At 45.2% G+C, this 70,977-nt stretch overlaps 2 protein-coding genes and 1 long non-coding RNA gene across 13 annotated transcripts in view; 2 read left to right on the top strand and 1 right to left on the bottom strand.

The window, feature by feature from the left end:
* Positions 1 to 11,580, bottom strand: part of TNFRSF9 (TNF receptor superfamily member 9) — a 25,880-nt gene extending 14,300 nt beyond the window's left edge. For both annotated transcript variants that reach the window (XR_010155067.1, XM_016953441.4), the window contains exons 1-7: positions 9,876 to 11,580; positions 8,987 to 9,170; positions 7,801 to 7,908; positions 7,273 to 7,410; positions 6,770 to 6,836; positions 4,105 to 4,235; positions 2,254 to 2,388 (exon numbers count right to left, since the gene is read on the bottom strand). Coding sequence is in view for 1 of the 2 variants with exons in the window: in XM_016953441.4 (XP_016808930.2) it covers positions 2,254 to 2,388; positions 4,105 to 4,235; positions 6,770 to 6,836; positions 7,273 to 7,410; positions 7,801 to 7,908; positions 8,987 to 9,086 (679 nt within the window). In the remaining variant the exon portion in view is untranslated. The remainder of the gene's footprint in view (positions 1 to 2,253; positions 2,389 to 4,104; positions 4,236 to 6,769; positions 6,837 to 7,272; positions 7,411 to 7,800; positions 7,909 to 8,986; positions 9,171 to 9,875) is intronic.
* Positions 11,581 to 28,702: 17,122 nt separating this feature from the next.
* On the top strand, positions 28,703 to 52,717 carry PARK7 (Parkinsonism associated deglycase). Of its 10 annotated transcripts, none has more exons than XM_063805247.1 (8): positions 28,707 to 29,196; positions 30,205 to 30,317; positions 32,767 to 32,868; positions 36,539 to 36,602; positions 36,799 to 36,858; positions 38,353 to 38,422; positions 45,105 to 45,191; positions 52,329 to 52,717. In XM_063805247.1, exons 3-8 carry the CDS (start codon positions 32,822 to 32,824, stop codon positions 52,487 to 52,489), a joined length of 489 nt encoding a protein of 162 aa, XP_063661317.1. In that variant the 5' UTR covers positions 28,707 to 29,196; positions 30,205 to 30,317; positions 32,767 to 32,821; the 3' UTR covers positions 52,490 to 52,717. The 10 variants fall into 10 exon arrangements, with proteins under 10 accessions (XP_001158489.1, XP_063661317.1, XP_009445903.1 ...); XM_063805245.1 differs by having other exon boundaries at positions 29,124 to 29,254; XM_001158489.8 differs by lacking the exon at positions 36,539 to 36,602 and having other exon boundaries at positions 28,703 to 29,196.
* Positions 52,718 to 53,355: 638 nt separating this feature from the next.
* On the top strand, positions 53,356 to 70,761 carry LOC134809420 (uncharacterized). Its single transcript, XR_010155066.1, has 3 exons — positions 53,356 to 53,462; positions 58,184 to 58,723; positions 70,652 to 70,761. It is a non-coding gene; the product is annotated as an uncharacterized LOC134809420 (long non-coding RNA).
* Positions 70,762 to 70,977: the final 216 nt, after the last annotated feature.

Here is a 70,977-nt window from a genome sequence, read left to right as displayed (position 1 = left end):
ACTAAAAACTTCCTATACGTTAGTAAGAAAAGGACAGACAATCCTATGAGAAAATACTCAAAAGACTTGATCAGGCCCTTCACTAAAGAGGAAATCCAAACAGCCAAAATAACATGAAAAGGCGTCTAACCTCACTAGCAACCAGGAAGTGTAAGTTAAAACCACAATGAGATACAACTATCCACCCACCATATCGATAAAAATAATCTGATGATACCAAGAGTTATCAGGGGATGTGGAGTAACAGGAAACTCATTACCGCCAGGGGAGTGTAAACGGGGTCCAATCATTTAGGAAAACAGTTTGGCATATTCATGACCAAGATACACATGTTCCTTGTAGCTCAGCAACGTTATTTCTAGGTTAAAAAACAAAACCAAGCCAGAAACACGTGTTTACGTGTGCTGAGATACACGGACAAAAATATTCAAACGTCATTACATGTAATAACCCCAAACTGGAAATGATCCCGCTGTCCATCAGTACTAGAATAGGTGAACAATGATGTCATCATTCAACAAGAGTGTGCAACAGTGGAAATCAACTAAAGATGAACTCAACATGGATGAATCTTCATGATACAATGTTGAAAGAAGAAGCAAGATACAGAAAACACAGTGTGATTCTATTTGTATGAAGTTCACAAGCAGCCCGATAAAACTGTGTTATTAGGTAGCAAAACTACAGCAAAAGGAAGTTAATACCATACAAGTCTAGATGTGGTTAGCAGTAGTGGGCAAGGAGGGCTGTGATCTAGAAAGGGCATGCCAAGGGCTTCGGGAATGAGTTATGTTCCACTTCTTTACCCTGGTAGAGTTATTTGAATGTTTGTTTACAACAATTTGTTAAACTTTACATTTATGCATTTTTCTGTATAGGTCACAATGTATAAAAGTTCTATATTGCTTTAAAAAGAGCCTTTAAATACATTAGCATAATTTATTAGATAAGACGTTACTGGCTGAGCGCAGCGGCTCACGCCTGTAATCCCAACACTTTGGGAGGCCGAGGCGGGCGGATCACCTGAGGTCGGGAGTTCAAGACCAGCCTGGCCAACATGGAGAAACCCCGTCTCTACTAAAAATGCAAAATTAGCTGGGCGTGGTGGCGCATGCCTGTAATGCCTTGGGAGCCTGAGGCAGGAGAATCGCTTGAACCCGGAAGGAGGAGGTTGCGGTAAGCCGGGATCACGCCATTGCACTCCAGCCTGGGCAACAAGAGTGAAACTCTGTCTCAAAAAAGAAAAAAAAAGACTTTACTAATGCTGTTCCTGCATATATATTTTTAACAATCTCCAAATAGGCACATTCTGGTCTTACATGGTGCTTTGGGTTAAAATTTTGCTCTCAAAAAGCTCCTTTTATTATATCCCTCTTATTAGGTCTTATTAAGCCTGTTATGTCTCATCCTAATGTCCATGAAGACAAAAAACAGATTGCCTTCCATCTATATACTTTTTCAAATAAATATCAATGGCTTTTGTCTAGTGGGTGCTGACTCTGTGCCAGGCACTTGCTGAGTACCTTACAGAAATAATTGTTGAACAAGTGAATGAATGAAATTCATTATTGAAATTTTTCATGTAATCCATACTGGTGCTGTAATAATTCATTTGTTAAACCCCCTTCAAGCTCCCTCTTTGTTCTCCTTGCCTTCCTCAAATATGGGTCTAAACTCATTTTAAGCCAGTTTATCAACCAGAGGGACATAGAGGGAACATGGTTTTCTGATTCTTCTTTGCCAGTGTCCTCCACACGCACACACACACATACACACACGCATGCACGCGCACACACACGCACGCACACACAGACATGCACGCGCGCGCGCGCACACACACACACACACATACATGCAATAATCCAAGGCTGCAGCATATTTAAATCTGTCATTTTTCTAGAACCGAGGTGTGCTCTTCTATATGCAAGCTTTCTCCACCTCAGCACTATTGACATTTGGGGCAGCATCATTCTTTGCTGGGAGGCTGTCCCGTGCACGGTAGGAGTTGAGCAGCATCGCTGACCTCTACTCACTAGATGCAATAGCCCCTAATCACCACCATCACCACCGAGCGGTGAACACTGCAACTGTCTCCAGACACTGCAAATATTCCCAGGGATGAAATTGCCCCTGCGTGATAGCCACGGGGCTATATGAACCTCATTTCTAGAATTTTTTTAAAAATCATATTTTCCTTTCTATTATAAAAAGCTTTGCCTTGCCAGAGCTGTAATATGATTATGCTAATCTTACGTTGTTTGAATATATACAGGAGTTTCTTTCTGCCCCGTTTAACAACAGAGAAACGGAGCATGAGGAAGAACAGCAGGAAGAGCAACGCAGTCGACGTCAGCGCAAGAAAGAAGGAGATGATCTGCGGAGAGTGTCCTGCAAAACAGCAAAAGGAGAAACGCATGCAGAAATGTGTTGACACTCATACACCCATGTATATATTTACATTGGTAAATTCCTAAGCATGAGAAGAATCACAGCCTTGGGCATCTCCAACCTGCTAATGGAGTAAACTTAGAAAACTTTTTAAAAGGCCAGACATGGTGGCTCACGCCTGTAATCCCAACACTTTGGAAGGCCGAGGCAGGAGGATCACTTAGAGTCAGGAGTTCAAGACCAGCCTGGCCAACATAGTGGTGGCAGGAACTTGTAATCCCAGCTACTTGGCAGGATGAGGCAGGAGAATGGCTTGAACCCGGGAGGCGGAGGTTGCAGTGAGCTAAGATGGTGCCACTGCACTCCAACCTGGGCAACAGAGTGAGACTCCATCTCAAAAAAAAAAAAAAGAAAGAAAAGAAAAAGAGAAACTTAATGGCCGGGAGCGGTGGCTCACACCTGTAATCCTAGCACATTGGGAGGCCAAGGTGGGCAGATCACCTGAGGTCAAGAGTTTGAAACCAGCCTGGCCAACATGGAGAAACTCCATCTCTACTAAAAATACAAAAATTAGCTGGGTGCCGTGGTGGGCGCCTGTAATCCCAGCTACTCGGGAGGCTGAGTCAGGAGAATTGCTTGAACCTGGGAGGTGGAGGTTGCAGTGAGCCGAGATCGCGCCATTGCACTCCAGCCTGGGTGACAGAGAGAGACTCTGTTCCCCCCCTCCAAAAAAATAAAAGAAACTTAATAATTGAGCAGTTTATCCTTTCTAGCACATAGAAAATATGGGACCTGGGGACCAGGCGTGGCGGCTTATGCCTGTAATCCCAACACTTTGGGAGGCCAAGGCAGGAGGATTGCTTGAGCCCAAGAGTTTGAGAGCAGCCTGAGCAACATAGCAAGACCCCAACTCTACCAAAAAAATAAAAAATTAGCCAGGTGTAGTGGTGCGTGCCTATAGTCCCAGCTACTGGAGAGGCTGAGGTGGGAGGATTGGTTGAGCACAGGAGGTGGAGGTTGCAGTGAGCCAATATCAAGCCACTTCACTCCAGCCTGGCACAGAGCAAGGCACTCTCGGGGGAAAAAAAAAGAGAGAGAGAGAGAAAGAAAAAAGAAAAGAAAATATGGGACCCTGGACGGGAGTGGTGGCTCACGCCTGTAATCCCAGCACTTTGGGAGGCCGAGGTGGGCGGATCATGCGGTCAGGAGTTCAAGACCAGACTGGCCAGCATGGTGAAACCCCATCTCTACTAAAAATACAAAAATTAGCCGGGCGTGGTGGTGCATGCCTATAATCCCAGCTACTTGGGAGGCTGAGGCAGGAGAATCACTTGAACCCAGGAGGTGGAGATTGCAGTGAGCTGAGACTGCACCACTGCACTCCAGCCTGGCACAGAGCAAGACACTCTCTTAAAAAAAAAAAAAAAAAAAAAAGAAAAGAAAAAATATGAGACCCTATAATCCCCTTTCCTTGGCATTGATAAAGATATAGACTCTGTTTGGGTGAAGTGTCCTCTGGCACCGCTTACAAATGTGTATCTCAGACTGAATAACAAATGCCTGGGAAGAAAACTGCTGGGTCCCTGAGGGCAGGATTCAGGAAGGAATGCACGTGGGAGGTGCCTGATATGAGATATCATGATATTGGGGCAATTTAGATACAATCTGGAATCACCATAAGATACGCACTTTGACGTAAAGGCATAGCCCAGTTACCTGGCTCTCTCGCAGGGGCAGGCGGGGTCGCAGAGGATGCTCCCGGAGAGAGGTCGGCTGGAGATGGTCCACAGACCACGTCCCTCTCCTTCGTCCCATTCACAAGCACAGACTTTCCATCCAAAGAACAGCTTAGACAGTTCAATGAAAAGAATTTAAATAATTAACTTAGGTCCAGAAGATTCTGGTTTAAAACTTTGTCATTTTTCACCCAATGAAGTAGCCTAGTGAAAAAGATATATGGGTCTGGGTTTGAAAGCGATGCAAAGATATTTTGAAAAACGTCCACTTGACCATCTGGCTCCCTGCAGCTTTCCATGGCTTCCTTCTGTTCAGTGACAGCTTAGTTCAGTCTGTCTTGCCTGCTTAGTCTCTCACCCCCAGTTTCTTAATCGGACTTGACCATCTCCGGCACAGATGAAGGCTAGCATAGGGTTAGGAGGTCCAGCACTAGCATCAGGCAAACCAGGGTTTGAGCCCTGGGTCTGCTGCTTTCCAGAATGACTTTGGGCAAGTCAAGAAATCTCTGTAACCCCAGCATGGTGGCTCACGCCTATAATCTCAACACTTTGGTAGGCTGAGGCCAGAGGATCACTTGAGACCAGGCGTTGGAGACCAGCCTGAGCAACATAGCAAGACCCCATCTCTACAAAAATTAAAAGACAAACAAAAATTAACTGATGGTGCATGCCTGTGGCCCCAGCTACTCGGGAGACTGAGGTGGGAGGATCACTTGAACCCAGGAGTTTGAGGCTGATCACTTGAACCCAGGAGTTTGACGCTGTCTCAGAAAGAAAAGAAAAAAGAAATCTCCTTAAGCCTCAGTTTTCTCATCTGCAAAATTAGGATTGTATGTGCTGCCAGAACTGTTTCAAAGAACAAACGAGTGAGGGTCAGTGACACACTCTTGCACATCTGACACGCTGAGTAAATGGTAGCTATCATCATCACCATCATCTCCATCATTGTTGCTGTTGTTGTGACACCTTTCCCTCGTCCCTTTACCTACCCCAAATCCGCCCGTCCTCCAGAGCCCAGTTCAAACCCATTTTTCCATGCAGACTCACTTAACAACTCTGAAAAATTTGTATTGAAAGACCTTTTTTAAAAAGCCACTTTCCAGCTGGGCACAGTGGCTCACACCTGTAATCCCAGCACTTTGGGAGGCCAAGGCAAGCAGATCACTTGAGGTCAGGAGTGCGAGAGCAGCCTGGCTAACATGGTGAAAGCCCATCTCTACTAAAAATACAAAAGCACTAGCCAGGCGTGGTTGTGTGCACCTGTAATCCCAGCTACTAGGAGGCCGAGGCAGGAGAATCTCTTGAACCCAGGAGGCAGAGTTTGCAGTGAGGCGAGACCGTGCCATTGCACTCCAGCCTGGGCAAGAAGAGCGAAACTCCATCTCAAAACAAACAAACAAACAAAACAAACAGACCTTTTTAAAAAAGCCACTTTCCAAAGACAGAATTCAGCTAAGTCCGAGAAAATAGTCAATACTTTTCTTGTGAATCATGATTCCATTCGTCAGCCACTCTGATGCTGATAAATTGTAAATGACAAAAGCAGAGGGATACCATGATTCCTGTTTCAAAACACTTTATTTTCTCTCAAAAAAGTCACTTTCCAGTCTGTTACAAACCAATACACTTTTGAAATACAATAAAAATGTAAAAGTAAAATAATAAAAATGATTTTCTAGTAAGAAAATGAAACGGAAAAAGAACAAATACATATAAAATACAACGCCCAAATTTCTATTCTTAGTCAACAGACCACATTACTCTGCCAATTTGCCTTAAAAGTTTCTAAATGTTTACCCTCTAACCCTACACCACTGTCGCTGGGGACACAAGACAAGCCATTTGTGGACCAGCACCCATCCACAGACCACAGTGTAAGTTCTGGTTCCACAAAACAACAGTCACATTCTCTCATATACTATTGGCTTTTTACCACCGGTGATGGCCTTGTGTGCCCAAGTCTGTGCCACATTTTGGAGGGTAACGAGCAATTGTTAGTTTCTTCTGTATCATTCTAGGGGCTGGCATTGAACACACGGAGACGGGCTGATCAATGAGAGAAGATAAGAGGCAGCAAAGGAACGAGAAGGAAACAGAAAAAAGGCAGACAGCGGCAAAGTTCCACTGGCAATTCTTTTCCTTTCTTTTGAGACAGGGTCTCTGCTCTGGAGTGCAATGGTGCGATCATAGCTCATTGCAGCCTCAACCTCCCAGACTCAGGTGATCCTCCTGCCTCATCAGCCTTCCCTATAGCTGGGACCACAGGCATGTGCCATTATGCCTGGCTAATTTTTTGATTTTTTGTAGAGACAGGGTCTCACCCAGGCTGGTTTTGAACTCCTGGGCTCAAGGAGTCCTCCTGTCTCTGCCTCCCAAAGTGCTGGGATTACAGGCGTGAACCACTGCACGTGCCCAGCCTCCACTGGCAATTCTGATCTAGATGTTCCAGGCACTATTTCTGGAGAAAATGCCCACTTTGCCTATTGAGTTGCTACGACCTCACAGTGTTCCCACGCTGCCTATTAGTATGTTACATTCTGTCTACACTTGATGGGTGCAAAAAAGCTTCAATGATAGCATTCCTTATCTTCCAAAAAATTTAACCCAGATTCTTTATTCCATAAACTAAAGGCAATTATACGTACTTTGTCCAGGGTCGACAGATGCCACGTTTCTGATTGTTAAATGTCCCAAAGCAACAGTCTTTACAACCTTGTATTAAAAATGAAAGCAATAATAAAAGGGAAGCATTTTCATCATTTTGTAACTTTTCCTGTGATGAACTTAATATAAGTCATTACCATAATGCAATCTGCACAAATTGTTCAATAATTCTTGAAACAACACCCTAAGATGGCTAGTTTTTATTCTAATTGTACATAAAGTATTGTATATGTCTGGAACATGTGAAGATTAATGGTTCTGGCAATTAACAAATGTTCTGATTTCAAATTATTTCCATTTATGAAGAAATAACGGAAATATTTTATTAATTGAAATATTTTATTAATTAAAATATGATATATCATATACTCCCTTGTTACTTTAAGGTTCTACAAATCTGTTTGTTTATTTTCAAAGGATCAAGATCAAAGCTAAGTTTGTCTACGTCACAAAACTACACTAGATCAAAGAAACGCAAACGTACCTTTTTTTGTCAGTTCTTGACCTTGTTTACAATCCTGTTCACACATGCTGCATCCTGCCCCCAGGCAGTGAAATCCTGGAGTGCAGTCACACTCTGCATTGCTGGTGGAGGAACACTCCTTCCTGGTCCTGAAAACACCTACAAAGTCCCCCCAGCCCCCAACATTTTATTACACTTGACCTCCAAATCCAGGAAGCGAATTTATGCTCTGCAGTAAAAATCATGCTCACTCTACTTATAGTGTTCCCAGTAATTTTAAAGTTTACTTTTAAATCTCCATAAAGACATTTTTACATTTAGGTAAGTAAAAACTTCTCTCTTGTCAAATGAATGTTTCCTCTAATATTTAGAAAGCTCAGTCCACAAATAATTGCTGTCACTGGATATTATTGTCCTAGACCTGCTGGTTGGCAGAAGAATCAGTCTTTGACACTTGAGATTTTCAAAAGAGAGCAGTTAGTAAATGGGAAAGAAAAGCTTATCTTCCCAACTATCTTCTAGAAGAAGAAAATATCTTTGAACTCATACCTTTACACTGCCTGCATATGTCACAGGTCCTTTGTCCACCTGCGCTGGAGAAACTATTTGGAGGACAGGGACTGCAAATCTGATTCCTGTTATTATCACAGAATGTACCTAAGAAAGGCAGACAATAGTGGTACACGTTTGACAATGGGCAATCGTCACCCAGGGCATTCTGAAGTTTACAAGAAAATAAGATTATAAAAGAATGATAAGTTTTCTAGATGCCACAGTGGTGGACATTAGTTTGATTGACTTCCTAAAATGATACATTTGCAAGATTATTCTTTGTGTAATCACAGAATTAGAAATAACAAAATACAGGCCAGGTGCAGTGGCTCACGCCTGTAATCACAGCACTTTGGGAGGCCGAAGCGGGCAGATCACCTGAGGTCAGCAGTTTAAGACCAGCCTGGCCAACATGGTGAAATCCTGTCTCTACTAAAAATACAAAAATTAGCCAGGCGCAGTGGCGCACGCCTGTAATCCCAGCTACTCGGGAGGCTGAGGCAGGAGAATTGCTTGAACCTGGGAGGCCAAGGTTGCAGTGAGCTGAGATCGTGCCACTGCACTCCAGCCTGGGCGACAGAGTGAGACTGTGTCTCAAAAAAAAAAAAAAAAAAAAAAAAAACACACACACACACACACAAACCAAAAAAAACCAGATATTGTAACAAATAAATCAGCAGAAAGAAAATACTTTATCTATTGAATAAAACAAAATGATTATCTTGATTGATGTAGGAGATGAATATGACTGGATCCAGGAGGACATCAATGTCCTACACTAAAATTTAAATGCGACTGACCGTCCCCACTCTGTTAAGCCCTTTACTACGCGCTTACTTGCTGCTATGCCCCCAGTCTGAGCACAAAGCCCTACACACAAAACTAACATTTATTGAAGTCTTGCCTTGTGCCATGCACTGTTCTAAGCCCTTCATTTGATCCTCCCAGCCATCCTATAAAACAGGTTCTCTTATTATCCCCAGATGAGAAAGTCAAGGCACAAGAGGTTGAATGACTTTGCTGTGTTCACACAGCTAGGTTGTAGCATCCAATAAACATTTGTAAATGAATGAATTTTCATTTTCTTTTCCTTAAAAGGGAGCTCATTAGCCCTGACTACTAGACTAACTGAACCATACTTCCAACAGAGCAGATCAAATGCACATGATAACTGGGTACTCACCAGCTGGGCAGTTACTACACGGATCCTGCAATGATCTTGTCCTCTCAAAGTTGAGGACCAGCAACAGAGTGGCTACTATGTTGTAATAGCTGTTTCCCATGATGAAATCTGGCACAGGTATGATACTAGCAAAGCTGATTCCAAGAGAATTTTAATCAAATTAGCCGGTCTCACAAATGTCACTCTGCAAAAGATAAACATTTCCAAGGAAAGGTGGTTTCTCCTTTCAAAATTATGTATATTGCAATCATTACTTATACAATTCTATAAGAGGATAACTCAGGGTTTTTCAGGAACAATTAATGATGCAATATTACGGAAAAGTAGCAGATTCATAGAAACCACTAGGACAAGGCAGGCGTGATTAAACACACAGCTTTGTGCCGGTTTGCCAAAGTTTGAGGGTGCATTTTCCATCATGTTCTGCCAAAATGCAGAAATAACAATAGCAAGAACTTTTGGGGACTTTCATAGGTACTTTGCAGTACCATCCAGCAATAATGCCAATTACTTATTGTCCCTGAAATAAACTCCTTACAAAGAGAATCTGTCAGGGGCATCAGACAATTCAGTTCAAGAAGAAGCTATCACATAATCACTCTTCCCCCTTTAGCTGAACACCTAACTGCTAACATGTGGAAAGACCTCCCTGTTCAACTCACTAACACATTTTCTTAAACAGAGACATGTTTTGAGATGTGAAGTTTGTATGGTAACAAAACTAAGGAGTGAAAAACTCTTCAGGCTAAGTTATTGATGTTTATTTAATGGGCTATTGAAGAGAAGTTATTACATATTAGGAGAAAAAGTCTAGAAATGGGCAAAGGGAGCAAAAGTTCCAACCTCACCCCTTCTCAGTGCCCCCACCCACTCCCCCAAATGGACAGACCTTGAGATCTCAGGGCTGCCGGAGAACTTTCCACTCCTTGGTCTTCAGGCTTCTGCAGCTCGAGAGGACTTCAGGTCAAACACAGGAGTGCGGTGACTCAGCCGGGGGCGGGGTCTCATGGGAAATTCCCACCACAGCTCTGTGACAGCTCTGTGAAATCATTCATTTCATATCTGCTGACCCCGAAATCCCCTAGAGCCCCCGTCCCTGCCTGATAATGGCACTTCAAATTGCTTCTTGGAAGCAGCTCTCTACTGTCAGGATGTGTCACAGATGACGCTGGGAAAACGATTTTGTCCCTTAAGATAGCTCTCCAGGACAAAGCATTTAGCATGTCCTTAAAACACTGGATTTGAGATTAGAGGAATGAAATCAACTTCAAAACAGTGATCAGCATTTTGCCATATGCGGTCCCCTAACTCCATAGTCACTGTAATGCAATAGCTGCCATTACTTGAGCACAGCCGATGTGCCAGGCATCAGAGATGCACTGCGGTGAATACACACTATCCTCGAAAGAACCCTAGAACTTGGTATGACTGCTGTTGTTATTGGGAGAACACTATGCAAATGAGGAAAGTGGGGCTGCAAGTGGAATTAGAGCGTCAACAGGACAGGGAGCCGGCAGGGTTGGAACCCAGGTCGGCCTGGTCCCTTATCGTGCTCCTCCGGGCATGGGTGACAGAGGGAGGAAGGAGGGAGAAATGGAGGGAAATGGAAACAGGGGAAGCACAGCAGTCACACGGCAAGTCAATGACCAGGACGTGGTTCGGTGAAGCTGAGAGCTAGGAGGGATTTTTAGAAAACCATGATTTCAGTTTTTCTTTAAAAAAAAAAAAGGAGAAAGAGACCAGGCGCGGTGACTCATGCCTGTAATCCCAACACTTGGGAGGCCGAGGTGGATGGATCATCTGAGGTCAGGAGTTTGAGACTAGACTGTCCAACATGGCAAAAACCTGTCTCTACTAAAATTACAAAAATTAGCAGGGAATGGTGGCGGTGGACCCCTTTAATCCCAGCTACTGAGGCTGAGGCAGGAGAATCGCTTGAACCTGGGAAGTAGAGGTTGCAGTGAGCCGAGATTGCGCCACTGCACTCCAGCCTGGGCCACAGAGCAAGACTCCACCAAAAAAAAAAAAAAGGAAGAAGAGGAAGAGGAGGGCAGAGAAAGCAGAAGGAAAAAGAAGTACAGTAAGAGGAGAGGAGGAGTATAAGGAGAAAGAAGAGGGAGAAGAGGAGGAGGAGGAGAAAAATAAAGAGAAAAGGAGGAGGAGGAGGAAGAAGAAAAGAACAGAAAGAGAAGGGGAAGAGGAAGAGGAGAAGGAAGAATGAGGAGGAGAAAGAATGAGAAGGAAGAATGAGGAGAAGGAAAAAGAGGTGTTTCTGGAGGAGGAGGAGGAGGAGGAGGAGGAGGCGGCGGCGGCGGCGGCGGCGGCTCCAGGCTGTAGATGAACCTGCCCATCACTGAGCAGCTGGAGAACCTCAGGAAAACCAGGGGAACTGTGGCTGGGGCAGGCGTGGGCTGGGGAAGGACATCGAGAGTAGCTTGGGCCGTCGCCCTGCCCCGCGGTTCCCAGCACGAGCTCTCCCGTCAGAAGAGGAAAACGCGGAGCGACTCGGTTGGGCGACAGCGCTGAGATGCGGACGTTCTGCCGCCGCCTGCAGGCAGAGGGACTCGGAGATCAGGCCGCAGAAGCAGAAGAAGGCAGACGGGAAGGAGGAGGAACGAAAGGAGCCTTGTGGCTTCGTGTCCGACCCTCCCGCCCTTGGCCCGCGTGCCTGGAGCCAGCCCCACCGCGCCCGCGTTTCCTCCCGCGGGACTTCCCTTGGCCCTGGGTCTGCAGCGGGTCCTGCCGAGCTTCCTCCCCTCAGGCAGCCTCTCTCTCCCTGGCCACTGTCGGGGGTGAGGGGGGTTACCGGTTCCCAGTGATTTTTATTCCCTTTGCTCTCTCACGCCTCATGTTCCCCATTCTCCTGCCTCAGTTGTGTAATCTTGAGCAAATTTCTCAACCTCCCTAACTCTGTTTTTGCAAGCACATCTTACAGGTGCAGTGACACCATAATCTTCCTCGTGAGTGAGGATTAAATGAGACAATGAGCATGAAATACTTAGCTCAATGCTTGGCACATAGTTCTCAAGAAAGTAGGAATTGCTATGATCAGACTTACTGGTTTGAAATGTTCCTTCCCTGCCTCCCACACTGACCATCAGTAGAGCCACCACAGGGCAAGTCATGACAGAAAAGGAGAAAAATGCATGAGCTGCCTACAAAATGTGTTCCCAAATACTGACGGTCATCTGAGAGTTATCTTACCTGTGACATCTGTGGGATCCCTCCTTGCCCCACTTTGGCAGAAATTGGCTGAATGTGAGAGTGTCACACCATAAAAATCGGACTGCTGATCCCCTCCTAACACTTTGAAAGTCACCATCTAACCAAGTAATCTCCTTGTTTACATGTGGTACTCTGTTTAACATTGCAGTGTGACATTCAACTGGGCCGTATTTCATTTAACTAAATGCTACTCACTAGTCTACGTTTTGGACATTCTGTAGGCAGAGACATTACTTCCTCTGAAAGTGACATATTTAGTTTCCCAGCACAGTAATTAGCTCACTATTTCAGGCTTTTATGCCAGTAACATAAGAGTCTTTACTGAGCTGAAAGAGTCTCAACATTAGTTTTGCCAGCCCACAGTTAAACAAAGTCAACCACTTCAGAATTCTGCTACTGAAGGCTATGCTCAACTTTACTCAGGCGTTTAAAAAATTCATGGCTGGGAACAGTGGCTCACACCTGTAATCTCAGCACTTAGGGAGGCTGAGGCGGGAGGATCGCTTTAGCCCGAGTTCAAGATGACCTGGACAAGATGCCCAGACCCTGTCTCTACAAAAAATACAAAAATTAGCTGGGTGCGGTGGCATGTGCCTGTGGTTCTAACTACTTGGGAGGCTGGGATGGGAGGATTGCTTGAGCCTGGGAGGTCGAGGTTGCAGTCAGCCATGTTTGCACCTGTGCACTCCAGCCTGGGCAACACAACTAGACTGTCTCAAAAAAAAAAAAAAAAAAAAAAAAGAATTCATGTTACTGCATGCATTTTTGTGTGGTATAAAATCATCGCAGTAAGCTAAGTCAAATTATATAGTTAACCAGATATACATACTATCTAAGCTAGCCAAAGGTGTAATACTCTTTTGGTATAATTTTCATTTGCTTTATAACATGTATCATATTGCTTTATCCATTGTAGCCCTGTAATCTTTCAAATGCGACAAAAAGTTTTTCTATTCCGTAAAAACATCTCAAACTAAATCAGAGATGACTCCGACAAGACAGCAACACTTTAGCAGTATTAATAATATTAATAATATGTTTCATCCATCCTAAGCAGTATTAATAATCTGTTTCATCACATCCTAAGCATCTCATTCTAAACCAAGAAATAGGCCGGGTGCGGTGGCTCACGCCTATAGTCCCAGCACTTTGGGAGGCTGAGGCGGGAGGATCACGAGGTCAGGAGATCGAGACCATCCTGGCTAACATAGTGAAACCCCGTCTCTACTAAAAATACAAAAAAAAATTAGCAAGGCGTTGTGGCGGGCAGGCCACAACGTTGAGGCAGGAGAATGGCGTGAACCCGGGACGCGGAGCTTGCAGTGAGCCGAGATCGCGCCACTGCACTCCAGCCTGGGCGACAGGGCGAGACTCCTTCTCAAAAAAAAAAAAAACAAATAAATAAAATAAATTTAAAAAATAAATAAATAAACCAAGAAATAGATTTTATTTCATTTTGATTGACTATAGGTCTAATCTTGAATATCTCAAGCAGCTAAATACTTTGAGGCTAAATAGCATGAAGGCCCAACAATTCTAAACAGGATAAAGGAGACATTTAGAAAGAGAAAGCCCTCAAAATAAGCCTCCTATAAAATATTCTTCTGCCCTTCCAGGGCGCATCTTAGAGGGAATCTCTTCTGTGGGATATTCACTGTTTACACTTGTTTTCTGCCTGAAAGATCTATTCTTTCAAGATTCAGTGTTGCCACCCCTACCCCAAACACCCAAAGTAGTAGTCACTATTAGACATACCTGGTGCTTGTGATGTCAGTAGGTGTTCTGAGGCCTGGGAAGGAGTAAATTGTTTTTAAACTTGGAACAAAGAAAATGAGCAGGAAATCAAAGAGGAAGGAGGCAGAGTAAGGAGAAGGAAGTACGAATCATAAGGAGAGGTGGGTGTCAGCAGTCATCGACTTTGCTCACCTTTCCTCCTTGTTCTGCCCTTTCTCCAGGTGGCATCCACTCATATGCTAAGGCTTATCAATAGTTGTCTCCAACTTCAGAACACCCCCAACACTGTGCAGTCCCCAGGACAAGAGTACAAACAGAGGCCTGCTTACCATGTGTCCAAATATTTAGAAATTGTTCATCAATCCAAATACGCTGTTAAGTATGTTCTGTCCAGAGCAGAGACACAAACACACAAACACAATGAACACAGAGCTGCGTCTGTGACTGGGTGTCTGGCGCACGGTGCTGGCATAGGGATGCATTAACTCGGCTCCATCTGCTCTCTGGACCCACACTGCCAGGCCTGGGTGAAGACTCCCCCACATCCCTGGATCCATGTCCTTGAAATTCCACTTGAGGGTGACACCGTGCTGTGAGAGTTGTGAGCTGTGCTATTGCCTCCAAGAACGGCAGGGAGGGTGTGAGCCATAGAAGTACCAGGCAGACAAAAGGCAAGTAGATTTGTCAAATCCATCTCAGATACCAAGGGTGTAACAGATTCTTGTATAATCTATTATTATGCAAGAATATCACAGACAGTGGTATTTCCCTACAGTCCCAAGTATCCTTTTTTTTTTTTTTTTTTTTTTGAGACAGGGTCTCACTCTGTCACCCAGGCTGTAGTGCAGTGGTGCAATCTTGGCTCACTGCAGCTTCTGCCTCCAGGGTTCAAGGGATTCTTCTGCCTCAGCCTCCTGAGTAACTGGGACTACAGGTGCGCCCACCTTGCCCAGCTAAGTTTTATATTTTTTTGTAGAAAGGGGTTTTGCCATGTTGCTCAGGCTGGTTATCCACTTGCTTGATCCAATTTATGGCCCACTTGGTGGTTTTGGAAGTTCTTGTATATTGCCATGGAATTCACAGCAGTTATGCACAAAGTCTGAGGAAGCCTTTGTAATATTAAACAATTCATATTATTCTTGAATATGCACATATGTAATATGTAGAATAAGAACTGCAGCATTAATTCTTTACTAGAATCACCTAGGACTGAGACCCAGAATGACAATTTCAATTTTTATAAAAATATTTAAAACAATTTAAATTTCAAAAGATTAAAAATCTCAGTTCTTTAATAAAAATAAGTTTTAAATATTTGATATTTATCCACTATAATTTGTTTTTAATTCTAATACTTTTGGAACTTTTAGAAAAATGAAAAAACGAATGTAAAAACAAATTTAAAATTTTACATACTCAAATTCACACATTATATTAAATACATACAAATGCTGTATATGTTAAGTACAATTATATTTTATTTCTTAATCCTTTAAGTCATTACTGTCCAAACACAAATTATGCGAAATTATCTATTGTAACAAATGAAATGAAAGCAAAAAAATAAATTTTATAGATAAAAATACAATAATTTATGAACTATGTGTATCTTTTTTTTTTTTGAGACGAAGTCTCGCTGTGTCACCCAGGCTGGAGTGCAGTGGTGTGATCTCAGCTCACTGCAACCTCTGCCTCCTGGGTTCAAGCGATTCTCCCCACTCAGCCTCCCAAGTAGCTGGGACTACAGGTGTGTGCCACCACACCCGGCTAATTTTTGTATTTTTAGTAGAGACGGGGTTTCACCGCATTGGCCAGGATGGTCTCAAACTCCTGAACTCAGGTGATCTGCCTGCCTCGGCCTCCCAAAGTGCTGGGCTTACAGGCATGAGTCACCATGCCCGGCCCTGTATGCCTTTATTTACCACTAATTTAAACATTTTCAGGTCATCAGAAAACATCTACACATTTGTAATGTTAGTTAAACTCAGTCATCTTTGCCAACTTTGTTACACAAAAATAATTTGTTATTTAGTTACTTTGAAGACTTCTCTGTGAAGTAGAATATTCTCCTTGCGCTTGATTTGCCACTTTTAAATATTCAGACATGGTGTGTGGGCCCCATTTCTATACTTGCTCCAGGCCCCAAAAGTGTTAGAGACAGCGCTGAGAGACACACAGTTGGTAGTCAATAAACCTTTATCAAATGAACAAATAAATACATGGATTTGTTCACTCCAGTCCTGCGGTCTGCCTGTCTCTTCATGACCTAATGTTTTAATTTCACTCTCTTCCTGGGGAAATCATTCTGGCATGCAGACCCCAACCTGAGCTGTCATTGTCCTTTCTCAGGTCTCATGTAAAATGCTTTTCTGATGACGGCTGACACTGGCCGAGGGCTTACTACACGCAAGGCACTGTTCTATGTATTTACAGAAGTTCCCACAATTATACCTTAGGACAGCCTTTGTCCCTTTGCACAGAGAAGCCAGATAGCCTGCCTGGTGTCACCTGGCTGGTAAGGAGCCGAGAAAGGATTAGAAACTCGGCTGTCTGGCTGCAGAGCCCGTGCTCTTAACCAGACTCTTAACCTGCCTGTGCCCGAGGCCCCGTTTGCTTGTGGGTCCTATGCTTGTGGAGCCCTCAGAATAGGATTCGTAATTCATAAAATATATTACAAAGGATTACAAAGGAAACCAACTGAATTGAAATGTCCCTGCCAAATATTTTAAAAGCCAATTTGTGATGCACTAATATATGGACTTAACATATATCTGGCATAATTTCAAATTAATCATGAATCAAAATGGTATTCTGGGATATCTGCAAGAACTGTAATGTGATATGAAGATGACTTTCAGTACTGTTGGTCCCAAGCCATGAGTATTGTTCCTTCAGCTATGCTTTGTGAATTACTATATTCAAAATGGGAAGAAATGTTAGGTTTAGATTTCCATTAGAGGTTAGTGAAACTAAAGATGTAATTTAAATCTAAGTTCACAGACTCCCTGATTTTTATCTGTGCACCTTTGAGCATCTGTGGACCTCAGGGTCACCACCCCTGTGTGAAGTCTCCTTGCTGTCGCTCATGCGCTTAAACAGTTTGAGCTCTGGGAACTTGCTCTTACTCCAAGAGCAAGCTTCACTTTGATTATTTCTCCAGATGCTGTCATTGTATCTTAAGGCAAAAACTCTATGTCATTTCTGTCCCTCACCATCCTCACCAAGATGGCACATGTTTATGGTGTATCACGTTCTGCGGTCCATTCCTCTGGTCCCTTCATCGCTGAATTTAAACAGATTGCGACTACCACTAAATAAATGTTTTCTAATAATAAGAGCTAATACTTATGGGTGGCTTCCTGCATTGCAGATGTTATGCTAAACACTTTAAATGTTTTATTTAGCCTCAGAAGACAGATTTTGTTTCCTTCTGAAGAGGCTAAATAAAATATTTAAAGTGTTGAGCATAGGCCGGGTGCGGTGGTTCATCCCTGTAATCCCAGCACTTTAGGAGGCTGAGGTGGGCGGATCACCTGAGGTCAGGCGTTTGAGACCAGCCTGGCCAACATAGTGAAATCCCGTCTCTACTAAAAATACCAAAATTAGCTGGGCATGGTGGCGTGCGCCTGTAGTCCCAGCTGCTTGGGAGGCTGAGGTGGGAGAATCACTTGAACCTGGGAAGTGGAGGTTACAGTGAGCCGAGATCACACCACTGCACCCTAGCCTGGGCAACAGAGTGAGACTCTGTCTCACAGATGCACACAAAAAAAGTGTTGAGCATAACATCTGCAATGCAGGAACTCCATGAGGTAAGAATTATTGTTACTATTCTAATGTGAAGAAACAGAAGCCAAGGGAGTTCAATTCCTGAGACAAGGATTAAGGGCAGCATTTGAGGGTTTACTCCAGGCCAGTGTTCTAGCTTTACCTATATTCATTCATTTAATTCTCATAGTGACCCTGTGAAGTACACAGGTTCTGTGATCCCCGTTTTATAGATGGGGAACATGAGGCATGAGGGATAACTCATTTGTTCAAGATCACTTAGCTAGCATGGGACAGAGCTGGGCTTAAATCCAGACAGGCTGGACTCAGAGAGCGAGAACAGGCTCTCCCACCACACCATACTGCCACATTTAAGGAACGGAGACACCAGGGATGGAATTGGACGTTGTCTCATTCCAAAGCTACCTTAACATCTGGCCAAGAGGTATGACTAACACAGGAGCTAGCTGTAATGGCGCATTCCTGTGAATTAGTAAAAAGATGTGTTGACTCAGCAACCAAGGGTAAGACTGTCAATTCCGTGGTTTAAGAGCTGAGTTGGAAACCACATCAGAGCTCGTCTACATGAATGACTACCAAGAAACTGACGATCAATTTAAACTTTGAGAAATGTGATGAAGAGCAGAATTGACAGCCTCATAGTAGTCACTTTTTGGAGGAAGTTAGACTAGCTTAAAATAAGAGCACGTAATCAAAAACCATTAAGTAAACACGGGCTCTTTATTTTTAAATTCGGATGGCGAGAGATAGTTGCTACATGCCGTTAAAGGGAAAACTATTCTTTGGGGTGCAGGTGACAACTGTGATCAAAGCAGTATCACCCCAAAAGGCAACATTATCCTGAAGTAACATAACTTTGTACTGAAGGCCAGCTTCTGGCTGTGGGGTACTAGCTCCCCGTCCCTAGCATTCACCTTAACCCTTGGGAAGGAAAGTACTATTAAAATTAAGTAATATACAAATTCATCTCAACTACTGTCAATTAACATTCTAGTGTTCTTATTCAACAAATCAAAAGCAAGGCAACACCAGGAGATGGATTTTGTTTCCTTCTGAGCTTTTTAATGGTGATCAGCATTTTCTACCAAATAATTCCACTCACAAGTCGTTCTCCACAAAATCCGTCTCCTGTTCTTCTGTGTTTCCATTATAATGGAAGATTGTTGGATAAACCATTGGTTTTCATAAGATTTTTTTCTTCAGTTAAGTATCACCATACTAAATAAGTATCACCACACAAAATAACAGTTCCACTGTCCCTGTGTGTAAGTTATAACTACTCCACATATATGCCTATAGGGCCTGTTGCACTCAACCTCAAGCAATTTCCAAGTTTCATTATTATTATCATTAGATTACTCTCTGTCCCTTATCAATTCAGTAAATTTAACTCAACAAGCATTTATCGAATGTCTAATGCAAATCTGCACATTTTCTAACCCGTTTACTTCTCCTGTTTTGCATCCTACCACTCCCCTCTAGCCTGACTTGTTTTTAATTTTTAAATTTTTATTTATTTTTGAGATGGAGTCTTGCTCTGTCACCCAGGCTGGAGTGCAGTGGCACCATCTCGGCTCATTGCAACCTCCGCCTCCTGGGTTCAAGCGATTCTCCCACCTCAGCCTCCCGAGTAGCTGGGATCACAGGCACCTGCCATCATGCCCGGCTAATTTTTGTATTTTTAGTAGAGATGGGGTTTCACCTTGTTGGCCAGGCTGGTCTGGAACTCCTGACCTCAGGTGATCCGCACACCTCGGCCTCTCAAAGTGCTGGGATTACAGGTGGGAGCCACTGCACCCGGCCACTCCCTCATCTTATTTGGGTTTTCTCCTCAGAAAACAGCATTCTTTGACCAGTGTCTAAACGAGCACCCTCCCCCCACCATTATTCTCCATCTTCTCTCCCTCCTTTGTTTTCCTTCATAGTACATACCACCACCTGGCATGCTATTTATTTGTGCTTTTGTTTACTGTCTGTCGTTTCCCCATGGAACATAAGCTCCATGAGAGGGGACACTGTTCACTGCTGCATCCCTGGCACCCCAGAGCACTCCTGAGAACACACAACAAGCACTCCATAAATAATTGTGGAGTGAGTTTTATTGTCTTGTATGGCATATATAGATAAAGTGCCATCCCAACAGTTTTCCCAGCCTTGAGTGGAAGGAAGAGGTTACACAAATAACTAAGGCCACACAGCCGTACAGATTCTATAATAGGAGGGCAAAGTGCTACGGGAATAGAGAAAGTTTCCTGGAGGGATTGGCAGTGTAACTGGGTTTTCCAGGATAGGTAACACATTGAAAGGCTGATAAAGGCCGGGTGCGGTGGCTCACGCCTGTAATCCCAGCACTTTGGGAGGCTGAGGCAGGTGGATCATGAGGTCAGGAGTTCAAGACCAGCCTGGCCAACATGGTGAAACCCTGTCTCTACTAAAAATACAAAAATTAGCCAGGCGTGGTGGTGGGCGCCTGTAATCCCAGCTACTCAGGAGGCTGGAGCAAAGAATTGCTTGAACCCGGGAGGCAGTGGTTGCAGTGAGCCGAGATCGAGCCACTGCATTCCAGCATGGGCGACAAAGCAAGACTTCGTCTCAAGAAAAAAAAAAAAAAAAAAAAAAAAGGAAAAAAAGGCTGATATGGAAGTAGAGGTATTCCCGGCAGAAGGAAATGCTTTTGCCAAAGCACGAAGGAAGTGAAGTTCCAAGAAGTTCCCAGAACAGATAAACTGAGTGAGGGAGTGTTAAGAGGTACAAATGTGGAAGATAAGAAACAAGGGATTTTTGAAGCACATTGTGGCAGGATTCAAACTTTTAATCCCCTACACAGCAGTCACTGCCAAATTCAGCAGATTCACAGAACTACAGACATACGAAAGGTCACCAGAATATAGTTCTCATCCTGGATGTAGCCACTGCTTACCAACCTCCAGAGTAGGTGGGCCTCAAGATAAGGAAGGGATCTCCCGGATACAGTAAAGGATAGGGGGCAGGGAGTCAGCCAGGAAAGTTTTGCTAGATTCAAGTGTCTACCGCTGGGTGGAATATGGATTTTGCCTTGCCCATTGACAGAAATACTGGTGTAACTCCTTGATCACTGTATGTCTCCAAAGCATTGGAATTTGAAAGCATTATGGAAACAGAATTAGAGAATTATAACAGGAAATAGTAAGGGACTCAACATTTCAACTCCTTTGAGCTTGTTTTATGTAAGATCTCACTAGGTCCTCACTAACCTCTGGGCAGGCATTGCTATTCACATTTGCAAGTAAGTTATCTTAAAGGCTTTTTGATAACCCCTGACTGAAACCCTAAGTAATGGGATCTTACTCTCACTTCAAGAAATAAGACGCTGGCTGGGGGCGGTGGCTCATGCCTGTGATCCGAAAACTTTGGGAGGCCAAGGCGGGAGGATCGCTTGAGCCCAGGGGTTCAATATAAGCCTCGGCAACATAGCAAGACCCCGTCTCTACTTCTCAGAAAGAAAACAAAAGAAATAAGATGCCATGGAAAGGATGGTAATAAGCGTTTTCCATAAACAACCCGAGAGAGAGAAACAGAAAACGCTGTCCAAGCTAAGCCTTGCTTCCACACTGGGCTTTGCAGATTTTCCAATGAGCCACCAACGAGGTGGTTAAAACATCAGAGACTGCATCCGATTCCCCAAGACACCAAGGCTCTCGGGATGGGAACAGGCAAATCGTCGTCGTTCTTTGCTGAGCCTGCGGGCTGAGGTCACCAGAACGAATCTGGGCCCAGCAGGTGCCAAGGGCTCGACCTCCCGCCTTGCATCCGGCAGGCCGCACACACCCCTCGGAAGTCGGCGAGATCGCTGAGGCAAAGCGACTCCAGGGCGCAGAGACCCACACGCGACGCTCTAAAGGAAGTGACCTTTAGGGGCTGTTACTCTCAGACCAGGCCCAGCAGCACCCGGCGCATTTACGTCGGATCTGACCCCTGCAAGCACCGGCGCGACCGCGCTAGCGGCTGGGTACACGCGACGGTCCCGCCCACTGCGACCTGACTCGGCCAATCCCGGGTGCCGCATGCTGCGGCCGCCGGAAGTGGACCTACGTCATGCAGGTCAGTCGGTAGGTTTCCGGCGCCCAGCGGCCCGTGGGAGTTGTGTCTGGTGGCCCACGCTGGGGGGGCTTTTCACACTGGTGGGCGCAGAGGCGAAGCCGTTCCCAGGGCCCCTCACAGACCTCGGTGTCAGAATTTCCCCCCTTGCACCAGCGCCGCCTCAAATGTCAGGGCTCGCCCACTCTTCTCCGGTCTCGCCGACATAACCTTTTGGGGGCTCCAGAGGGGAAATTTGCCGTTTCTGCCGGACCGCTCTAGAGCGTGCCTGAACCCGGCCTTTATGGGATGTTGACAGCTACGTTTATTCAGTGCCCCAGAGGCCTTCTTTATGCCCAGTAACTACAATTTAAATTCCTCCTCTGCTTCATTTTGTAGTCGTCTCGTGAATTTGACGTGAGAAATAAGATTAAAATAGGAATAAGAAATTAGTTGAAATCACATTGTAGAGTTCTGCAAATGTAAAATATTAATTTATAGCAATAAAGCAGGCTGTCAAATAACAGAGGATGAAAGCAGGATAATACTTGGTCAGAACCTGCTGTGTGCCAGGGGCTGTGACAGATGCTGGGGATTCAGCAACCACCAAGACAAGAAGGTTCTCCCGGCGTTCACAGGACTAGGGGAAGACACAATAAATAACTAAAGGCAAAATGCTAGAATGATGGGCTCTCTCTCAAGATGAAATATAGAACATGATTTTTTTTTTATTTTTATTTTATTTTAAGACGGAGTTTCGCTCTTGTTGCCCAGGCTGGAGTGCAATGGTGCGATCTAGGCTCACTGCTACCTCCGCTTCCCGGGTTCAAGCGATTCTCCTGCTTCAGCCTCCCGAAAGTAGCTGGGATTACAGGTGCCTGCCACCACGCCCGGCTAATTTTTTTGTATTTTTAGTAGAGACAGGGTTTCCCCATGTTGGCCAGGCTGGTCTGGAACTCCTAACCTCAGGTGATCCACCCGCCTCGGCTTCCCAAAGTGCTGGGATTACAGGTGTGAGCCACTGCACCCAGCCGAGAATGATTTATTTTAGAGTGTTTACTTAATGAGATTCCTAATGTAAGAGTGACCCATGGAAAAATAATAACTTGGCAGCAGTTTTTTTTTGCCGCTAAGATCAGGACAATTCTGAGGGGAGTTTTTTTTTTGGAACGATGACCAGATGGCCATGGGTGGCTATTACTAACACTGTCAACGCCATTTCTCTGTTATTGCCTTGTGACCTCCACAGGCAGAGCAACATTTCATCATTAAAAGTTGCAACTGCTACGAGAAGCTACGTTCCTTGAAAACAGAGTTTTTGGCCAGGAATAGTTGCTTATGCCTGTAGTTCCAGCTACTTGGGAGGCTGAGGCAGGAGGATCCCTTAAGCCCAGGAGGTGGAGGCCAACCTGGGCAACATAGCCAGACCCGGTCTCTAAAAATGAAATAAAACCGGCAGTTTCTTCCTTCGTACCTCCCGCAGTGCATAAAGAGTTGTCAAATGTTGAGTTAAAAAGGTAGTGGATAGGATGGGGCGGTTCTGCCTGGAAATTGGAGACTGAACTAGGAAGTGTCTTCATTGTCAGTACTACAGCAGTATTTTTTGGTAAATGGTTTAATTTTTTGGTTTTATCTTATGAATGTGTGATGAGAAATATGCATGAACTATAGAGTGTCTTGAGTGTAACTGACTTTTAATATTGACAGTATATGGTGGGTAGAGTGTGAAATTTAGCATCAGAAATCTGAATTTGACCAAGACTGCAGGACCTTATACAGTCATTTCACCCTTCTGGACCTCAACCTTCACATCTGTGGAAGGAAAATTGTAACACCTGCCAGGAAGTCAATATATAATGTCTAAAGATGATAAATGAGAAATAAAATATTAGCATACTGTTTCAAAATACTGATACACTACCAGAAGAAACAGTTGAAAGAATTGAAAATACTTGCTTCTGGGGAGCAGGGCTGAGGGGAAGGACTGAGTTAGAGGGCTGCTGCTGCATGGATTCACTACTGCTCTGTAGCAAAACCTGGCTGCTACAGTTCACCGTTGGGTTGTAGTAACTCTGTTTCAGGTTGTTAGTTGTGCAGGTTGGCTAGGGCCGCTCTGTTCCACATGTTCATTCTGAAACCCAGGTTGAGGGAACAGCAGCAACTTGCCTGGGGGAAAAGCTCTTCTTACAGCAATTCAAAAGTAGAAGAGCACAACCTAATAATCAGGGCAGACTTTTCAAGGCTTTGTTACAGGTGTCTGTTAACATTCCACCAAAACAAGACCAAACCCAAAATCAAGGGACAGGAAGTAGACTCCACCCATGCAGGTGGAAGGGGAGTGACTATTTCTGAAAAATAATCCAATCTGCCGCAAGTAATACTTGACTTTTTAAAACTGTGCAGTGTATTCACTTGGTAAGAATTAATGCTGACTGTGGTCCATTTCAGGTCTTGATGGTGATGCGTGTGTCTCAGGAATGTTAACTCCAGTTCATTCTCTCTGGCTCTCACTGCTGAAACATCTGTCATCTTTAGGCTATCGTGGCTGTCTCATGCTGTAGCAGACCAGGAGCAGGAGCATTGGTGACTCCTTTTAGGAGTTTACCACGGGGCCCGGGCTCGGTGGCTCATGCATGTAATCCCAGCACTTTGGGAGGCCGAGGCTGGTGGATCACTTGAGGTCAGGAGTTTGAGACCAGCCTGGCCAACATGGTAAAACCCTGTCTCTACTAAAAACACAAAAAATTTAGCTGGGCGTGGTGGCGCTTGCCTGTAACCCCAGCTACTCAGGAGTCTGAGGCAGGAGAATCACTTGAACCCCAGAGGCAGAGGTTGCAGTGAGCTGAGATCATGCCCCCACACTCCAGCCTGGGTGACAGAGAGACTCAAAAAAAAAAAAGAGTTTACCACGCAGACTGGATCAAAAAAGCCTGTCTTCTTTTGGTTTTCCTTCCATCTAACTGTATCCCTCCTTGGTTCTAGAAGCACACATCTGACCACTTGTCTTTCCTCTCTCTCTGTCATTCCTGTTTTCCACACTCCTTCACAGCTGCTTCCTTTGCAAATAGCCAAAAGTGAAGTCATTCCAGAACTCCTAGAAGTTTCTTCTTAAATGTCATATGATTAAAGACATTTCAAACTTTTGCACAAGTTCAGTGTTCATCAATTATTCACTTTTTTTTTTTTTTTAGAGACACAGTCTCGCTCAGTCATCCAGCCTGGAGTGCAGTGGCATGACATCACGACCCACTGCAGCCTTGACCTCCTGGGCTCAAGTGATTCCCCCGCTGCGCTGTCAGCCTCTCAAGTAGCTGGGACCATAGGCATGTAATTTTTTAAATTTTTTGTAGAGACAGGGTCTTGCCATGTTGTCCAGGCTGGTCCCCAACTCCTGGGCTCAAACAGTCCTCCCGCCTCGGCCTCCCAGAGTGTTGGGATGAGACACCGCGCTCAGCTCCAATTTTTAAAATTAAATAAAATAACACACTCACCATCATTGTAAGAATCACATGAAATATACCAAAGTGCTTTGTAAACTAACAAAAAATTTATTTCTTGAAATAAATGTGGCCAGGTGCAGTGGCTCACAACTGTAATCCCAGCACTTTGGGAGGCTGAGGTGGGCAGATCACTTGAGGTCAGGAGTTTAAGACCAGTTTGGCCAACATGGTGAAACCCCGTCTCTAATAAAAACACAAAAATTAGTTGGGCATGATGGTGCACGCCTGTAGTCCCAGCTACTCGGGAGGCTGAGGTACGAGAATTGCTTGAACCTGGGAGACAGAGGTTGCAGTGAGCCGAGATGGTGCCACTACACTCCAGCCTGGATGACAGAGCAAGACTCTGTCTCAAAACAAAAACAAAACAAAGAAAATAAACGTGATTTTTTTTTTTTTTGAGACAGAGTCTCGCTCTGTCACCCAGGCTGGAGTGTAGTGGTGTGATCTCAGCTCACTTCAGCCTCTGCCTCCCAGGTTCAAGCAATTCCCCTGCTTCAGCCTCCTGAGTAACTGGGACTACAGGTGCGAGCCACCACGCCCAGCTAATTTTTGTATTTTTAGTAGAGACCGGGTTTCACCATGTTGGCCAGGATGGTCTCGATCTCTTGACCTCGTGATCTGCCCACCTCGGCCTCCCAAAGTGCTGGGATTACAGGCATGCACCACCGCACCTGGCCAGAAACGCGATTTTAATATCTAAATTGAAACCTTAAAAACACTGATGTATTTAGGCCAGGAGCTGTGGCTCACACGTGTAATCCCAGCACTGTGGGAGGCCGAGGTGGGCAGATCACTTGAGGTCAGGAGTTTGAGACTAGCCTGACCAACATGGTGAAAGCTCATCTCTACTAAAAATACAAAAATTAGCCAGGCATGATGGCAGGTGCCTGCAATCCCAGCTACTCTAGAGGCTGAGGTGGGAGAATTGCTTGAACCTGGGAGGCGGAGGTTGCAATGAGCTGAGATTGCACCATTGCACTCCAGCCTGGGCAACAGAGCGAGACTCTGTCTCAAAAAGAAAAAAAAAAAGAAAAGAAAAGAAATTACTAGAAGAAAACACTGGGGGGGGCCAGGCGCGGTGGCTCACACCTGTAATCCCAGCACTTTGGGAGGCTGAGGCAAGTGGATCACCTGAGGTTAGGAGTTCGAGACCAGCCTGGCCTACATGGTGAATCCCTGTCTGGACTAAAATACAAAAATTAGACAGGCATGATGGAGGGTGCCTGTAATCCCAGATACTCGGGAGGCTGAGACAGAGAATCGCTTGAACCCAGGAGACAGTGGTTGCAGTGAGCCAAGATTGTGCCACTGCACTCCAGCCTAGGCGGCTGAGCGAGACTCCATCTCAAAAAAAAAAAAAAAAAGAAAAGAAAAGAAAGAAAACACTGGGGAAATGTTCCAGGGTATTGATGTGGGCAAAGACCTCAAAGCACAGACAACGAAAGCAAAAACAGACAAATGGAATTACATCAAACTAAAAAGTATATGCACAGCAAAGGAAACAACAAAGCAAAGAGACAACACACAGAATGGGAGAAAATATTTGCAAACTATCCATTTGATGAGGGACTAATGACTAGAATATATTAGGAGCTCAATAGCAAGAAAACAATCAGATTTAAAAGTGGGCAAAAGATCTGAATAGACATTTCTGAAGAGATACAAATGGCCAAGAGATATGAAAAAGGGCTCAATGTCACTAATCAGAGAAATGCAAATAAAGACAGTAAGATATCATCTCATCCCAGTTAAAATGGCCTTTATCAAAAAGGGAATAACATGCTGAGATGGATGTGAAGAAGGAACCTCATACACTGTTGGCGAGCATCTCAATTAGTGCAGCCACTATGGAAAACAATATGGAATCCTCAGACGATTAACTTCTGAGAAATCATAAGTTCTGGAATCATAACTACCATATGATCCAGCAATCCCACTACCGCTATATACCAAAAAGAAAGGAAGGGCCAGGCACGGTAGCTCACGCCTATAATCCCAGCACTTTGGGAGGCCGAGGCAGGCAGATCACTTGAGGTCAGGAGTTCAAGACCAGCCTGGCCAACATGGTAAAACCCTGTCTCTACTAAAAATACAAAAATTAGCCAGGCATGGTGGCACACACCTGCAGTCTCAGCTACTCGAAAGACTGAGGCACGAGAATTGTTTCAACACAGAGGCAGAGGTTGCAGTGAGCCAAGATGGTGCCACTGCACTTCAGGCTAGGCGACAGAGCAAGATGGAGTCTCAAAAAAAAAAAGAAAGAAAATCAATATATCAAAGAGATATTTGCACTCCTATGCTTATTGTAGCACTGTTCACAACAGTCAAAATATGGAATCAACCAAAATGTTCATCAATGGATGACTGGATATATAAAATGTAAATATACACAATGAATACTATTCAGCCATAAAAAATAATAAAATCCTATTTGCAACAACATTGATGGAACTGGAGGTCATTATGTTAAGTGAAAGCCAGGCAAAGAAAGACAAGTATCACATGATTTCACTCATAAATGGGAAGTTGAAAAGTGGATATCATGAAGATAAGTTGGTGGTTACCAGAGGCCAGGAAGGGTAGCCAGGAGAAGGGGATGAACAGGGTGATTAATAGGTACAAAAATTGGTAGAAGTGCTGGGCAAGGTGTCAAGAGCCCCAGCATCAGAAAGTGGTCGACTTGCTGGTTGGTAAGAAGAATTTATCGACAACAATATAGGTTTGAAAAAGGAAAGTTTTATTAGAAAGAACGCTGCAGAAGAGTGCAGCCTCAGCAAGAGAGAACTGAGCATGCCGCGGTGGATTTTTCATGTCCCTTTTCGAATGTCTCATTTTTTGCAAATTCAATCCAAGTTGCGTTCATTTAGCCAGGATCCTTCTAAGCTCATTCAAGAATTTTGGGCTTTAACTATTTCCTTTGATTTAACCTGGTACCAGGTGCCAACTTTAGATAATAGGGATATCTAATTACTTCTAAATTCCTCAGATAAGGGGCCTGCTTGATGGTCACCAGGTGATCTGTGCTCTCCTCAAGAGGGAATAAGACCTAGCGTTGGAGGTGACTATAGTTAACAGTAATCTGTTGTATATTTTAAAATGTTATTATAGAAGAGAGTAACTGGAATGTTCCCAGTATAAAGACAAATGTTTAAGGTGATAGATATCTCACTTACCCTGATTTAATCATTACACATTATATGAAAGTATCAAAATACCACATGTACCCAGAAAACACATACATCTCTTACATATCAATAAATACAACTTGAGATTATGATGTAAATACATCTGACCAACTTGGTACTTATTAGACTTATGTGCGCAGCACTGCTCTAGTCCTGTGGGTGCAGCAGCGTCAGGATCGTTAAAAAAAACAAACAATGCTGAGAAAAAAACTCACACCCCTGAGACATCCGGGTGTGAATAAATGCGGAAGAGTCGCCCGAGATCGGGAGACCAGGCGTGGGGGAGAGGTCCCGGGAGGCCTGGACCAGAGTCCTAACAGACCAGAGGCGAAACGGGAAGGCGCGCCAGAAAAGGAACAACGCAAAGGGAGCAGGCGTGCACGGAGCGCGAACTAAGGAACCCCTCTGACAACCCCAGTCCCTCTGCAGCTCCAGAGACCGGCTCCTCACGGAGGGTGGCGGTAGAGACCGTTAAGCCTCGCGGGCGCCGGGGCAGGCCGGACTGTGCCATTCGTGGGGGGTTCCATGTGGGAGCGAGCCGCCTCACCCAGGGCTGTCCAGCTAGAAACTCCCCGGTGCCACCCCCGCCTCAGTCCGAGGTAGACTCGGCCGGACGTGACGCAGCGTGAGGCCAAGGCGGCGTGAGTCTGCGCAGTGTGGGGCTGAGGGAGGCCGGACGGCGCGCGTGCGTGCTGGCGTGCGTTCACTTTCAGCCTGGTGTGGGGTGAGTGGTACCCTACGGGCCGGGGCGCCGCGTCCGCAGGAAGAGGCGCGGGGTGCAGGTCAGCGCCAGCGGGGGCGCGGCGCATGTGTGGGCCGTGGCGCTGGGCGGCGTGGGGGTGCTGGACGGTGTCCCGCTGGCTCAGAACCGGCGCGGGGCCTGGGTCGGGGCCGCCCTCGCTTCCGGCCTCCCAGTCGGGCGCTGTCGCTGGCGTTGGATTTGACTGACCGCCAGCGTGGTGGCAACGCTGAAGCGTCCAGAATCTTCTGCCTAACCTCTCGCCGGCATGGAACTGGCTAGCCGTTTTATTAAACTCTGTTTTGCGTGGACGGTAAACCCTCCAGATAATCTCTAAATAGGCTAAAAAAAATTCGGAACCTCTTTGAGCTGCTGTCGTTGGCAGTGAGAACTCCGCGCAGAGACAGAATGTAGTTGGGTTGGCTTCAGTGAGGGGATTTCCATCTTTCTCAGTCATTAAAAAAAGTGTTCAGACATTTAACACTGTTGACCCCCACACACAATTTTTTAGTACAGTTATAACTAAGAAAACAAAAATCCCCTCCAAAAAATTACCAGTTAATTGCGAAAGACCACATTTAGATTTTTGCCCATGAAATTCAGTTTAGTCGTTTCTCTGAAACAGTGCTTCAAAAAAGACTGTTTCCCCGCATTGTGTGAAATGCAGGAGACCCACGTACTTGTATTTTAAAAAAACCCATTTGCAACATACTATTAAAGCTGGATTTAAGAGAACATGGTAGAAGAAAATCTAAGCAATACTACACCTTTTAGCACCCTCATTATGTTTTCATCTCAGAGCAATTAAAACTGCTATACAAATCAACGCTAAGATAACTAAACTGCTGCTTTGTTCGTATTCAGTTGTCTATGAAAACCGTTTCCCTAGGAAGTACTTACTGTGCTTGAAAATGCTCCTAAACTTTAAATTTTGGGGTATCTTAGGGTTGCAGTGAAAGTTTTTTGAAATCTTTTTTTTTTTTTTTTTTTAAGGCTTGTAAACATATAACATAAAAATGGCTTCCAAAAGAGCTCTGGTCATCCTGGCTAAAGGAGCAGAGGAAATGGAGACGGTCATCCCTGTAGATGTCATGAGGCGAGCTGGGGTAAGTCCCACATCGATTTTTAGCCATTCCTGTTTTAAATGTTTTTGGATTTTTAAATCATTTTGAATAAAATATTCAAAGTGCTCTATGAAATATTTCAAATATACACAAAATTTCAGAGATGACATAAGAATAAATACCTGTTGATCCACTGCTCACATTTAACGCTTGCTAATGTCTTGCCATATTTCCTTCAGACCCATTTCTCTTTTGTTTTGAGCTCTGTCGTCCAGGCTGGAGTGCGATGGCAGGATCTTGGCTCATTTCGGTCTCTGCCTCCTGGGCCCAAACCATCTTCCCACCTCAGCCTCCCAAATAGCTGGGACTACAGATGCATGCCACCACACCTGGCTAATTTTTGTATGTTTTGTAGAGACAGGGTTTTGCCATGTTGCCCAGGCTGCTCTCCAACTCCTGAGCTCAAGTTGTCCACCCGCCTCAGGCCTCCCAACGTGTTAGGACTACGGGCGTGAGCCACTGCGCTGTCCTTAGACCCATTTCTTTTTTCTTTTTTTTTTTTTTTTTTTGAGATGGTGTCTCTCTGTGTCGCTCAGCCTGGAGCGCAGTGGTGTGCTCTGCTCGCTGCAACCTCTGCCTCCCGGGTTCCAGAGATTCTCCTGCCTCACCCTCAGCTGGGATTACAGGTGTCCGCCACCACGCCTGGCTAATTGTATTTTTAGTACAGATGGGGTTTCACCATGTTGGCCAGGTTGGTCTCGAACTCCTGGCTTCAAGTGACCCGCCCGCCTTAGCCTTTTACAGTGCTGGGATTACAGGCGGGAGCCACCATGCCCGGCCCCTCAGACTCGTTTCTTAAAGAGCAGATGCTTCAAAGAAATACATTTGAAGCCCCCTTTGTAAATTTCTCCAATCCTATGCCCCTTCTTCCTTCCTTAAAGATAACTGCTATCCTCGCACTCTTGTGTATCCATGCACGTGTGTCTTTTTGTTTTTTTAAGACAGAGTCTTGCTCTGTCACCCAGGCTGGAGTGCAGTGGTGTGACCTCAGCTCACTGCAACTTCTGCCTCCTGGGTTCAAGCAGTTCTCTGCCTCAGCCTCCCAAGTAGCTGGGATTACAGGTGCGCACCACCATGCCTGGCTAATTTTTTGTATTTTTAGTAGATGGGGTTTCACCATCTTGGCCAGGCTGGTCTTGAACTCTTGACCTCGTGATCCACCCACCTCGGCCTCCCAAAGTGCTGTGATTACAGATGTGAGCTACTGCACCCGCCCCCACGCATGTCTTTAAGGTAGCGTTTGACCGTGGTTCTCATTTTGCGTGTTTATATATTATCTCTCTCTATCTAAAAATAGTGAACAGTAAAGTGAAGTAGAACTAACTCTGTGCCAGGCAGCATTCTAAGTGCCGATAAACCTTACAACAATGTGGTGAGTTAGATATCACCATCCTCATTTTACAGTTGAAGAAACTGAGGCACAGAGACATAAATAATGTACCCACATCACGTAGTAAGTACAAAAGCCAGAACTCAGACCCAGGCAGCCTGGCCCCAGAGTCTGTTAACCCTATACTCCTCTGGTTCTCAGAAATGAAGATACATGTCGATTAAGTTTATCCACTTAAAATTGCTGCTTGGTGTTGCACTGAATCCACAATCTACCCATTCCTCTAATTACGGCATTACAATTCTGTAATACGTATTCTTGTGTAGGTTTCTTTGTGCAAATGTGTGGAAATTTTTCCAGGTTATATATCTAAAAGTAGAATGACTAGGCCGAAGGATAGCCCGTAGTCAGCATGACTAGGTTTTGCCAAGTTGCTCTCCAGTGTCCCAGTTTGTAGTCCCACCAGCAGTGTAGGAAAATTCCCACTTTCCCAGTGCCAGCTCTTGGTATTGTTGACTTTAAAAATTTTTGAAAGATAAAGCAGTATTTCGTTGTTTGGACTTGCATTTCTATTTTACAAAAATACCATGAGGTTTAAATGGCAACAGTAAACTTGCAAGATGAGTTATTAATAGGATGATCATATAACTGGTCACCCAAACCAGAACATTTGTGGGAGAAAGGTTGTTCCAGTCCCACAGAGTACAGGGCAGCAGCTATAAGTAGGGTCTGTCCCGGGCAAACCAGGGTAGACCTAGTTATTAAATATATTTAGCCAATGTATTAGCTTAAATTTGGTATAGTTGTGGTGCAGTATTTCCTGTCATGTTACTTTCAAACACAGGGCAGCTGTGTAAACATTACTCTAGCTGGGTGTGGTGGCTCATGTCTGTAATCCCAGCTACTTGGGAGGCTGAAGCAGGAGGATCATTTGAGCCCAGGAGCTGGAGGCTGCAGTAAGCTATGATTGTGTCACTGCCCTCTAGCCCAGGTGACAGGGTGAGACCCCATCTCTCTCTTTTTTTTTTTTTTTTTTTTAAGACAGTGTTACTCTGAATTTATGTTTCAGTGTTCTTAAATATGATAACATCTTTCTCGTAGATTAAGGTCACCATTGCAGGCCTGGCTGGAAAAGACCCAGTACAGTGTAGCCGTGATGTGGTCATTTGTCCTGATGCCAGTCTTGAAGATGCAAAAAAAGAGGTTTGTAATCCATACATGGAGTTATTCCTTCATATGGCTTCTTTGTTTCTTGAAATGTCTTAAGAGTGTTGTTAGCACAGACTCATTTTAGAAAATTATTTTGCTTGAATGTCTTCCCCTGACAGATTAAGAGGGTGAGGACTTTGTCTTTCTGTTCTGTATCTGTAGAATGTGGCAATTGCTTGATACAGAATGTGCTTAGTAAGTGGGTGGCTGGGTGGGTAGGTGGCCGGTTGGATGTGTGGCCAGATGGGTGGGTTGGTGCTCAGATGGATGGCTGCATTGTTTTCCCATCAGTATTTTTCTGGCTTACACAGGCATCCTTGCCTCCTATTACACATTTTTACCTGACATAAGTCAACTGCCACATTTTCCATTTATTATTATTATTATTATTATTTTTGTTTAGAGGAATGGTCCCACTCTCTCCCCTAGGCTGGAGTCCAGTGGTGCAGTCACAGCTCACTGCAGCCTCAACCTCCCAGGTTCAAGCAATCCTCCCACCTCAACCCCCCACGTAGCTGGGACTACAGGCATGTGCCATGCCCGGCCATTATTTTTTCTAAAGATACTTTCAGAGTTCCACTGTAGTTGTGTTGTTTTTTCAGTATCGTTGGAATTATGGCTCTTACCTTTAAGGACGATGGACGCTTTTGGAAGCTAGCATCCCTTTCCTCAGAAGCATGCTCCCCCACAGGCGCTTTTGCACACTCCGTCGTGCGGTCAGGGTGACAGGAGTGTGGACTGTACCCTCTGACAGCAGGGTCATGGCAGGAAAGGAGGCAGAGTCGGCTCACAGATGGCTGGTTGCACACTGCTGAGGAACCTGGAGTGCGGTTCCCTGGGCCGAGCTGTCCTCAGATACATAGGAAAAAGTTTAATCCTTTCTAATAAGTTTACATTTTTCATTACTGGATTGTAGAAAATTAGACTGTTGGTATTTACATATGATTTGTTGAAACAAATTAAAAATGACAAGCAGAAGTAAGTATTCCAGGCCAAGTGCAGTGGCTCACCTGTAATCCCAGCACTTTAGGAGGCCAAAGTGGGAGGATCACTTGGGACCAGGAGTTTGAGACCAGCCTGAGCAACATAGCGAGACCGTTTCTCTTTAAATTAAAAATTTGTAAAAGCCAGGTGTGGTGGTGCATGCCTGTAGTTCTAGCTACTTAAGAGGCTGAGGCAAGAGGATCACTTGAGCCTAGACGGTTGCTTGAGCCCAGGAATTTGAGACAGCAGTGAACTGTGATTGTGCCATTGCCCTTCAGCCTGGGTGACAGTGCGAGACCCGTCTCAAAAATAATAATAATACTTTTTTTCATCTCTGTTTGTGTTTTTGTCATATGATGTCTGGGCATTTTAAAACAGTGGTTACCTTTATTTTCAATTGACAGATAATAAGTGTACATATTCATGGGATTTGTGATGTTTCCATGCATAATATATAGTGATCGGATCAGAGTAATTAGCATATCCATCATCTCAAACATTTCTTTGTGTTGGGAACGTTCAATATCCTCCTTGCTATTTGAAACTATATATGATTGTTAACTATAGTCATTCTACGGGGGTATAGAACACCAGAACCTATTCCTCCTGTCTAGCTATAATTTTGTATCTTTTAACAAATCTCTCCCTATCCCCACTTTCTCCTATCCTCCCCAGCCTCTAATATCCTCTGTCCTACATTATGCTTCTATGTGATCAATTTTTTTTTAGCTTTCACATATGAGTGAGAACATGGAGTGTTTAATTTGCTATTCCTGGCTTCTTTCACTTAATATAATGTTCTCTAGTTCCATTCTTGTAGCCACAAATGACAAGATTTCATTCTTTTTTATGGCTGGATAGTATCCCATTGTGTATAAATGCCACATTTTCTTTATGCATTCATCTGTTGTTGGACCTAGGTTGATTTCGTATGTTGGCTAGTGTGACTGTTGGTGTAGTAAACAAGGGAGTGCAGGTGTCTTTTCAGTATACTGATTTCCTTTCCGTTGGATACATGCCAAGTAGTGGGATTGCTGGACCATATGGTAGTTCCATTTACTGTAGTTTTTTAAGGAAGTGGTTACCTTTTGTGTGTTTTTATTTTTTAGTGCAGATTCTAAAAGGAGTAAAATAAATTCTATACTTTACACATTTTCTTTTGAGTTTTGAGCTTTGCTTGGTTTTGAATCAATGGTAGGATGTTTATGGTCTTAAAAGTGATTCTAAGCCAGCCACAGTGGTTCACACCTGAAATCCTAGCACTTTGTGAGGCTGAGGCAGGAGGATTACTTGAGCCCAGGAGTTTTGAGACTAGCCTGGGCAATGAAGCGAGACCCTGTCTCTACAAAAATAAAAAAAATTAGCTGGCTGTGGTGGTGCATGCCTGTAGTCCTAGCTCCTGCGGAGGCTGAAGTGGGAGAGTTGCTTGAGTCCAGGAGTTCAAGGCTGTAGTGAGCCATGATTGCATCACGGCACTCTAGCCTGGGTGACAGAGTGAGGGCTTCTCTCTAAAAAAATTTTATAGGTTGCACTAAATACATAATACATTTTTATTTTGTAATTTGTTTAATGACTAGATTTTTTTAAACCACTTTTTAAAGTCCTAAAGTATTGTTGGCCGGCCACAGTGGTTCACGCCTGTAATCCCAGCACTTTGGGAGGCCGAGATGGGTGTATCACGAGGTCAGGAGTTTGAGACCAGCCTGGTCAAGAGGGTGAAACCCCATCTTTACTAAAAATACACAAATTAGCCGGGCACGGTGGCGGGTACCTGTAATCCCAGTTGCTTGGGAGGCTGAGGCAGGAGAATCGCTTGAATCCGGGAGACGGAAGTTGCAGTGAGCCGAGATCACTGCACTCTAACCTGGGTGACAGAGCAAGACTCTGTCTCAAAAAAAAAAAAAAAAAAGAAAAGAAAAATAAATAAATAAATAAAAAGTCCTAAAGTATTGTTAAAACAATTTCCATTTTATAATTTCAGGAAGTTTGAAATTAATTTGATTTCTAGGATTTTTTGGGGGGGGATACTAAAATTCTCCCCCCGTTACATTTTTCATAAAGTTAAGAAAAATTTTTTGTGCCTTTTACTTAAAATTTGTTTCTCTATTAATTTTATTTATTTATTTTTTTAGACAGAGTCTTGCTCTGTCGCCCAGGCTAGAGTGCAGTGGTGCAGCCTCAGCTCACTGCAGCCTCTGCCTCCTAGGTTCAAGCGATTCTCCTGCCTCAACCCCCCAAGTAGATGGGACGACAGGTGTGCACCACCACACCCAGCTAATTTTCATATTTTTAGTAGAAATGGGGGTTTTGCCATGTTGGCCAGGCTGGTCTCGAACTCCTGAGCTCAGGTAATCTTCCTGCCTTGGCCTCCCAAAGTGCTGGGATTACAGACATGAGCCACTGTGCCCAGCCTGTTTTTCTATTAATTTTTTAAGTTGTTCATGTACATTCTTGTTGAACAATAATTCAAACAATATAGACACATATAAAGTCAAAATGTTAAATGTCCTGTTCTCATTCTCCCTCTGCCCCATCCCACACTACTCCCATTAGCAACTAGAGTGTCTTCCTTTGTCTGTGACTACCTGTATACAGAATATGTGGGGTGGGGTGCTTGTGGTGATTGTACGCATACACGCATACATCTACACACAAATACATATATCCTTGTCTTTTACAGGAAGGAGATTATACTACCCCTGCTACTCTGCAGCGTGGACATCCTTGCATGTCACTACATACAGGTTTTCTGCATTTTTTGCTAGTTAAAACACCATTCCATCATGTGGATACACCTTAATTTATTTAACTGTTCTATTGGCAGATAGGCTATCTCCTGTACTTCCCACATTTAAAATAGGAAAGTATTATTGGACTGTCACTTTAATGCACAGTTGAAATGAAATGTTTTTGTTTTCTTTATGTTTTAAACTGTCACAGGGACCATATGATGTGGTGGTTCTACCAGGAGGTAATCTGGGTGCACAGAATTTATCTGAGGTAAAAAATTCTACTCAATTATACCTCAATAAAGCTGGGGGGGAAAAAAACTAAAGAATTTCAGCATCTGCTTATGTTCTGTTAATTTTGTTATTATTCAAATATTTCGGGAGGAGGCTGTGAAAAAAAATAGAAACAACTAAAATTAACAAAATGGTGTTGTAGCATTAACTCAAACTTTTTTTTTTTTTTTTTGCGACGGAGTCTTGCTCTGTGGCCCAGGCTGGAGTGCAGTGGCACAATCTCGGCTCACTGCAATCTCCGCCTCCTAGGTTCAAGCAGTTCTCCTGCCTCAGCCTCTGAGTAGCTGGGATTGCAGGCATGCACCCCCATGCCCTGCTAATTTTTGTATTTTTATTAGAGACGGGGTTTCACCATGTTGGCCAGTCTGGTCTCAAACTCCTGACCTCGTGATCCGCCCACCTCGGCCTCCCAAAGTGCTGGAATTATAGGCGTGAGCCACCACTCCCGACCTCAAGAAAACATTTTTAATATTTTCTATGGAGGTCAGGTGCAGTGGCTCAACGTCTATAATCCCAGTGGTTTGGGAGGCTGAGACAGGAGGATTGCTTGAGGCCAAGAGTTTGAGACCAGCCTAAGTAACACATCGCGACGCCATCTCTACAAAAAATTTTCTTTTAATTAGCTGGGCACGGTGGTGCACACTTGTAGTCCCAGCTACTTGGGAGGCTATGGTGGGAGGATGACTTGAGGCCAGGGATTTGAGGCTGCAGTGAGCTGTGAATGCACCACTGCGTTCTAGCCTGGGCAACAAAGCAAGAACCTGTCTTATCAGAAAAAAAAAATGTTGCCATGGAAGTAAGCTGAATTGGTGGAACCGTTATGAACAGATGTCGATGAATACAGTCCAAAGTAAGATGATTTGGTTTTTTTCCACCAGCAGAAGAATCATCAGATTTTGTGTTTTGAGAAGGGCAAATTGTCTACTCAAAGTCTTAACTGGGGGAAGCTGTGGGGCTAGGGCTGCCAGCAGGAATGGCAAATGCCATCAGCAGAGACCATTGTTCCTCATTTTAAGTCGTATGCGAGGAGTCAGAGGCCAGGGTGAGGGGCACACCTGCAGGCAGAGTTGGGGCTGCCAGAAGTACTCAAGAAGTGGGTTGTGTCAGACACGAGGGATCTTTTCCTGCTAGATTCTGTTCCTCTCTCTGCCATCTGAAAACACCCAAAACACCACATTCCCTCCCATTTCTTTCTCCCTGGAGTACAAAATGGCAAGGGTCAAATTGCTTCTTCTGATCTTTAAATGTGGAAGAGTGCGTTTCTCTTATGAGAAATGCCTTGCTTGGGTTTAAGAATATAATATAGACACATTTTGATCATTTTTATACCAATGATTTAGAAATATTGTTGGAAAATAGGTCAGAGAGCTTGTGGTTTAAACTAAAATTAAATTCTTCCAAAGTTTCCTAGTGAGTGATTGGTTAGTGGCTTAATGATAACTTTATGTATTTTTGGTTTTCTTTTCACTAGTCTGCTGCTGTGAAGGAGATACTGAAGGAGCAGGAAAACCGGAAGGGCCTGATAGCCGCCATCTGTGCAGGTGACTTGCAGGGGCAGCCTGTGTTGCAGCGTCATTGGTGGGTGGGGTAGCCTTTCATTCGATGGTTTGATTCCAAATAGCTCTTCCCCTTCATAAAACATGCAGGGCATCTGTGTTGGTGTATTTAGTTTGGGTGGCATGAAGTTGGTGTCATTTCAGAAATGAGGACAATTGTTCTGTTTTCTGCCTCTCCATGCCTTTGGTCTACATGCTGTGAAACTTAGTGTTTTCCGTGTTTGGTTGACCTCGGAGGAAAATAAGGCCCTCTGGAATTCAGTAAACAGCTTGTTACAGCAAGTCTCTGTGCCAGAAAGTCTTTGTGCCAGCACACAATCAGCAAAATCCATCAAACATCAACACAGCAGCTCTGTCCTGTGCTTGCCCTGCAAATTCAGAAGCCCCATGGTGCTTTCCGCTGACTTCTCGGGCGTTTCTGATTGTCTCAGTACCGAGTGATCTTGGGCACCGCGTTATCTGCCACATAATTTAGAACAAGGACATTTGGTGCTTCGCAGATGTCCTCTTGTCTTTGTACCTTAGTAATATTTTATTTTCTCATAACCATTTTAAGATCCGTTCTTGTTGCTTTCCTATCAGATGATGTTCTGCCATTTTGGTTTTTTCCCATGCTGTAATTTTTGCCAGCACCTTCCTTGTTGTGTAGGTCTTCATTAAATATTTGTCAGGGCCGGGCGCAGTGGCTCACGCCTGTAATCCCAGCACTTTGGGAGGCTGAGGCGGGCAGATCACCTGAGGTCAGGAGTTCGAGACCAGCCTGGCCACCATGGTGAAACCCCATCTCTACTAAAAATACAGAAATTAGCCAGGCGTGGTGGCGGGCGCCTGTAATCCCAGCTACTCAGGAGGCTGAGGCAGGAGAATCGCTTGAACCCGGGAGGCGGAGGTTGCAGTGAGCCGAGATTGTGCCATTGCACTCCAGCCTGGGGGACACGAGCGAGACTTCGTCTTAAAAAATAAAATAAAATAAAATAAAATAAATATTTGTCAGAAGAGTGAATGAATAAACGAATGAATGAGTGGATGGTTTGGTAAACATCAACATCAAAACATGTTGCTGTTGCTATTTTGTTCAGTACAGTAGGCTTTTCGAAAGAAGTTATGGGCCAGAGGTCCTGGGGACTTGATACATTCGAGTATCAGTGGTTCTCAATGTTCTTTTGGTGCACTTGCAAGGTCAAAGCAGATGCTACTGAGGGGCCAGGTGTGGTGGCTCATGCCTGTAATCCCAGCATTTTGGGAGGCCAAGGCAGAAGGATCTCTTGAAAGCCAGGAGTTTGAGACTAACCTTGGCAACATAGCCAGACCCCCATCTCAACAAACAAACAAAAAAGTAGCCAAGCACAGTACTGCATGCATGTAGTCCCAGCTACTCAGGAGGCTGAGCTGGGAGGATCGCTTGAAGGCAAGAGTTAGAGGCTGCAGTGAGCTATGATTGCACTCCAGCCTGGGCAGCAGAGTGACACCATGTCTTTCAAACAAAATGTTATTCGCCTTTTTTCTTCTCAGTCTTTCAGGAGTGACATCAGAGTAGGATGATACCATCATCTGAGAATTTATTATTGTGTTTTAAAAATTTCCCAGTTTTATTAGGTTGGTGTAAAAGTAATTGTGGTTTTTGCCATTAAAAGTAATTGGCCTGGCACGGTGGCGCATGCCTGTAATCTCAGCACTTTGGGAAGCTGAGGTGGGCAGATCATTTGAGGTCAGGAGTTCAAAACCAGCCTGGCAAACGTGGTGAAATCCCGTTTCTACTAAAAATACAAAAGTTAGCTGGGCATGGTGGTGCACACCTGTAATCCCAGCTACTCGGGAGGCTGAGGTGGGAGGATCACTTGAGGTCAGGAGTTCGAAACCAGCCTGGCTAACATGGTGAAACCCCGTCTCTACTAAAAATACAAAAGTTAGCTGGGCAGTTAGCTGGGTATGGTAATGCATTCCTGTAATCCCAGCTATCAGGAGGCTGAGGCAGGAGAATCTATTGAACCCGGGCGGCGGAGGTTGCAGTGAGCCGAGATTACGCCACTGCACTCCAGCCTGGGTGACACAGCAAGACTGTCTCAAAAAAAAGTAATAATTTTTAATATGGCAGATGTTCATAGATATAACCCACATAAAAGCTAAAGGGATTCTAAGACCTAAATGTTTGAGAACCGTGGCATTAGGGGCTGGGAAAAACCACAGAGGTTGACCACCCTGGCAGGTCTTGTACGTGGGCTTACTACAAGAGTCACCACTAGCCTTTTGACCTGCCCTGAGGCTCAGGCAATTATCTCTGCCAAAGGGCACTGCAGTCACTGCAGCCCAAGCAGCTGCTCCCCTCTTTGGAGAGAAAGTCACAGATCCCTGAGTTTGGTTTTCTTTGGCTCTGCTGCTGTGAAGCAAGCCTCAGTCCTAGATTCTTTGACCAAAGGAAGAAAGAGTTTGGGCTGAGTTTGTTTCCTTATGATTCTGCTGAAAGTAAAAACCACATGTCAGTTTGTCCTGTGCCACAAAAGTAGCAAAATCACTTAAGGTCAGGAGTTCGAAACCAGCCTGGCCACCATGGTGAAACCCCATCTCTACTAAAAATACAGAAATTAGCCAGGCGTGGTGGCGCGTGCCTGTAATCCCAGCTGCTTGGGAGGCTGAGGCAGGAGAATCGCTTGAACCTGGGAAGTGGAGGTTGCAGTGAGCCAAGATTGTGCCATTGCACTCCAGCCTGGGCAACAAGAGTGAAACTCCGTCTCAAAAAATAAATAAAATAAAATAATAAAAATAAAAATAACAAAAATTACCAGGGCATGGTGGCGCATGCCTGTCGTCCTAGCTACTTGGGTGGCTGAGGCAGGAGAATCGCTTGAACCCGGGAGGTGGAGATTGCAGTGAGCCGAGATCGTGCCACTGCACTCCAGCCTGAGCGACAGAGCGAGACTTCGTTTCAAAAAAAAAAAAAAAAAAAAAAAAATCAACCACATTTGGCTTACTGTTTTGTGCTGAGGCTAGATGGAATGCCATGCTAAGAAGCATGGGCCTTATAGTACTTTAAATCAACATTAAAAAATAAACAGGCTGGCTGTGGTGGCTCATAGCTGTAATCCTAGCACTTTGGGAGACTGAGGTGGGAGGATCACTTGAACCCAGGAGTTCAAGACCAGCCTGGACAACATAGTGAGACCCCCCCCCCAACCTCTACAAAAAAATATTTTAAAAAATCAGCCTGGTGTGGTGGTGCACACTTGTAGCCCCAGCTACTCAGGAGGCTGAGGTGGGAGGATCACTTTGAGCCCAGGAATTTGAGGTTACGTTGAGATGTGGTGATCACACCACTGCACTTGAGCCTAAAGGACAGAGCAAGACTTGGTCTCTTAAAAAAAAAAGTAAAAATAGGCCAAGGGCGGTGGCTCATACCTGTAATCCCAGCACTTTGGGAGGCCGAGGCGTGCGGATCACAAGGTCAGGGGATCGAGACCATCCTGGCTAACACGGTGAAACCCTGTCTCTCCTAAAAATACAAAAAATTAGCCAGGCGTGGTGGCGGGTGCCTGTAGTCCCAGCTACTCTGGAGGCTGAGGCAGGAGAATGGTGTGAACCTGGGGGGCAGAGCTTGCAGTGAGCCGAGATTGTGCCACTGCACTCCAGCCTGGGCAACAGAGTGAGACTCCGTCTCAAAAAAAAAAAATTATATAAAAAACAGTAAAAATAGAAAACACACTAGCAGTGTGTTTATACCATTGAATATCCTGCACCACTGTTGTGGGCACTACACCAGAAATAGGAAAAAATGTGATGAGCTGAGCTAATTGAGATGAGGGTTATGGGAATGGAACAGAGGAGTGATGGAAGAGATTTGGATCTTTTAAATTGGCAAACAGAAAAATAAGATTCTTTTTTTTTTTTTTTTTTGAAATGGGAGCTTTGCTCTTGTTGCCCAAGCTGGAGTGCAGTGGTGCAATTTCGGCTCACTGCAACCTCCACCTCCCAGGTTCAAGCGATTCTCCTGCCTCAGCTCCCGAGTAGCTAGAATTACAGGCACCTGCCACCATGCCCAGCTAATTTTTGTATTTTTGGTAGAGACGGGGTTTCACCATGTTAGCCAGGCTGGTCTCGAACTCCTGATCTCGTGATCCGCCCACCTTGGCCTCCCAAAGTGCTAGGATTACAGGCGTGAGCCACCGCACCCAGCCAAGATTATTCTGAAGTGTTGCAGTTAGGAATTGGAAACATTTTGAACACAAAGAATATTAGCCTAGTCCTTAACATTGAGTGAATGAGGAACGCAAATTGGAAGGGAGTCTATGTTGAGAAGAAAATTAAATGATATTTACTTTGAGTAGGGGAGGGGGAGGAAGTGTGGAGTTGGAGGAGTGGACAGTTGTCAGCTGAGATGCCCAGGTCTAGGAATGAGGCCTCTGGAAGCAAGGTCTTGGCCACCTGGAGGAGCTGGGGAGTTGGCAGAGGTGGTCATTTTGCACGTTACCACAGGGTGGTGCTGTTGGCTGCAGAAGGGGACATGGTCAGCTGCGCCCTCTGCACTGTAGTGCAGAGTACAGAGCGTTTTCATCCATCAGAATCCCAGGTCCTGGGAGAGTGAAACGTCTCTTCTCCAGTATTCCAAATAGGGTTCTGACGCCCCAGAAAGCAGTGATTATGAGCTTACCTGATAAGTATGAAAGACATTAGTAAATTCCTGAATCCAACTGTAACATAAATTTATTCACATCGTAGCAGTGATTTTATTACCACCTTGAAGGGAGCAGCCTAAAAATTCTCATTCACCGATCACTTTCCTCACTGTGCTATCATCTATTAAAGTTTACTTTAAAATGCAAGATGATGTAGGAATTTCTTCTTAAATTCTTACCAAATAAAAATTAAAAACAATTTATAAATCCATTCAAATAAAAATTGATAATTATTCAATTCTTACAGACTTTTAAAATTTGCTACCATACATAGCTGTCTTGTGTGTAAAAATAACGTGGAGAAGAGACATTTGAGGCTTTTGATTTAAGAGCTATAAATCAGGACTTGGTCTGAAACTGACACCTGATATTAGGCAGAAAGCTTATGTAATTAGGTAGTATTTGTGTGATCTTCCTGTTTGTAACAGCTACAGTCTGAGTAGCTTGTGGGTATATTATATAATTCCTTCCTTGGAGTCTTGTTGAAAAATGAAAGGACAGTAAGACCAAGACCTCTCAGGTTTGCTGACACTAAAAGTGTACAAACTGTGCCACAGGATCTTAGCTATCCAGGGCACCCTAAGTGTTTCCAAGATCAAGGTGCTGTTCTGAAACACATCCTTCTAAGTGTCATGTGAGGCCTTAGAAAGAATGTTTATATGTGTGGCTTAGAGAAAAAAGGTAGAATGAATACTTTGTAAAAAGCTTTAAGATGAAATAACAATTAAAGGTATATAAAATCTTTGTTTTTAATCCTTATTTAGGACCATTACATACGCAATATGCTTGTGACCCTCCCTGAAGTTGGCCGTTTTCAGTGAATACATTTAAATAAAAATCTCAAGTTAGGACCTGCCAATTTGGAAAGACTTCATCAACTGACACTTCCATGTGGTTCTTTGCTTAAGTAGCTTTCATCACGTGATGCTAGTGCCTTTATATCTCACACTTCCAGGCACTTCACAGGCTATCTCCTTCAAGGACAGTGTGCTGTCCATTTTAATCCTACCACCTGGCATACCTGGGTGGATAGGTGGGTGAACGAGTGTTAATTTCCCATTTTATTTATTTATTTTTTATTTATTTTGAGACAGAGTTTCGCTCTGTCGCCCAGGCTGGAGTGCAGTGGCACGATCTTGGCTCACTGAAAGCTCTGCCTCCCGGGTTCACTCCATTCTCCTGCCTCAGCCTCCCGAGTAGCTGGGACTACAGGCGCCCGCCACCACGCACAGCTAATTTTTTGTATTTTTAGTAGAGACAGGGTTCCAGCGTGTTAGCCAGGATGGTCTTGATCTCCTGACCTCATGATCCCGCCGCCTTGGCCTCCCAAAGTGCTGGGAATACAGGCATGAGCCACCGTGCCCGGCCTAATTTCCCATTTTCAAGTAGAAAATAAGATTACAAAAGAGCAATAAAATCCAGAAGTTCAGAGAGTACCAGTTGCCTTTAGCATGTAACTAAATCTTTCCTTTTACTAAGAGTGAGGTAAGAAGTTGAGCCCGCCCCAGTGATCCTCCCCCTCCTTTGGACTCCTGGTATATGTGGTCCCTGTTCTGGGGATGGGGAAGGTGAGAGAGGTGAGCACATTTTGTTTATCTGTGTATGCTCTGCTGGTATCAAGGTAAATCTTCTTGAGTAAATGGTTATTGAAGTATTTTGAGTTTCTGTGCTTTTGCCAGATGTGCTCAGCAAATCGTTTGTTATAAACATACTTTATCTCTCATACTAGGAAGTGTTTCATTTCAGAATCGTAGCTGTATGTTTGGTAAGAGCCTCTTGATTTTAAAGAATACTTTGCTGTTGCAGTTTTTGTTGTTGTTAGAGAAGGGGTCTGTGTTGCCCAGGCTGATGTTGAATTCCTGGGCTCAAGCAATTTTTCTACCTAGGCCTCCCCAATTGCTGGGATTACAGGCATGAGCCACTGTGCCAGGCACTATTGCGATTTTTTAAACATGGGCTTTTCTATATCCGCACTTAGATCTTTTTATTTTTATTTTTAGGTCCTACTGCTCTGTTGGCTCATGAAATAGGTTTTGGAAGTAAAGTTACAACACACCCTCTTGCTAAAGACAAAATGATGAATGGAGGTAAGTATATGCTTGTTTTTGTTTGTTTGTTTGTTTTTTGAGATGGAGTCTCGCTCCATCGCCCAGGCTGGAGTGCAGTGGCGTGATCTTGGCTCACTGCAATCTCTGCCTCCCAGGTTCAAGCGATTGTTCTCTCTCAGCCTCCTGAGTAGCTGGGATTACAGGCGCATGCCATCACACCCAGCTAATTTTTGTATTTTTAGTAGAGATGGAGTTTCACCATGTTGGTCAGGCTGGTCTCAAACTCTTTTTTTTTTTTTTTTTTTTGAGACAGAGTCTCGCTCTGTTGCCCAGGCTGGAGTGCCATGGTGCGTTCTCTGCTCACTGCAACTTCCGCCTCCCGGGTTCAAGTGATTCTTCTGCCTCAGCGTCCTGAGTAGCTGGGATCACAGGTGTGCTCCACCACACCTGGCTAATTTTTGTATTTTTTAGTAGAGATGGGGTTTCTCCATGTTGGTCATGCTGGTCTTGAACTTCTGACCTTGTGATCCACCCGCCTCAGCCTCTGAAAGTGCTGGGATTACAGGCGTGAGCCACCGCGCCCAGTCTCGAACTCTTGACCTTGTGATCTGCCTGCCTCAGCCTCCCAGAGTGCTGGGATTACAGGTGTTAGCCACCGCGCCTGGCCCATATGCCTGTGTGTGGTTTTTTTTTTTTTTTGAGATGGAGTCTCTCGCTCTGTTGCCCAGGCTGGAATGCAGTGGTGTGATCTCACCTCACTGCAACCTCCGCCTCCCGGGTTCAAGGGACTCTCCTGTCTCAGCCTCCCGAGTAGCTGGGATTACAGGCATGTGCCACCACAAGTTTCTTGTAGACTGGGCACAGTGGCTTCCGCCTGTAATCCCAGTACTTTGGGAGGCTGAGGCGGGTGGATCGCTTGAGCCCAGGAGTTCGAGACCAGCCTCGGCAACATGGTTAAACTCCATCTCTACTAAAAATACAAAAAACATTAGCCAGGCATGGTGATGCACACTGGTAGTTGCAGCTGCTCAGGAGGCTGAGGTGGGATGATCGCTTTAAGCCTGGGAGGTCAAAGCTATGGTGAGCTGTGATCTCGCCACTGCACTCCAGCCTGGAGGACAAAGCAAGACCCTATCAAAAAAAAAAAAAAAAAAGTTTCTTGTGTACCTGTAGAATTTTATCTATCACATACTCATTATCCTTTTTATTTTAACTAAAATGAGATCTACTAAATGTATTGTTCTGCAGCTTGCTTTTTTTAACTTAATGTTAATATCTTATGTTATCTTTTAACAGCACATGTAGATTTAGATTTGCTTCATCCTTGTTAAGTACAGCTGCTAGTCCAGTGTTGGAATGTGCCATGCTGTATGTAACCTTCTCCTGGGGGTGGGCATGAAGGTGGTTTTCTGCTTTTGCCCTTGTAAACCATGCCGTAATGATCATCCTTGAATGCCATTGTGAGCATATCTGAGCTCCATTTTAAAAGTGATGCACTTTTCATTATACTGCATGTTTTTGAATTACTAAACTTTAGTTTTTTAGAGCAGTTTTAGGTTCACAGCCAAATTCCCGTCTACCTTGACCCACTCGCCACTCCCCAGGCCCCCGCCCCTGGCCATGCATAGCCTCCCCTACTATCAACATCCTGCACCAGAATCTGTACCCACATTGACACATCATCATCCAGAGTCCACAGTTTACATGAGGGTTCTCTCTTGCTGTTGTACATTCTGCATACAGTTACATTTGATCCAGAGCAGTGTTTTCCTGAAAATCCATGGTTTGTTTATTTATTTAATGTATTTGAGACAGAGGCTTGCTCTGTCACCCAGGCAGGAGTGCAGTGGTGCGATCTCAGTTCATTGTAACCTCCACCTCTTGGGATCAGGCAATCCTCTCACCTCAGCCTCCCGAGTAGCTGGAACTATGGGTATGAGCCACCACACTTGGCTAATTTTTAAATTTTTTTGTAGAGATAGGGTCTAACTATATTGCACAGTCTGGTCTTGAACTCCTGGCCTCAAGCGATCCTTCTGGCTTGGCCTCCCAAAGTACTAGGATTACAGATGTGAGCCACTGTGCCCCGCTCATGGTTTTATTTTAGTTGCTAGAAAGATACTATGTTATCATTAAAACGATCTGTTTGAAAATTGGTACTTTTTGCTGGATGTAGTGGCTCACGCCTGTAATCCCAGCACTTGGGGAGGCCGGTGGGGGAGGTGGATCACGAGGTCAGGAGATCGAGACCATCCTGGCTAACACGGTGAAACCCCGTCTCTACTAAATAAACTAAAAAAATTAGCTGGGCGTGGTGGCGGGCGCCTGTAGTCCCAGCTACTCAGGAGGCTGAGGCAGGAGAGTGGCGTGAACCCGAGAGGTGGAGCTTGCAGTGAGCTGAGATCGCGCCACTGCACTCCAGCCTGGGCAACAGAGTGAGACTCCATCTCAAAAAAAAAAAAAAAAAATTGGTACTTTTTAATAAAAGTCTCTGGTTTCTGGGCATTTTAAATGTAGGAATTTAATTTACTTTAAGCGCATGGAGGGATTTTAGAGGGTTGAAAGAAATGGAAAGAACAGAACTGGGCTCCCTTTGTGATGTCTTCAGAGGGAAGACAAGCGGAGCGCGCTCCACTACCTGAAGGTGTGCCTGTTGCATCTGTTTTCCTTTAGTGCCTCAAAAACATTGAGGTTGGTCAGACATAGAAAAAGATCAGATTGTTGATGCTCACACTTGGAGTTTACAAAGCACATTCCCGTACGTTATCTTGGTGGAGCTTCCTGGTCCCCAGTGCCCAGCAAGGCAGGTGGCATCATCCTGGCTTCACAAACAAGGAGAGACTGAGGCCAGAGCTCAAGCCCAGCCCTCTGCCTTGCATCCAGTTTTGGCTTCCTGCCCCTCCCCTGCTCTGTGGTAGCAAAAGGCTCCCACACATTTAAGTTACCAGGTGTTGGATTTAGTCAGTAACCTCTATTATAAGAAATGGATACTTGAAATGTCTACTCCTTCAGGACACTTCAAGAGGTAGGGCTGCAGTCATCACCTGGGGGTCTGCTCTGGGTGAGGCCCTTGTCCTCACTGTGAACTTGAAAGATCAGTGTGACAGTTTCTCCTCAGATAAGCAATCCCATCTGAAGACCATAGTCTTTTTTCTTTTTTTCTTTTCTTTTTTTTTGATAGATTCAGGGTCTCACTATGTTGCCCAAGCAGTACTTAAACTCCTGGGCTCAAATGACCCTCCCACCTTGGTCTCCCAAAGTGCTGGAATTACAGGTGTGTGCTACCAGCTCCAGTCCCCATAATCTTTTAATTCCTCCGATTTTAGAATAAGTCAGTTATAACTGTAATGTGTGATTCCGTTTCTCATTTGTCCACTGTTTGATGGCATCCGCATGCCTGGTCCCATACCCGAGCACTGAAGAGCAGGGTCTCTGGAGCCTGGCATCGTGGGGTGGCCCTCAGCTTCCCCACTCACTGTGGGAAGTTTCCCTAGTTTCTCTGAGCCTGTTTCCTCATCCGTTGCCTGAGGATAAACCTGCTTCAGCATTGTTGGTGAAAAGACTTCCCTCACCTAGCCTCTGTAACGCCACTGCATGCCACCACTGCTGAGTACTGTTTGTTTGCTAGGTTGGTGTCATTCTCATTTTACCAGAAAGTGAAGCTCTGAGAGGTCAGACAGCCACTAAATGGCAGACCTGGGATTTGAACCCAGAACTCTGCTCAGGGGGTCAACTGACTGCTCCCCAAAGGCCAGGTGGTAAATATTGCAGGCTTTCTGGGACTTCAGCTCTCTGGCAGCTACTCAACTGTTGCACCTCCACAATAGCTACAGACAGTACTAAACACGCAGGGTGGCTTTGTGCCAGTGAAGCTGCATTTGCAAAAACAGGCAGCAACCTGGCCTCGGCCCTCAGGCTTGTCGTTGCTGACCTGTGTCCTGTGTCTTTTTTTTTTTTTTTTTTTTTGAGACAGAGTCTCTCTCTGTCATGCAGGCTGGAGTGCAGTGGCATGATCTGCGCTCACTGCAAGCTCCGCCTCCCAGGTTCACGCCATTCTCCTGCCTCAGCCTCCCAAGTAGCTGGGACTACAGGTGCCCGCCACCACGCCTGGCTTATTTTTTGTATTTTTAGTAGAGATGGGGTTTCATCGTGTTAGCCAGGATGGTCTCGATCTCCTGACCTTGTGATCGCCCTCCTCGGCTTCCCCATGTGCTGGGATTACAGGCGTGAGCCACTATGCCCGGCCCCCCTGCCTTTTTTTTTTTTTTTTTTGAGACGGAGTCTTGCTCTCTCACCCAGGCTGAAGTGCAGTGACGCCTCTCGGCTCACTGCAACCTCCGCCTCCCGGGTTCAAATGATTCTCCTGTCTCAGCCTCCTGAGTAGCTGGGATTACAGGTACCGGCCGCCAGGCCCAGCTAATTTTTGTATTTTTTTTTTTTTTTTTTTTAGTAGAGGCGGGGTTTCACCATGTTGGTCAGTCTGGTCTTGAAATCCTGACCTCAGGTGATCCACCTGCCTTGGCGTCCCAGAGTGTTGGAATTACAGGCATGAGCCACTGCATCCGGCTTCCCATTGCTTTTTCTCTGAAGAGACTTTAAGACTTGGAGTCTGGTTTAAAAAAAATAAAGAAATAAAAATCAATGCCTTCGGCTGGTTGAATGGGAAGTGTAAAATCTGAATTCGCTATAGGGTCACAATCCCAGCCTCCAGTTCGCACAGTGCCTTCCTGGCGCTGACGGGGTGCATGTTCTGTCTTCGCCACTAGGTGGAGGCAGTTGGTAACCTTAAACCTTTTGCTTCTCGTGGTTAAAAGTCTGACAAGAACCGTAGAACCTTTAAGCATATTTAACCAGTTTAAGCCCTGTTTGCGATGTTTTAGCCACAAAGATACTGTTCAGTGAACCATTTACAGTTGTGCCTCGCGTTGTCCCACTCTCAGCTGTGCATCTCACCGTCGCTCTGGAAGACCTAGCCCAGCCAGTTTCTAGGTTAGCATTTGAAATGGTCTTGGCCTGGTTTAACCATCAGTAAATGAGGCCAGATTATGATAAACCTTTTCCCCTCAAACTAGGGATCCTCTTTTTCTCTACAATAGTTAAATTGGAAATTGTTTATGTACTCTATTCATTTATTTTGGTGGGTGACCTGATTTTTAAAATTTTTTAGATTAGTCAAGCACAGTAGTGAGAAGAGGAGAAAGAGTAGAACAAGGTGTAACTGCCTGTGAACGATCAATTGAGATAACTCACTGCCTTCGACCAGCAGTGGCTTGGTTTCTAATGACAGTAAGACAAGTTCCTATAGCCATTGTTAATCTCCTTGGAAAAGAAATGAACACTGTGTGGTTTCAGAAGCTCATTAATATAGCAGAAGCACTCTGCTTCTGTTTGAAGGGAGGTTTTTGGATGAATTTTTCTGCGTGTTCATTGACCAGACGTTTCCTAAGCTCCTCCTTAGTGCCTGGCACTGGGAACAGAAGAAGGAAGAAGAGAAAGCTGTGCCCTCAGGGTGTTCTCAGGTCCGCACTGAGCTGTGGTGACCAGAGCCACCCGCCTGCCTGCGTGGCCGGTGCATCAGGATAGAGCAGGAGTTCACAGAGGAGCTTTGTCACTTCCCCCTCCGCTAAATCTGTTCTGTGTCCCCACATCACTGAGTGGTGTCACCATCATCCAGTCACCTGGGACAGGCAGCTGGGAGTCATCCTTGAAGCCTCCTCACCTAGGCCTTCATTGCAAACCTCCATTTCCTCTGGATCACTGTCACCAGCCTAGTGCAGGCACCACCAGCTTCTACCCAGACAGCAGGTTCCTTTCCATCTCCCTTCTGGTCCCAGCCCAGTCTCTGTGCGAAGGCCAGACCACAGAGGGCTCCAGGCCCTGTGACATGGAGTTCAGCGTGACCTTCAGGTGCTGGAGAGAGTTGGCAAGGGCTTTCCATGGGGAACTGGCTATGCCCTGCTTTGCACTCTGGACAGTTAGCTTTTGGGTGCTGGGCATGGATCGAAGGGGTGCACAGCCGGAAGGGAGAGCTGTAATCATGCAGAGATCCTTCCCCTTTAAAGCAGGGGACAGGCGAGAAAGGAGATCGAGTCAAGAATGGTGTTTGGTGCCTTTGACCTCACACTTCAGGGGTGCCTCCTGTGTGCCATGGATATCATTGGCCAGACAGGGACTGATGAAGACCCAGCCTTTTTAAAGAGTAAACAATAAACAAGGAAATGAAATGTTCATAGATTGTGATAGATTGTATCAATGCTGCGAGGGCAGTAAATAGAATGCGGTGATAGAGTCAATAGAGGAACGTAATTTGGGGAGGTGGGGGTGGTCACAGATACCCTCTCTGAGGGGTTTTTGTTGATGCTGAAACTGAAGGAGCAAGGAACTGGAAAGAGCTGGTCTCTGGGTGGAGGGAGCAGCCCTTGAGCTCTTCCTGGAGCAGGAGAGAACATGTTGTATACAGTAAGGGAAGCTCCAGGTGGGAGAGTGATAGGGATGGGTGTGGGGAGGGAGGTTAGGCTCTGTGTGCAGTGGAGAGGCTGGTGACTACCTGCTGTGGAGGGGCAGAGCTCAGGGCATCCATGCTCAAGAGTCCCAGTTTTTATATTATATTTGCCAAGAAATAGCCAACCGGCGGGCCTGGAGGTGCGGGGATGCAGAAGGAAAGTAGTCCTTGAGAGGGAATGTGGTTTCTACCTGCACACGCACACTCACATGCATACCCGCCTCCATTACGTTGTGCTGTGGTTGTTTTTGAGGCATCAGAGGGTGTGCGTGCCGCCACATGTTGATTGGGGTGGCTTCTGCGTTCAGCGCTGCCGCATCCCTTCACCCTTCCCCGGCACTTCAGAATTGACACTTTAGCTTTGTTGTAAATAGTGATGTGAGTAACTGTCATTCACCGACATCTCCCCCAACACTTAAAGTCTTAGCAGCTGCATTTAACTCACGCATATTTGTTTCATTCTAACAGTGGTTTCTGTTACCCTTTGCTCTGCACAGTTTTAAAAATACCTTTGTAGGGGGCTTCTAAGAGCTTGGAGTGCCTAGTAAATGTTTTTGAATGGTTAGCTACAGTGTTGGGTTTATATGCTGTAATAGTGAATTTAATTGGTAAGTAATCGTCTTTCTCGTCACATAGCCCATTAGGATGTCACCTTTTCTGTTTCTACTTTGCAGGTCATTACACCTACTCTGAGAATCGTGTGGAAAAAGACGGCCTGATTCTTACAAGCCGGGGGCCTGGGACCAGCTTCGAGTTTGCGCTTGCAATTGTTGAAGCCCTGAATGGCAAGGAGGTGGCAGCTCAAGTGAAGGCTCCACTTGTTCTTAAAGACTAGAGCAGCGAACTGCGACGATCACTTAGAGAAACAGGCCGTTAGGAATCCATTCTCACTGTGTTCGCTCTAAACAAAACAGTGGTAGGTTAATGTGTTCAGAAGTCGCTGTCCTTACTACTTTTGCGGAAGTATGGAAGTCACAACTACACAGAGATTTCTCAGCCTACAAATTGTGTCTATACATTTCTAAGCCTTGTTTGCAGAATAAACAGGGCATTTAGCAAACTACTGATTGTTTCTTGTTTTGTCTCTCATTTCTTTTGTGAAATTAAATTCCGTATCACCTTCATTTGCAGCTCTTAACTGTCCATATGGCACTGAAATAAAGGAACAGTGACCACATTTTACACAGCAAGGAGGAAAGGCATACAAACAGAATTTAAGAGGCTTGTGATTTTCTCTGCTTATTAGCTGTGTGTTTTTAATGTGCTATTAAAAAATACCAATGAGGGCTGGGTGTGGTGGCTCATGCCTGTAATCCCAGCACTTTAGGAAACCGAGCCAGGAGGATTGCTTGAGGCCAGGAGTTCAAGACCAGCCTGGGCAACATAGCAAGTCTCCATCTCTACAAAAAAATACAAAAACTAGCCAGGCATGGTGGCATGCACCTGTAGTCCCAGCTACTTAGGAGCCTGAGGTGAGAGGATCACTTGAGCCCCAGGGGGTCAAGGCTACAATGAGCTATGATCACACCACTGCACCCCAGCCTGGGTGTCACAGCAAGACCCTGTCTCCAAAAAAAAAGAAAGAAAAAAAGTTGGCTGTACTGGTGAATTTTTATACACCAGTTCCTTTTTCCATTATGGAAAGAGTACTTGGATAAAAACTTTTCAAGGTTGGCCCAACATCTCTTTTCCCTTCCCCAGGTAATAGCACCCAGCATTCCTTGTGAACCACCCAGTTCCTCCTGGGCGGGCACGTGATCCAGACCCAGCCAATCCGAGCCCTGTTTACCACTGGCCGTGTGACCCAGGTGAGCTCAGTCAGTCCACGAGACTCCATCCGAGGGTCTCATAGCTGCTGGAGTGGCCAAGAGGATATGCTGGCAACCCAGAGCACTGGCAGCCGTCTCGTCACTGCCAGCGAAAGACCTGCTTGGGACGGCCCTCACGCTGTGGGTGGCTGACCCTAGTCCAGAAGGCTGGGCAGATGTTAACTTTTACAATGCAAACACATGTGTAATTGTCTATTTTAGTAAGTGCTTTAACAGATGATAATGCTAAGGGAGAGACGATTTCCATGGTGGGGAGTGGGGAGGGAGGCTTCTGAGGAAGTGACATTTCAGGTGTGAAGTAGGAGCAGTGCTTAGGCTTTCATTCCTTCCCCAGCTGTGTGCTCAGTCAGTACCTACTGTGTGCCAAGTGCTGTTCCTGCTGCTGGGAATACGCCAGGGAGAAACACAGCCTTTGTCCTTGGGGAGCTTATGTTGTGGGTGCCGGGGAGAGATGAAAGCAAATACGAAAATACCCACATTCTATGAAGAAAATTAAGGAGGGTAAGGAGGCAGTGACAGGGGAATTGCATGATGGGAAGTGAAGGCCTCTCTGAAGAGAGATCTTAGTGGGAATCTGAGGACTTTTGGGTGTGAAAGAGACAAGTAGGTGTCTGTTCAGAGCATAGCAGGCAGCAGGAGCAGGGAGTGTAGAGGCCCTGCCGCAGGAGCGGTGAGGGGCGGGTTAGAGAAACATGGTAGGAGGTGAAGTTGGAGAGGTAGCCAGGGCCATGGTGAGGTGTCAAGACAGAGACAGAACCACCAGAGAGAGACCTGACCCACCTCGTTCAAAGACTGGCCCTGCGGAGAAGAGACCCTTCTGGAGCAGGCACGCAGGCAGGCGGGATGCTGGGGCCAGTCAGGTGGCAGCGTTGGGCACCCACTCAGGGTGTGAGAGGAAGGGCGTCTGGGACAACCCCCACTTTTTTTTTTTTTTTTTTTTTTTTTTGAGACAGAGTCTTGCTCTGGTACCCAGGCTGGAGTGCAGTGGTACGATGATCCCGGCTCACAGCAACCTCCACCTCCCAAGTTCAAGCGATTCTCCTGCCTCAGCCTCCCGAGTAGCTGGGATTACGGATGTGTGCCACCATGCCCAGCTAATTTTTTATTTTTGGTAGAGATGGGGTTTTTCCATGTTGGCCAGGCTGGTCTCGAACTCCTGGCCTCAAGTGATCCACCTGCCTCGGCCTCCCAAAGTGCTGGGATTTCATGTGTGAGCCACTGCGCCCGGCCACAACCCCCACATTTCTGACTTGAACACAGATCATGTGGAGATTCAATGTCCTGAGTTTGTGAAGGAGTCCTTGGGGGAGGGGCTGGGATGAATTTAGAGTTCAGATTGGTGAATTTGAGGTAAAATACACTTTTGTTGTTTTTTTCTTTAGAGGCAGGGTCTCACTCTGTCGGTCAGGCTGGAGTGCAGTATCTCGATCTCGGCTCACTGCAACTTCTACCTCCTGGGTTCAAGCAATTCTCCTGCCTCAACCTCCTGAGTAGCTGGGACTACATGTACGCACCACTGTGCCCAGCTAATTTTTGGTATTTTTTGTAGAGATGAGGTTTCACTATGTTACCCAGGCTGGTCTCAGACTCATAGCCTCAAGTGATCCGCCTGCCTCGGCCTCCCACAGTCCTGGGATTACAGGCATGAGCCACCACGCCTGGCCTTGTTTTGTTTTTGAGACAGGGTCTCTCTCTGTTGCCCAGGCTGGATTGTGGTGGCGCAACTATGGCTCACTGCAGCCTGGTCCTCCCCAGCTCAAGCGATCCTCATGCCTTAGCCACCCAAGTAGCTGAGACTACAGGCACACACCACCATGTCCAGCTAGTTATTTTTTTGTAGAGATAGGGTTTCACTATGTTGCCCAGGCTGGTCTCAAACTCCTGGGCTCAAGTGATCCTCTTAACCTCAACCTCCCAAGTGCTAGGATTGCAGCGTGAGCCACCGTGCCCAGCCCACTTTTAATAAGGAAAGAAAACTGGATACCTGCTGTTTGTTTACTGGATACCTGCTATTTGTTTTATTTGTTTGTTTGAGACGGAGTCTCTCTTTGTCTCCCAGGCTGAAGTCCAATGAATGGCCCTATCTCAGCTCACCACAACCTCCACCTTTCAGGTTCAAGCAATTCTGCCTCAGCCTCCCAAGTAGCTGGGATTACAATTGCCTGCCGCCATGCCCAGCTAATTTTTGCATATTTAGTAGAGACAGGGTTTCACCACATTGGCCAGGCTGGTCTTGAACTCCTGACCTCAGGTGATCTGTCCGCCTTAGCCTTCCAAAGTGCTGGGATTACAGGCATGAGCCACCATGCCCGGCGGATACCTGCTATTTGAAAGTCACAGGCTGGGTGCGGTGGCTAATGCCTGTAATCCCAACACTTTGGGAGGCCAAGGTGGGTGGATCACCAGTTCAGGAGTTCAAGACCAGCCTGATTAAGATGGTGAAACCCTGTCTCTACTAAAAACTACAAAAATTAGCCGGGCGTGATGGCGGATGCCTGTAATCCCAGCTACTTGGGAGGCTGAGGCAGGAGAATCGCTTGAACCCGGGCAGCAGAGTTTGCAGTGAGCCAAGATCACAGCACTGCACTCCAGCCTGGGCAACAGAGTGAGATTCTGTCTCAAAAAAAAAGAACAAAAAGTGAAACTGCTGATCTGAAAACCACTTATTACTAATAGTGAACAACTGTAAACGCTCTCAAGTTTGCTAGGTGTTTTGCCAGCATCCCTTACCTCTGAATAAGCTCCTTGGAATTTTAGAGATATCTACAGGAAGGGAGATAGTGAAAGAAATTGGCTCTTTGAGTTTTTGTGCCCTCAGGGCAGCAGGAAAAGGTGTTTCTAGATGAGCATTTCTAAAAGAGCATCTCTAAGATAAATCAGTATTATCAGAGCCCAGGCATTGTAGTGAAGATTCATTTCCCTTTCTCTGACAGTGTTTGGGATGGGGGCTCCAGGAACCAGCTTTATCTAAACCTTGGGCTTTTTCTGGTCCTTCTTGAATGACTAGCTTTTGGCATGTTGATAACATTTTTAAAACCTCCACTCTCTCTTATCTGTCCGCTTCTTTCCCAGGCTGAACAAACTTGCTTCCTAAACTTCTGGTCGGGGAGGGGACAAACAAAAATTGGGAACTTAAGTGGGAGGGGTGCTATCTACAGTTGAAAAGAGACCTGGAGTCAGAATTCAGACGTGTGATTAAGATGCCTGGCAGGTGGCTTGACTGTGCTCCTCCTGAGTTGGGGGTGAGGGTGTGACAGGCGTGAGCCACTGTGCCCAGCCGATTTTCTTTCACTCTTTACACAAACGGATCAACTTCTATCCAGAATCCCAAGAGGGGTTGCATTCTTCTGCCCCTGCTTTTTCACTTGTCATATCTTCGAGAACTTCTCTCTACCAGTTTGTGGACATTTATGTGCTGCATCTCCAACTCTGTCTGACCAGTAACCCTAGAAAAAGTGGTCATTGGTATCATCCATTGCAGAGAAGAAAGTCTTTCTAGAGGTCAAGAGCCTACTGGGCCTATGCCATAGGATTCATTTCTGTAACTGCAACATCAAATGTAAAATATGATTTTACTTTAGTAGCCAACTGTATCATCTGAGTCTGGTTACTTACTCTATATTCTAGGGTGTTGGTTTCCTAAGGAATGAGGAGGACATCATGTTCTCCTGCAGCCAGTTCTCCTGTAGAATTAGCTTGTTTTTTTTAGAAAACACCCTCCCTTTGCCCTTAGTAAGGGGAAGCAGCAGCAGGGACCTGGGCATTCAAGGAGCGCTGGGGGGATCTGGGCTGCTCTCAGACTCTTCCCTGTTTATTAGCTACAGCATCTTCCCCATGCACACAAGGAGTCTGTCAGCACAGTGCAGAGGAAGGGGCTGTCCTTTTCACATCTGGGCTGGACACATTCTTCACGGTTCCAGCATGAGGCCTTTCCAGAGCTGGCCCTTTTCCCAGACCCTAGCTTGAGTCCCAAGGCATCCAGGCTGGGGCCAAGGGCTCTTATGGGACTGAGCACTAAGGAAGGTCTTTAGCACTGGGAAGAATGTGAATGCTGGATTCACCACCATCACCATCACCACCACCATCATCACCATCACCACAATCACTATCACCATCTCCATCATCATCAACATCCCCACTGTTGTCACCACCACCACCATCACCATCATCACCATCACTACCACCGTCATCACCACCATCACCCTCACCACCCTCACCATCACCCTCACCACCACCACCACCATCACCACCAGCATCACCCTCACCACCACCATCACCATCACCACCACCATCACCACCAGCATCACCCTCACCATCACCCTCACCACCACCATCACCACTACCATCACCATCACCCTCACCACTACCATCATCACCATCACCACCACCATCACCACCATCACCATCACCATCACCATCACCCTCACCACCACCATCACCATCAGCATCACCACCACCACCACCGTCACCATCATTAGCACCACCATCATCATCTTTTTCACTTCTTGCAGCTTGCAGGTTCCCAAACAAGTCCCGGACCAGCTGATCAGATGGGATCTCCCCACAGGGCTGCATACCTGCTGGGCCTCAGACATTCAGCTACTTCACAGAGCTGCTTTATTTTGCTTTGCTGTTTCAATTCTGCATGTGATCACATTCTCAGGGTTTCTTTTCTTTTTTTTTTTTTTTTTTTGAGATAGAGTCTTGCTCTTGTCGCCCAGGCTGGAGTGCAGTGGCACAATCTCGACTCACTACAACCTCCACCTCCCTGGTTCAAGCGATTCTCCTCCCTCAGCCTCCTGAGTAGCTGGGATTACAGGCATGCACCACCACGTCCGGCTAATTTTTATATTTTTCCTGGAGATGGGGTTTCACCACGTTGGCCAGGCTGGTCTCAAATTCCTGATCTCGTGATCCACCCACCTCAGCCTCCCAAAGTTCCGGGATTACAGGCGTGAGCTACCGCGCCCGGCAAGTATTTTGTTTTTAAATTCAGCCTGCTCCTGGAGGTTTTTACTTGGCTTAAAAATAACATGAGACTTGAAAGTTCATTGTCTTAAAAAATAAAGAAGAAAAGACAAAATTGTGGCTAATGGAGGTGCAACCTCCAGACACAAAACTTGGATTGATGATGGTAAAATCTGAGAGCCTGTGTTGGAAGACAGCAGCCAGGAGCGAGATGTTGCCCTCTTTAGATTTCACATCTTTGCTTCAGTGGTTTTCTTTAAAGGCAAGCAAAGGTAAGTAAGCCATAACAAGTGTGCTTGGTTCAGATTTCTTCTTTCCAGAAGAGAATAAGATTTCACAAAGTATACTGAAGAGAAAGTTATGTTTCCTTTTTTTTTTTTTGAGATAGAGTTTCACTCTTGTCGCCCAGGCTGGAGTGCAATGGTGCGGTCTCCACTCACTGCAACCTCCGCCTCTCGGGTTCAAAGGATTCTCCTGCCTCAGCCTCTCAAGTAGCTGGGATTACAGGCGCCCATCACCACACCCGGCTAATTTTTATATTTTTAGTAGAGATGGGATTTCACTATGTTGGCCAGGCTGGTCTTGAACTCCTGACCTCAGGTGATCCACCCACCTCGGCCTCCCAAAGTGCTGGGATTACAGGAGTGAGCCGCTGCTCCAGGCTGTTTCCTTGTTTTTTAGACCTAGATGGAATGTGGCCTGGCGACAGTCCGGTATTCACCTGGTCCTGAAAATTCCTCCCTCCAGCCCTCCGTATCTGTTGTGCGGCAGTCTTAGGCCCTGCCTGCCTGGCGCCTGGGGCCCTACTGTGCTATGTGGTCAGTCTTACAAAATGCAGAATTCTCTCTATTTGCATTGCTGAGTGACTAGCTGAGGCAGGTAGGGTGACTGGGAGGAAGCTTTGTTACAGATAACTTGACAGCCAGGGGCAAGTTAAAGGATGATGGTAATAAAAGGATGGTCAGGCCTCAAATTTGGGCTTCAGCAGTAAATCAGTGCAAGAATAAAACTTACAAAGGTCACAGGCAAGAGTGAGATCATCCTCTTTTCTAATACTTGCTTATGCTTCTACATCCCTTATTGAGGAATGCCAGCCACTCAGCACACTTAAGAAAGAGTAAATTATCTCCGGATGGTGGATAATACCATGTCATTAGTCCATGAGGCATCTAGCTCAGCGCCACCTGGGTCTTAAAGCACTTAAAAATGTAATTATACAACAAATACACCAATACCTGTTCATTGGGAAAGACTCAAATGATACGTGAATACATAAAGCAAGACTTGAAAGTTCTCTGTCCCGCCCTCCCTCCCCTCCCTCCTCTTCCTTTCCCCAAAGTCCCACTTTGAGGTCTCGCTTACAGTCTGTTTTCTAGGAATTTACAAATATGTAACTCTACACACACATCCACACACATTATGTTTTATACATACACAGAGATTGTACATTATTGTGTCAATTTTTAAAAAATAAAGTAAGGCCGAGCACAGTGGCTCATGCCTGTAATCCCAGCACCTTGGGAAGCCGAGGTGGGTGGATCACCTGAGGTAAGGAGTTCGAGACCAGCCTGGCCAACATGGTGAAACCGCATCTCTACTAAAAAAAAAAAAAAATACAAAAATTAGCTGGGCCTGGTGTCCGGCGCCTATAAGCCCAGCTACTCGGGAGGCTAAGACAGGAGAATCGCTTGAACCCGGGAGGCGGAGGTTGCAGTGAGCCGAGATCACGCAATTGCACTCCAGCCTGGGCAACAAGAGCAAAACTCCATCTCAAAATAAATAAATAAAATAAAATAAAATAAAATATATAGGATCCTATTGGGTATATTGTTTTGCAAATTGAATTTTTTGAAACAGTATGTCTTAGAAATCTGCTCATGTTCAAGTCCACTTTGTTTATGTAATGGTTGAACAGAATGTTATAGTATAGCCACACTGTAATTTATTTAACCTTTTTTTTTTTTTTTTTTTTTTTGAGACTGAGTCTTGTTCTGTCACCTAGGCTGGAGAATAGTGGTGCGATTAAGGCTCACTGCAGCCTCCACCTCCTGGGCTCAAGCCATTCTTTCACCTCAGCTGCCCGCCCCTTCACCCCCAGTAGCTGGAACTACAGGTACCTGGCACTGCAGGCACATGCCACCACACCCAGCTAATTTTTTTGTATTTTTTTGTAGAGATGGGGTCTCACTATGTTGTCCAGGCTGGTCTCAAACTCCTGGGCATTCCTCTATTAATGGATTTCCCCCATTAAATTTTTTTATTGCAGTAAAATACATACAACATGAAATGTACCATCCTAACCATTTTAAGTATACGGTTCGGTGGTATTAGATACATTCATCCCGTTGTGCAACCATCAGCACCATCCATCTCCCGAACTCTTTTTCATCTTGTAAAACTGAGACTCTGTATCCAGTAAACACTAACTTTCCTTTCCCCCTACCCCTAGCCCCTGGCAACCACCATTCCACCTTCTCTCTCTGTGAATGAGAGTACCCTCAGTACCTCCTCTCCGTGGAATCACATAGTGTTTGTCTTTCTGTGACTGGCTTATTTTACTTAGCAAATCATCCTCAATGTCCATGTTGTGGCATGTGTTAGAATTTCCTTCCTTTTTTTTTGAGACCGAGTCTCGCTCTGTTGCCCAGGCTAGAGTGCGGTGGTGTGATCTTGGCTCACCGCAACCTCCGCCTCCCAGGTTCAAGCGATTCTCCTGCCTCAGCTCCCAAGTAGCTGGGATTACAGGCGCGTGCAACCACACCAGGCTGATTTTTGTATTTTTTGTACAGACGGGGTTTCGCTGTGTTCTTCAGGCTGGCCTCAAACTCCTGACATCAAATGATCCGCCCGCCTTGGCCTCTGAAAGTGCTGGGATTACAGGCGTGAGCCACTGCCCCTAGCCCATAATTTCCTTCCTTTTTAAGGCTGAATAAAATTTAAGTGTATGTATGTTCCACATTTTGCTTATCCTTTCGTCCCTTTATAGATTCTTGGGTTACTTCCACCTCTTAGCTATTGTGAATAATGCTGCTGTTAACATGGTGTCCACAGCTCTTCCGGACCCTGCTTTCGATTCTTTGGGGTATACACGCAGAAGTGGAATTGCTGAATCATATGGTCATTCTCATTGTGGTTTTGGTTTGCATTTTCCTAATGACTAATGATGTGGAGCATCTTTTCATCTGCTTATTGGCCATTTGTACATCTTAGAAATGTCTATTCAAGTGCTTTGCCCATTAAATTTTTTTTTCCAGGGGCCATGCTAATAATCTGTGTTGTTCCATTTTTAGTATATATGCTACTGAAGCGTGCACTTTGCCCAGTTTTGAATCGGGTTTTTGTTGTTGCTGCTGATATGATTTTTTTTTTTTTTTTTTTTTTTTTAAACAGAGTCTCACTCTGTCTCCCAGACTGGAGTGCAATGGCGCGACCTCAGCTCACTGTAACCTCCACCTCCCGAGTTCAAGCGATTATCCCACCTCAGCCTCCCTTGTAACTGGGATTACAGGCATGTGCCACCATGCCTGGCTAATTCTTTTGTATTTTTAATAGAGATGGGGTTTCATCATGTTGGCCAGGCTGGTCTTGAATTCCTGGCCTCAAGTGATCCACTTGCCTCAGCCACCCAAAGTGCTGGGATTACAGGCGTGAGCCACTATGGTTGACCCACGCATAAGCCAACTTTAATGTTTTTCAATAAAGTTTTGTAATTTCCCCATTAAGGGTTTACACATCTTTTGGATTTATTGTTGGTATTATTAGGTCTGTCTTTTTTTCTTTCTTCTTTCTTTCTCTCTTCTCTTTCTTTCTCTTTTCTTTCTTTTTCTTTCTTTCTTTCTCTTTCTCTCTTTCTTTCTTTCTCTCTCTCTCTCTCCTTCCTTCCTTCCCTCCCTCCCTCCTTCCTTCTTTCCTTCTTTCTCCTTTTTCTTTCTTTCCTCCCTCCCTCCCTCCCTTCCCTCCTTCCTTCCTTCCTTCCTTTCTTTTTCATTGTTAATTCCTTTTTTAAATTGTTTTCTGATTGTTGCTGGTATATAGAAATGCAGATACTTTTATTTACTTATTTACTTTTTTAAGAGACAGGGTCTTCCTCTGTCACGCAGGCTGGAGTACACTGGTGTGATCAAATTTGTGACCTGCTTTTAGGCAAAAAGGGGGAGGGCAGAGAACTCTTTCTGGATCTGTTGATTCTCAATTGCCTTCAGCTCAAAATAATCTTTATGTCAAAGTCGCATATTCTGTGGTGGCCTGTCCGGATCCCCTTCAAGTCTCTCTGACCTTTCTTCTGCCCTCCAGCCTGGGTGACAGAGCTAGAGTCTGTCTCAAATAATAATAATAATAACAATAAATAAATAAATAAATAAAGTACGCTTTCCATTCTTGGTTTGCTAAGAGTTTTTGTCATGAGTAGATGCTGAAATTTATTGAATGGTTTCCCATCATCAGTGACATCTTCTGGCTTTTCTCCTTTAATCTATTACCATGGTGAATTATATCAGTAGATTTTCTTTTTCTTTTTTTTTTGAGACAGAGTCTCGCTCTGTCGCCCAGGCTGGAGTGCAGTGGCGCGATCTCAGCTCGCTGCAAGCTCTGCCTCCCGGGTTCATGCCATTCTCCTGCCTCAGCCTCCCCAGCAGCTGGGACTACAGGTGCACGCCACCACGCCTGGCTAATTTTTTTGTATTTTTAGTAGAGATGGGGTTTCACCATGTTAGCCAGGATGGTCTCAATCTCCTGACCTTGTGATCCGCCTGCCTTGGCCTCCCAAAGTGCTGGGATTACAGGCATGAGCCACCGTGCCTGGCCTAAAGTCGTATCTTGAGTTGGGGAGCATGTTAGGCCATTCTTGCATTGCTATAAAGAAATACCTGAGATTGGGTAATTTATAAAGAAAGAGGTTGATTTGGCTTACGGTTCTGCAGGCTGTACTGGAAGGAAGCATGGCCCTGGCATGTGCTCGGCTTCTGGGGAGGCCTCAGGGAGCTTTTGCTCATGGTGGAAGATGAAGTGGTAACAGGAGTCTCACATGGTGGGAGCAGGAGCAAGAGATGGGGGTGGGGGAGTAGATGCCACACACACTTGACAACAACCACATCTCGGGAGAACTCACTACCAAGAAAACTGCACCAAGCCATGGAGGATCCGTCCCCATGACCCAAACGTCTCCCACCAGGCCCCACCTCCAACACTGGGGATAATTCAATATGAGACTTGGGTGGGGACAAATATCCTAACTATATCGGGAGTATCTCTCTTCTGCTTTTCTATATAAATATTTCTGAAGGGTAAGAAATATCTATTCTTTGAATGTTTCATGGAAATTTCCCCTAAATCCACCTGGGTGTCAAGTTTTTAAAAACGGAGCTGAAATTCATCTAACAGAATGAACCATGTTGAAGCAGACCGTTCAGGGGCACTTAGTACATTCATAATGTGCAGTCCTCACTGCTCTCCAGCTCCGTAATACTTTCATCCCTCAGAGTAGATCCAGTGCTCATTAGAAGTCACTCCTCACTCCCCAGTCCTCTCTCCCACAGCCTCTGACAAACCCTATTTGACTTTCTACCTCTATGGATTTACCTATAATGGATGTTTCATATAAATGGAATCATATAACATAATGGAGTAATATTGTATGGATGTACCACATTTTGTTTATCCATTTATCCACTGATAGACATTTGGGTTATTTTTGTCTTCTGGCTATTGTGAATACCACTGCTATGAGCATTCATGTACAACCATTTATTTCACTACCTGTTCGCAATTCTTTTTTCTTTTTCTTTCTTTCTTTCTTTCTTTTTTTTTTTTTTTTTGAGATGGAGTCTTGCTTTGTTTCCCAGGCTGGAGTGCAGTGACACAATCTCAGCTCACTGCAACCTCTGCCTCCTGGGTTCAAGTGATTCTCCTGCCTCAGCCTCCCTAGTAGCTGGGATTACAGGTGCACGCCACCATGCCCAGCTAATTTTTGTATTTTTAGTAGAGACAGGGTTTCACCATGTTGGCCAGGCTGGTCTCAAACTTCTGATGTCAGGTGATCCACCTGCCTCGGCCTCCTAAAGTGCTGGGATTACAGGCATGAGCCACCACACCCAGCCAAGAGCTGATTATTAAAAAGAGTTTGGCACCTCCTCCATTCCCTCTTGCTCCCTCCCTTGCCATGTGACAAGGCCGGCTGCCCCTCCTTCTGCCATGAGTGGAAGCAGCTTGAGGCCTCACCAGAAGCAGATGCTGGCACCATGCTTCTTGTACAGTCTACAGAACTGTGAGCCAAATAAACCTCTTTTCTTTATAAGTTACCCAGCCTCAGGTATTCTCAGGTATCTTTTATAGCAACACTAAATGAACTAAGACACTTTCATATCTCTTAACCTCTTTCTCATATTTTCAGTTTCTTTACTTTTTTGTACTGTATTCTGTATAATATTGTTTTCTGTGTAATATTTTCAGATCCACTGTCTAGTTCATAATTCTTTTTTTTTTTTTAATTTTTTTGGGATAGGGTCTCACTCTGTCACCCAGACTGGAGTGCAGTGGTGTGATCTTGGCTCACCACAACCTCCGCCTCCCAGGTTCAAGAGATTCTCCTGCCTCAGTCCCCCAAGTAGCTGGGATTACAGGTGTGCACCACTACTGCCTAGCTAATTTTTGTATTTTTAGTAGAGACAGGTTTTCCCCCTGTTGGCCAGGCTGGTCTCAAACTTCCGACCTCAAATTATCCACCTGCCTTGACCTCCCAAAATGCTGGGATTACGGGCGTGAGCCACTGTGCCCAGCTCTCACAATTTTTTTACCTGTGTTCATTCTGGTGGCTAATGCATCCATTGGTATAATAATTTTAATTATTATATGTAAATTTTATTTTTAGATGTTTTATTTCTTTTTTTTTGTTTTGTCTTAGTTCATTTTTGCTGCTATAACAGAATACCTGAAACTGGATAATTTATAAAGAACAGAAATTTATTGTCTCACCATTCTGGAGGCTGGGAAGTCAAATAGCAAGGTGCCAGCATCTGGTGAGGGCCTTCTTGCTATGTCATCATATGGCAGAAGACATCACGTGGTGGAAAAGCAAAGAAAAAGTAGAAGAGGCCAGGTGAGGTAGCTCACACCTGTAATCCCAGCTCTTTGGGAGGCCGAGGTGGGTGGATCTCCTGAGATCAGGAGTTCGAGACCAACCTGGCCAACATGGCGAAACCTTGTCTCTACTAAAAATACAAAAATTAGCAAGGCGCGGTGGCAGGTGCCTGTAATCCCAGCTACTCGGGAGGCTGAGGCAGGAGAATTGCTTGAACCTGGGAGGTGGAGGTTGCAATGAGTCAGGATTGCACCACTGCACTCCAGCCTGGATGACAGAGTGAGACTCCGTCTGAAAAGAAAAGAAAAGAAAAGTAGGAGAGAGAGCAAGAGGGGTTGAAGCCACTCCTGTGATAATGAGAACCCATTCCTGCAGTCTGACATTAGTCCACTCACAAGGGTGGCACCCTCATGATCTAAACACCTCTTAAAGGTCACATCTCTTAGTACTGTTACAATGGCAACTAAGTTTCTTTCTTTCTATTTTTTTTTTTTTTTTTTTTTTTTGAGACAGCATCTGGCTCTGTTGCCCAGGCTGGAGTGCGGTAGTGTGATCTTGGCTCACTGCAACTTCAACCTTCCAGGCTCAAGCGATCCTCCCACTTCGGCCTCCCAAGTAGCTGGAACTACAGGCGTGAGCCACCATGTCCAGCTAATTTTTGTATTTTTTTTTTTTAGAGACAAGGTCTTACTACGTTGCTCAGGCTGGTCTCAAACTCCTGGGCTCAAGCCATCCTCCTTGCCTTGACCTTGGGATATAGGCGCAACTCACCACACCCAGCCCCTAAGTTTTTCAATGACCAGAATTAATCAATTCTATCCTTTCCTCCAAAAAGATAAAAACCTTAGTCTGTTCTCACTTCAGTCCTCATTCTTCTTCTCCTTGAATTAAGCATCCTTGAACTTCTCCTTGCAATCCCAGATCTTAGTTCTCTATTATTATTAATTTTTTAGTTATACATAAAAATTACTTAAACTTCTCTGACTCAAAAAAAAACCTTCTCCACGATGTGATTATTATGCACTGCATGCCTATATCAAAATATTTCATGTATCCCATAAATATATACACCTACTATGTACCCGCAAAAATTAAAAATTAAAAAAATTTTTTAAATTACTTAAACTTAACTATAAGTTATAATGGCTGCTTTGCTTATAATTGCCCACTGGATACCACATTTTCCTATTTTTTGGATTTGTTTTTTTGAGAGAGAGTCTTACTCTGTCGCCCAGGCATGAGTGCAGTGGCGCGATCTCAGCTCACTACAATCTCCGCCTCCCCGGTTCAAGTGATTCTCCTTCCTCAGCCTTCCAAGTAGCTGGGATTACAGGTATGTGCCACCACGCCTGGCTAATTTTTGTATTTTTAGTACAGACGAGGTTTCCTCATGTTGACCGGGCTGGTCTTGAACACCTGACCTCAGGTGATCCACCTGCCTTGGCCTCCCAAAGTGCTGGGATTATAGGTGTGAGTTTCTGTGTGCGACCTAACTTTTTTCTTAGAACTTTGATTACAGCCGTGAGCCACTGCACCCAGCGCCTGGATTCTCTTAGTCTTATTAGGTTGCAATCTTTGAGCAATTCTTTCAGAGAGCAAATCTGAATGTGACAAACTTCCTGAGGTTTTGTATACCCCCAGGTATTTTATTTCGACCTTTCATTTGAATAGTAATTTGGCTGAGTAGAGAGTACAGGACTTGGGTTCAAAATAACGTGTTTTTGTTTGTTTGTTTTTTGTTTTGTTTTTTGAGATGGAGTTTTGCTCTTGTTGCCCAGGCTAGAGTCCAATGGCGCGATCTCGGCTCACTGCAACCTCCGCCTACCGGGTTCAAGCAATTCTCCTGCCTCAGCCTCCCAAATAGCTGGGATTGCAGGTGTGTACCACCACACCCAGCTAATTTTTGTGTGTGTTATTAGTAGAGACGGGGTTTCACCATGTTGGCCAGGCTGGTCTTGAACTCCTGACCTCAGGTGATCCACCCACCTTGGCCTCCCAAAGTGCTGGGATTATAGGTGTGAGTTTCTGCGTGCGACCTAACTTTTTTCTTAGAACTTTGATGATATTAATATTATTGCATTTTCTTTTAGCATTCTGTGTTGCTGGGGCTTGTATAATTCTTACTCCTCTGTAGGTGACTTTTTGCTTTTTGTTTTTCTCTTTGGAAGCTTTATTCTTCTTATCCTTGGTGTTCCGAAATTTTGGGAAACGTGTCTAGGCGTAGTCTTATTTTCAAGCAAATCATTTGGCATTCAGAGGGCCCTTTCCACATGAAGACTTGTATTTTTCTTCAGATCGGAGAAATTTTCATGTTATATTTTAATTATTTAATCTGTGCCACCACTCTGTACTCTTCTCAGATTCCAAATGTCTCTTAACCTTTCTTCACACTTTCTATCCCTTGGCATTTTTACTAAACAGCCTGTTCTTGGCCGGGTGTGGTGGTTCACGCCTGTAATCCCAGCACTTTGGGAGGCCGAGGTGGGCGGATCACGAGGTCAGGAGATTGAGACCATCCTGGCTAACATGGTGAAACCCCGTCTCTACTAAAAATACACAAAATTGCCAGGCTTGGTGGCACGCCCTGGGAGGCTGAGGCAGGAGGAGAATTGCTTGAACCCAGGAGGCAGAGGTTGCAGTGAGCTGAGATCGCGCCGCTGCACTCCAGCCTGGGTGACAGAGCGAGACTCCCGTCTCAAAACAAACAAACAAACCAAACCAAACCAAAACAAAACAAAACAAAATCTGTTCTTTTTTTTTTTTCGAGATGGAGTCTTGCTCTGTCACCAAGCTGGAGTGCAGTGGCACCATCTTGGCTTACTGCAACCTCTGCCTCCTGGGTTCAAGCGATTCTCCTCCTGCCTCAGCCTCCCGAGTAGCTGGAACTACAGGCGCCCGCCACCATGCCCACTAATTTTTTTTGTATTTTTAGTAGAGACGGGGTTTCACTATGTTGGCCAGGATGGTCTTCATCTCTTGACCTCATAATCTGCCCGGCTCGGGCTCCCAAAGTGCTGGGGTTACAGGCATGAGCTACTGCAGTCGGCCCTGTTCTTATTTTTTATTTATTTTTAGATGGAGTCTCTGTTGCCCGGGCTGGAGTACAGTGGCGCAATCTCGGCTCACCACAACCTCCACCCTCCGGGTTCAAGCGATTCTCCTGCCTCAGCCTCCCGAGTAGCTGGGACTACAGGCGCACGCCACCATGCCCGGCTAATTTTTGTATTTTTAGTAGAGACGGGGTTTCACTATGTTGGCCAGGCTGGTCTCGAACTCCTGCCCTCGTGATCTGCCCGCCTTGGCTTCCCAAAATGCTGGGATTACAGGTGGGGGCCACCGTGCCCGGCCTAACAGCCTGTTCTTATTTCACGAATATAATGTTCTGTCTAATCTCCAAGGATTGTTTTAACATCTGTTTGCTTTGTGAAATGTTTGCATGGGGAGTTGCATGTTTATTGAGTTTTGTACTTTTCTTGAGATTAATTTTCCTCAAATGCTTGGCAATTTAAATTTTGGGCTCATATTTCAAAATTCCTATTCTCCTGTCTGTTGAACCAGGTTCTGATGACATGAGTTTGCCTCTGATAACCACAGCAGAGGAAACACAGGGCAGTGTGAGGAAGGCTGAGTCCTCTCAGTCAGGAGGGCCTTTCTAGCCCACCTAGAAATAGTGCAGATTTCTTGCTACCCAGGGTCTTGCTGTGTCTCTTGTCACCAGTGCTCTGGCCTGTGGGCACACACTCACTGTGACACAGTTTAGCATGAGAGAGGTGGGGAAGGGGGCGAAGGCAGCTGGCTGATCCTCCAAAAGCCCCCCAGATAATCACCCTGACTCCTGCCCCAGGGCTCCTTCCTGTTCCCTATTTCCATAAAGGGCAGAGCTTTCTCAGAACTCACAGCCACCTTCACAGAAGTCATCTCCTATAGATTTTTTAGTTTGTTTGTTTTTTGAGACGGAGTCTCACTCTGTCCCCCAGGCTGGAGTGCAGTGGCAAGATTTCGGCTCACTGAAACCTCCGCCTCCTGGGTTCAGCAATTTTCCTGCCTCAGCCTCCCGAGTAGCTGGATGACTACAGGTGTGAGCCACCATGTCTGGCTAATTTTTGTATTTTTAATAGAGATGGGGTTTCACCATGTTGGCTAGGCTGGTCTCAAACTCCTGGCCTCAAGTGATCCACTCGCCTCGGCCTTCAAAGTGCTGGGATTACAGGCGTGAGCCACTGCACCCGGCCCCTCCTGTAGATCTTTTAGCCTTTGGTCTTTTCTTTGGTCTTATTTCTCCATCACACAAGACCCATCTGTTTTCTATCTTTCATGAATTCCTGAAACAGTCTGGTGTGCCAATAAACACTTTTGTTTTTCAGTAATGGGTTTATTCTGAATTTCAGGAGATTTTCAGATGTGTAGCAGGAGGGCTATGGGACTCTTCGTGGCCCTCCATATCCATGTTACATTACACTCCTGGCTATGACCTGTCACATAGTTGTTCTGTGCCACTTTGATTAATAAGCACAGTGTACCTTGTCTTGGTTGGTCTTCATGCTTACAGGAAAAAGACCTGCCAACATCAGGATTTGTAACCAGAAAAGGCATTGAAAACATATCCTCAAAATCAGGCTATCAAATTTTAGAAGAAAACCTTTCAGACCTAGAATCAGTTATGGAGAAGTGAGATGATAAACAGTTCCAGAAACTGTAAATGGACTGCTTCTAAGCCACAACTTGTCTTCGTACACACTGATGTATACATAATATGGCAAAGTTTTATGTGCAACTGAGGGTGTGGCATTTATGATTCAGAAAGAATGAGTTCGTGTAGATGGAAATGGGCATTTGGGTGGGGATTAGGCAAGGACAGAATTATAATGCACGCCGGGTGGATGGTAACACCTCTTTTTGTCTATACCAAAACTGTTCAGAGAAAACCGTATCCATAAAACTGACTTTTTGTGATTACTAAATACATAGAATCATTTAAGTATCCAATTTGAGAAAAAAAATTACATGAGTAGAAGTCATCCACAGATGAGTACTCCAGGTTTTAGAGGAAAAAAACTTTAAGTGAACATTTCAGTTGGGTAAGTTCAGTTTCTCACTGAGAATCTTCTCAATCTCATCTTGCCAGATGACAAATGACTGTCTATTATTGTTAAAGTTTGTGGACTCTTACAAAAGGAACAGTCGAATTGATTCAGCATCAGCTAAGCGTGGAAGAAAAAAAAATATGTAACCGTGAAAACAAAAACAAAACAGATTTCTGGCTGCTGTCCTCAGCAGCCTCCCGCACAGACGATGTTCCTGACAGGATCAACAAACGTCGCATTTCACTGTCCCACAGTGCAGCTTCGTCCATCAGCCACTGACTGGCATGGGCCAGGAGCAGTGTTGGTCTCGGTGACAGTGACTTCCTCGCTCTGCTCTGAACGAGTGTCCTTTCTGTGAAAGTAGGTC

Source organism: Pan troglodytes, chromosome 1 (genome assembly GCF_028858775.2).
Source record: "Pan troglodytes isolate AG18354 chromosome 1, NHGRI_mPanTro3-v2.0_pri, whole genome shotgun sequence".
Taxonomy (NCBI): Eukaryota; Metazoa; Chordata; class Mammalia; order Primates; family Hominidae; genus Pan; species Pan troglodytes.
The sequence above is the reverse complement of the archived record's forward strand: the minus strand, read 5'-3'. Positions and strand labels throughout refer to the sequence as shown.

Coding starts and splice junctions, on each gene's coding strand:
- PARK7 (XM_001158489.8), top strand. CDS start 30,228: ATGGCTTCCAAAAGAGCTCTGGTCATCCTGGCTAAAGGAGCAGAGGAA. Junction 36,859..38,352: donor GTGCACAGAATTTATCTGAG/GTAAAAAATTCT, acceptor TCTTTTCACTAG/TCTGCTGCTGTGAAGGAGAT. Junction 45,192..52,328: donor AGACAAAATGATGAATGGAG/GTAAGTATATGC, acceptor TCTACTTTGCAG/GTCATTACACCTACTCTGAG.